Source organism: Dendropsophus ebraccatus, chromosome 5 (assembly GCF_027789765.1).
Source record: "Dendropsophus ebraccatus isolate aDenEbr1 chromosome 5, aDenEbr1.pat, whole genome shotgun sequence".
NCBI classification, from domain to species: domain Eukaryota; kingdom Metazoa; phylum Chordata; class Amphibia; order Anura; family Hylidae; genus Dendropsophus; species Dendropsophus ebraccatus.
In genome coordinates this window covers 65,558,731-65,630,819 of record NC_091458.1, presented here as the reverse complement: position 1 = coordinate 65,630,819, position 72,089 = coordinate 65,558,731, and the positions used below count along the sequence as shown (strand labels likewise).

The following is a 72,089-nucleotide window of genomic DNA, read 5'->3' as shown; positions in this document are numbered from 1 at the left end:
CCCCCTGTCCTGGCTGTATATAACCCCCTGTCCTGGCTGTATATACCCCCCCCCCCCCTGTCCTGGCTGTATTTACCCCCCCCCCCCCCCCTGTCCTGGCTGTATGTTCCCCCCCCCCTGTCCTGGCTGTATATACCCCCCCTTGTCCTGGCTGTATATACCCCCCCCTGTCCTGGTTGTATATACCCCCTGTCCTGGTTGTATATAACCCCCTGTCCTGGCTGTATATACCCCCCCCCCTGTCCTGGCTGTATATACCCCCCCCCTGTCCTGGCTGTATATACTACCACCCCCTGTCCTGGTTGTATATAACACCCCCTGTCCTGGCTGTATATAACCCCCCCTGTCCTGGCTGTATATAATAGCCTGTACATATATACACACACACACACACACACACACACAGTATTTTCCGGCGTATGGTCGCCCCATACGGTGTGGGGCTCAAAAATTGCCCCATCCCCACTGTATGGGGCGACCACTATAAAAATAAATAAATAAATAAATTGACTCTCTTAGGGCCCGTTCTTTGCCTCCGGTACTGTTCCCGGCGCAGGCAGTGTGACGTACACTAGAGGCTCGGAGACGCTCAGCTGCCGGAAGAGCTTCGGGAGAATTAGAGAGGCACCGGAAGTTCCCGAAGCCTCTCATTCTTCCAAAGCTCTCCCGGCGGCTGAGCGTCTCGATGACGCTCGGCTGCCGGGGAGAGGTTCGACTATCTCAGTCTCCGGTGCAGGTAGTGTACGTCACACTTCCTGTGCCGGGAACGGGCCCTAGGTGAGTTAAATGTTTTGTTTTTCAATTTAGCTGCAGTTAACCCCTGCAGGGCTGCGGTCAGGCAGGGGTTAACATTTTCCGTCATATAAGGCGAACCCCTGACAATCTGCTTAAAAGTCAGGGGTCGTTTTATATGCCCTTATACGCCGGAAAATACGGTATACCTCTCCGACCTGTGTAATGTGTGACACGGCTGACACCAGAGAGCAATAGCCTGTACTCTCCTGTATGTATGTGTGTGTGTATATATATATATATATATATATATATATATATATATATATATATCTACTACCTGTGTAATGTGTGACACTGCTGACACCAGAGAGCAATAGCCTATACTCTTGTGTGTGTGTATGTATGTATGTATATATATATAGTGATACTTTGGTATAAGAGTAACTTGGATTAAGAGTAGATTAATTAGCAGTAGATTAGTTAGTAGTGGACTAATAGTGACTTGGTGTAAGAGCATTGCTTTGGTGTAAGAGCTCCCTGTGCTGGGTGGGAGGGGGAATGGGGGAGGGGCAGGGTCTGCATAGCGGGGTCTACAGCCCTGTACTCTGACCCAGGAAGTCTCCCTCACCTTCCAAATCATAGCAGATCCACTTCAGGCTGGGGCTTACATCAGGGGACAGGACTGTGGGGGTAATCTCTCCATAGCTGTAACCCCTCTCTCCCCAGACAGAAAGTGCTGCATGTATGTGCCCACATCTGCCCTGCTCATTCCTTCCTGCTCCCTGCAGTCTCTGTCAGCCCTTGCGTTTCCCATCCTCTCCATTACTGTACAGTAACTTATAATATCACATATCCAGCTGCTGTTTCTGAATGTTTGTTTCATCTGTTTTACATGTTATTCAGAATAATAAATCACTATTTTTGGGGTGTCTGAATTGTCTGCATTTCTATGATTTCTTATGGGAAAATTTGCTTTGGTTTAATAGTGGATTTGGATTACAAGCGCTGTCCCGGAACGAATTATGCTCGTAATCCAAGGCACCACTGTGTATATATACATATATATCTTCCCTACCTGTGTAATGTGTGACACTGCTGACACCAGAGAGCAATACCCTGTACTCTCCTGTATTATGAGCAGTGAGAAGTGTGGTGAGTGTGGGCAGGCGAACTGTATTTGGTTCTGCAGCAGGTTGAGCAGAGGTGTATTATGAGGTTCTGCAGCAGCTGAGGCGTATTATGAAAAGCTAGGGACACACTTGTACTTCTGTGCAGACAACAACAAAATGGTGCTGCCCAGCAGTACACATATCACCTTCCCCCTCTTTGTTCTCCTGTGAAAAGAGGAGGGAGGTGATGATGTCACAGCAAATGAGCAGAGACTGACTCTTTTTTCAGCACAGCCGTATATCAGGTTACTTTTACCAGCAGTTTTCCTCCTGGAGCTCCCCCTGGTGGCCATCACTGGGAAATATGGAAAATTAGATATTTAATTTTTCATATTTCCTTATATGTAAAAAATAAAAAAAATGCACATATAAATTAGCAAAAAAATAACACATTCAATTTTAAGACTTTCATGTTTTTTTTTAACTTTGTGACACATTCCCTTTAATTTCAACATTGTGTGAACAGATCCTTTCTGTGTTTTTAATCCACTCCTGGTTTCGGTTGCAATATGAGGACCACAATACTGACTGAAATATATGTAGTGTGAACCCAGCCTAAGGCTGCGTTCACACTACGTATATTTCAGTCAGTATTGCAACCAAAACCAGGAGTGGATTAAAAACACAGAAAGGATCTGTTCACACAATGTTGAAATTGAGTGGATGGACGCCATATAACAGTAAATAACGGCCATTATTTCAATATAACAGCCGTTGTACTAAAATAACAGCAAATATTTGCCATTAAATGGCAGCCATCCACTCAATTTCAACATTGTGTGAACAGATCCTTTCTGTGTTTTTAATCCACTCCTGGTTTTGGTTGCAATACTGACTGAAATATACATATACTGACTGAAATATACGTAGTGTGAACGCAGCCTAAGGCTAGGTTCACACTACGTATATTTCAGGCAGTATTTGGTCCTCTTGTCAGGTCCTCATAGCAAACAAAACCAGGAATGGATTGAAAACACAGAAAGGATCTGTTCACACAATGTTGAAACTGGCCGTCATATAATGGTAAATAACTGCCATTATTTCAATACAACAGCCGTTGTTTTAAAATAACAGCAAATATTTGCCATTAAATGGCGGCCATCCACTCAATTACAACATTATGTAAACAGATTCTTTCTGTGTTTTCAATCCACTCCTGGTTTTGGTTGCTATACAGCCTCAAATATACGTAGTGTGAACCCAGCCTCAAAGTGTATTCGAGGGGCCTGTATGTTAGAAAGCCCCACAAAGCACCCCATTTCAGAAACTGCACCCCCCACACTCTGCAAAAGCATATCCAGAAAGTTTTTTAACCCTTTAGGGGAGTCACAGAAATAAAAGCTAAGTGTGTAAGAAATTTGAAATTTTTTATTTTCTGTGCAGAGATTTTATTGTAATCCAATATTTTTCATAATTATAAACCTATTACCAGAGAAATGCACCCCAATATTGATTGCTCCGTTTCTGCAGTTTATAGAACTACCCCATATGTGGCCCTATTGCGCTATTTGACGCAACCACAAGCCTCAGATATAAAGGAGCGCCTAGTGAATTTCAACGCCTCCGTTATATTTGGTCATTTTTGACCGTACCACTTCAGGTTGGCAGAGGCTCTGGGGTGCCAAAACCTAAAAAACACCCCTAAAGGGACACCATTTAGAAAACTACACCCCTCAAGGAATGTAACAAGGGGTGCGGTGAGCATCTGGACCCCACAGGTGCTTCACAAATTGTCCGAACAATATGGCGTGAAAAAAGAAAAATTTAGTTTTTACACTAAAACGTTGTTCTAGCCTTCAATTTTTCATTTTCTTAAAGGGATAAGAGGAAAAAAAAGACACAAAATGTGTAGCGCAGTTTCTCCCGAGTACGGAAATACCCCACATGTGGCGATAAAGCGCCAAGGGGGCGCAGGGCAAGCCTCCAAAGGGAAGGAGCACCAATTGGCTTTTGGAAGCTGAATTTCACTGGAAAGGTTTTCAAGGGCCATGTCGCATTTACAGAGCCCTCGTGCTGCCAAGACACTGGAAACCCCCCACAAGTGACCCCATTCTGGAAACTACACCCCTCAAGAAATCTAACAAGGGGTTCAGTGAGCATATGGACCCCACTGGTGACGGCCACAAATGTGGAACAATGTGACGTGAAAGGGAATATTTAAATTTTTTCACTTTCATGGCACAAATGTGCCCGTCATCAAGGGGTCCATATCCTCATTGCACCCCTTGTTAGATTCCTTGAGGGGTGTAGTTTCCAGAATGGGGTCACTTGTGGGGGGTTTCCAGTGTTTTGGCAGCACGAGGGCTCTGTAAATGCGACATGGCGTTCATCATCCATTCTAGCCAAATCCAACCTCCAAAATCCAAATTGCGCTCCTTCCCTTCGGAGGCTTTCCCTGCGCCCACATGGCGCTTTATGTCCACATGTGGGGTATTTACGAACTCAGGGGGAATTGCTATACACATTTTGTTTTTTTTTCCTCTTTTAACCCTTTGTGAAAATGATAAATTCAAGGCTAGACCAACATTATAGTGTAAAAAATGTAATATTTCATTTTCACGCCACATTGTTCCACATTTGTGCCCGTCACCAGTGGGGTCCATATGCTTACTACACCCCTTGTTACATTCCCTGAGGGGTGTAGTTTCCATAATGGTGTCACTTGTGGGGGGTTTCAACTGTCTTGGCAACACAGTGGCCTTTTGAATGCAACATGGCCCCTCGAAATCCATTCCATCCAAATCCAGCCTTCAAAAACCAAATGGCGCTCCTTCCCTTTTCACTTTCATGGCACAAATGTGCCCGTCATCAAGGGGTCCATATCCTCATTGCACCCCTTGTTAGATTCCTTGAGGGGTGTAGTTTCCAGAATCGGGTCACTTGTGGGGGGTTTCCAGTGTTTTGGCAGCACGAGGGCTCTGTAAATGCGACATGGCGTTCATCATCCATTCTAGCCAAATCCAACCTCCAAAATCCAAATGGCGCTCCTTCCCTTTGGAGGCTTACCCTGCACCCGCATGGCGCTTTATGTCCACATGTAGGGTATTTCCATACTCAGGGGAAATTGCGCTACACATTTAGTGTTTTTTTTAATCTTTTAGCCCCTTGTGAAAATGAAAAAATCATGACAAGATTAATGATTTAGAGTAAAAATTTTACAAAAATTACACTAAATGTTGGTCTAGCCTTGATTTTTTCCATTTCCACAAGGGGTTAAAAAAGAAAATGAAAACAAAACGTGTAGGGTAGTTTCCCCTGAGTATGAAAATACCCCACATGTGGATATAATGTGCCATATGGGCACAGGGCAAGCCACCAAAGGGACAGAGCGCCATTTAGAGGCTGGAATGGAGGATGGAGGCCATGTCGCAATTACAAAGCTCCTGTGCTGCCAGGACAGTAGAAACCCCCGACAAGTGACCCCATTCTGGAAACTACACCCCATAAGGAATCTAACAAGGGGTGCAGTGAGCATATGGACCCCACTGGTGACGGGCACTTACGTAGAACATGTGCCGAGAACATAAAAAATACAATTTTTTTCATTTTCACGTCCCAAATGTGGCCGTCACCAGGGGGCCATATCCCCGCTGCCCCCCTTGTTAGATTCCTTATGGGGTGTAGTTTCCAGAATGGGGTCACTTGTGGGGGGTTTCTACTGTCCTGGCAGCACAGAGGCTTTGTAATTGCATCATGGTATCCTCTAATGGCAATGGCAGCCATACCTATTTAGCTGGGGAAAAGGGACAATTATTAATTTATTTGGGGGTATTAGGCCAATTATTGGTTTATAAGGTTGAAAATGACAGGTGTCCATCAAACTCAATCTGTGTTGATCCAGAGGAAGGCAAAAAATCCTCGTGAGGCAGACGACAGTAGCCTCATCACAGGGGAAAAATTCCTTCCCGACTCCATACTGGCGATCAGAATAATCCCTGGATCAACGTGACCCCTGAAATAGGAATAAGGGACAGAATTTAGATAATGTAGAACTCCAATGACGTGTGGTACGCCTTGAAGCGATCCTGTATGCAGAGGCCGGGGTGATCAGGACAGGTGTCACACTGGAAAATGGTGTCCTTCCTGATCCCCCTGTTATGCCACACTCTGCACTTCTTCTGGGGTCTCCCGTTCTCCAGTGTGGGGGACGTCACCTGGAAAATGTTGTCCTGGTGCGATACGGGGTCCTTCATATCCAGAAGCGCTGGGTCCGCTCCATGGCTGCTAAATATTAGGGCTTTATTACTACTTCTTATATGTTCGGATCGTGCCGCAAGCTACAGTAGCTTGGGCAGCGAGGGACCGGAAGAGGGGGTGTTAGTATAAAAGTTATCCCCGTACAGGTGGTGACCTTTATCCAGCAGTGGGAAGATCAGTTCCCGGACGATCTTCCCACTTGTTCCGAGGATGGGGGGGAGGGGGCATCTGGGGGCATCTGGGGCTAGATTCGGGTGTCCCTTCCTACATACACTCTAAGGGTACGTGCACACTGCGGAATCGCGACAGATAACCCTTCGTGCATTCCACACCTTGCACCCACCGGCGTAGAGATGCAGGCGCACGTCTCCATCCGTGTCATAGACTCCATTTTATGCACGGGCGGATTCCGCTCTCCGTCCAACGTGTTCATTCTTTCGATGGACGATGGAATCCGCCCATGCATAGATTGGAGTCTATGACACGGGTGGAGACACGCGCCCGCATTAGTCCGCCGGCGGGTGCCAGCTGTGGAATGCACGAAGGGTTATCCTTCGCTATTCCGCAGTGTGCACGTACCCTAAATCTGTAAGTGTACCCTGAGGTACTCTCACAGAGTTTGTAGAATTTCATACCGTCATCTCTTATTGGGACGGAACTGGCGGAAAAGACGTGTCTGGGGGGCAGCGTACGCTACGCTACCCCCAGACACGTCACTGGATGATGAGGATGAATGGAGGAAAGAAGGATCCCCCCCATTCATCCTCACTGGCTGTTTCGGTGTCGGAGGCAATAATAACGTATGCGTCCGACGCCGAAAACACCCTGGGGGCCATCTTTATACGGGGACTAGTATATGGGGTATGTAGTGGTGTAGTGTCAAACTTTATTCAATGTAGTGTGGTGTAATGTAGTGTTTTTTACAGTAAGTATAAAAAAAAAAACCTACGCCAACAAAGGAGTTGCTGATAAATGCCGCACTTATGCGCGGCACTTAGCAGACCGTGGCAGTAAAATATAGAAAAAAAAACACCCTACGCCAAAAAGGAGGAGATGCTGATTAGCAGCGCACTTTCGTGCGATGCTGATCAACACTTAGCGGCGATAGGGTGTGGAAAATAGAAAAAAAAATTTGGGAAAAAAACAAAGCAAAACTTTTTCTACATTCTGAACATCCCTGTAGCTGCTGATAAGTGTATTACACATATCAGCCACTAGAGGGCAGCAGAGCGCAAAATCCAGAAAAAGACGAGGCTGGACCCGAAAAAAGCCGATGGGGACCGCCGGAAATAGCCGAAGACCCCACAGAAAGACGGAGGACGCCGCGAACCTGGAAGACGCCGATCAGGACCCCGGGACAGGTGAGTAATGTACAAATAACTGCTCTGGACCCCTCAGCTACCTAGCTGAGGTGTCCAGAGCAGGTATTTACTATTTTTGTGGACTCACGGCGATCGGGCCAGTGGCACCGTGACCACCATTACTTTTTACAGTAATGGCGGTCGGTGCCATCTTCAGACAGCACCGACCGACATTTTTCCGGGTCATCGGGTCACCGATAACCCGGAAAGGTTCCGATCGCCGCTATTGGCTGATCTGAATTGATCAGCCAATAGCGGCGATCGTAAGCACGGGGGGTGTTAACCACCCCCCGTGCCGAGAAACTAAGATGGCCTGCTACGATTTATAGCAGGCCATCTTCCCCGATCGCTGTGTGCGAACACACAGCGATCGGGGAAACATCGGGCGTAAATTTACACCCTGATACGTTAAGTACCAGGGCGCGAGGGCGTAAATTTACGCCCGATGTCGTTAAGGGGTTAAAAGATGCAGCCAACAACATATGAAAGAGTATTGGGTCGACGTTTGATCATTGCCGCATTTACACCAAAAGATTTTCGCTTAAATTCGAACAATTTAACAGTTTTTTTGCACGATAATCAGCCTGTGTAATAGGCCCTTTATGATCAATATCACAAATTGTACACAGTTGCCTCACCAAGACTCTGTCCTTCAGACCTAGCACTGCCTGTGTCCTTCCACAGTGGGAGCCAACACCTGAGAAGCTCTGAAGTCTTTAACAGGGCTTGATCAGGTGGATTCCTGAGCCTCATCAGCTCTTAGGGTCCAATTACACAGAAAGATTATCTGACAGATTATCTGTCAAAGATTTGAAGACAAAGCCAGAAACAGAATAAAGAAAAGCCTGAGAGTTCTCCTCTTTTCAAATCCATTCCTGGCTTTGGCTTCACATCTTTGGCAGATAATCTGTCAGATAACCATTCTGTGTAAAACAAATATTAAAGCAGCACCAGTGATGTAGTATGAGAGTCAGAGTGCTTGTCTTACCGGACCGGACCTAGGTCCGTAATAGGATATCCAAAAGATGTAGAGGAGACAGCACATCCCAAAAAAATCTTCACTTTAATCACACAAGTGCAAAGTGCAAGCACTTGTGTGATTAAGGGTACTAACACACACGACTGATACGCAGCATATTTTCTGCGGCAGAAACACAGCAGATTAGATCTAAATGACTGAACACAGCATCAAATCTGCACCATCAAATCTGCTGCGTATCTGCTGCAGATACGGTGTGTGTGTTAGCACCCTTAGGGTACAAACACACGCAGCAGATACGCAGCAGATTTGATGCTGTGTTCAGTTATTTAGATCTAATCTGCGTATCTGCTGCGTATCGCAGCAGTAAATACGCAGCGTATATGCCGTGTGTGTTTGTACCCTTAAGTGAAGATTTTTTTTTGGATGTGCTGTCTCCTCTACATCTTTTGGACTTTCTGTGTAAATGGACCCTTAGGAAGCATGCACACTATGAAATACGCGCGTAAAGGTCGCGGATTCCGTCCCCGGCCCCTGCTTGCGGGCGTGCGCATCTCTGCCTGTGGCATAGACTCCATTCTAGGCACAGACGAATTCCGCCGTCTGCCGGAATCGGCCCAGCCATAAAATAGTGTTTATGGCACGGGCAGAAATGCGTGCTGCCACGAGCAGGGGCCAGCGACGGAATCCGCAGTGGCCTTTACGTGCGTATTCCGTAGTGCGCATCCACCCTTAGGCTGGAATGGAGTATATGGACCAGGAGCTGCCACAGAACCCCTTTCTTCACTTCAGAGGCATAGAACTGGCTCTTTAAGCTGCACAGTGCCCCATAATATATACTATAGCTATATATTAGAGATCGCTTCCTTCCAATCAGGATTCTGCTCATCAGGCTGTGGGCTATAAAGTCTTTTTTTGCGACACCAATTGTACTTTGCAACAATAGACTTAATTTTCCCATAAAATATGCTGTGAAATTGGGAAAAATTAAATGCGCTGTCAAATTAAAAAAAAAAAAAGGAATTTGTTTTCATTTCAGGGAGTTTCGTTTTTAAGCTGTTAGCCCTATGGTAAAACTGTTAACTATGTTCCTCATGTACGTACTATTACAACAATAGGTAACTTGTTTTATTTTATTTGAAGGCTTTTAAAAAATTAAAACCTTTAAAAAAAAAAAAAAAAAACTATGCACCATTCCAAGGTGCCCTCAGATAGATGATCCTACTCTAGCAATGGCCTCTCTTGGGCTTACAGTACATTAAAGGAGTTGTCTTTCAAATCAACTATTGTCAGAAAGTTATATAGATTGTAATTTACTTCTATTAAAAAATCTCAAGTCTTCCTATACTTATTAGCTACTATATGTCATGCAGGAAATGCTTTTTTTTTCAGTCTGAAACAGTGCTCTCTGCTGACATCTGTGGCCGATATAGTAACTGTCCAGAGGAGGAGAGGTTTTCTATGAGGATTTCCCTAGAAAGCCTCTCCTTCCCTCGAGAGTTCCTGTCTCGGCCACAGATGTCAGCAGAGAGCCCTGTGTCAGACTGAAAAAAAAAACAAAAACATTTCCTGTATGACATATAGTAGCTAATAGGTATGGGAAGACTTGAGATTTTTTAATAGAAGTAAATTACAAATCTATATAACTTTCTGACACCAGTTGATTTACGCCTATTCAAGACATGCAAGATCCGTTTTTTGCCGGTATAAGACGGATCTTGCATGCCCAGAGCATAGGCATATTTCATGCCATGGAGAGGCCATAGTACATTGTAGGGCTGCCCCGGTATGAGGCCACCGTAACGTGGTGGAGTAGTTTACACTGTTTGCAAATGGTAACCAAGAGCCTCATTATTTATGTGGGAATTTTTTTTTAGCAGTTGGGGGACTGCTTTTTACTATTTTCATGTCTGTAGTGGGTCTGTAACTTGCCACTGCGGTGAGCTGTTGCATTTTTTGGTGTTTTTGTGTGTTTACAAATGCACAAATGGCCAGCATTACCACACCTCAGTTCACACTATGCAGTTTGTATGTTGTTGTGGCTAAAATACAGATAAAAACAGGGAAGTGCAATAGCAACCTGCAAGTGCCAGGACTTACCGCATATACTCCTTCTAGCGTACACACAATAAAAATCTTAAACAGAGATTAGCTGTATCCTTCATTTCCAGTTTGTAGGCTGAATGTAAGCCCAAGAGAAGCTATTGCTAGAGTAGGACCTTCTCTCTGGGGTTCACCTTGGCGTGGCAAGATGATTAGAGATGAGCGAACCTCAAAAATGCCCGAGTCCATCTGAACCTCATCGTTCGGCATTTGATTAGTGGTGGCTGCTGAACTTGGATAAAGCCCTCAGGCTATGTGGAAAACATTGATATAGTCATTGGCTGTATCCATGTTTTCCAGACAACCTTAGAGCTTTATCCAAATTCAGCAGCCCCAGCTAATCAAATGCCGAATGTTCGGGTTCAGATGGACTCGAACCCGAACCCGGTTCGCTCATCTCTAAAGATGACACATTCTGTTTGATCAAATAGTTTGGTAAGAACTTCATTTTTAAAAATCTTTAGAACAGTTTTTTTGCCATGTGTATGCTGGAGGGAGTATGTGTGGTAAGTCCTGGCTCTTGCCGGTTGTTGTTGCACTTTCCTGTTTACGTCAAAGAGATATGTCAAAAGTTTTGATCGGTCCAGGCCTGAGTATTCAGACCTGTGCTGACAGGGAAAATGAGCCGGGAAAAGACCGCACTAAGTGCTGACCTGTCCAGTCTCCGTGTCACATGATGAGTCGGACTCATAGTGTAAGCCTATGGAGCCCGATTCTTTTTTTTTTTTTACTTACATAGAGGAGGGAGAGGACATGCTGCAGCGTGGTCCTCTTCCTGCTCGTTCTCCCAATCGGTAGGGGTCTGAGTATTCAAAACTTGATCAAAACTTTCGACATGTCTCTATGACATGTCAAAAGTTTTCCCAAGCAACAGTGACACTTTAAAGTCAATGTGAGAACGCACTCCAACACTTACCTCTCCCCACTCCTGGGGATGTTGGTTTGGGGTGTCAGCAAAATCCCTATGGCACTATGAACTTCAAATGCAGGCCTGACAGAACCCATATATTGTTTTATGGTGCGTTCACACCTACAGGATCTGCAGCTGATTTTCTGCAGCAGATTTCATTTAAATAACTGAAAACAGCATCAAATCTGCTGCAGATCTGCTGCAGATCCTGTAGGTGTGAACGCACCTGTTAAGGTTAAATTTATATGTTGACCTCTCTCTATGGAGAGAAGCCAAAAACCCAGGTAAAGGATGGTTTTTAAATTATATCTAGAGTTGGAATCCTGCAGTATTACCAGCTCGTTACTTATAAGTCATGGACACAGATAAGACAATGTATCATGATTATAAGCCTGGAGAAAATGGCCCAAGTTTTATTATGGTCATCACATTTTATAGACAGATAAAATATAGGGTGGTAACAAATGCTAATAAGACATAGATGAGGCGGTGCTAGTGATTTAGATATTCAGTCATGCGCAATGGCATCTATATTAGTATTCATTATTATTATTCAAAAAGGTCAAAAAGGTTAAAACAATACATTCTGTACAAAGATACTTTTTCATGAATCCAAGAGCACAATGTAGTTGTTTTCCATAAATTGTTTATAGATAAGAGTCTCTGGGTCCTTGGGGATTGTGTCTACAAATGATAACTTTCCAGGAGTTGTTCTCAGTGACGTGCTTCCAGCATTCCTCTTCTTTATCCAGAACATCTCTCTGTCACCCTCTGATCACGCTCTCATCACGCTCTGATCATCTCCAGTCTCTTAAGAGGGCAATATATATAGGTGTAGTCATATAGGTACGGTGCAAGTAGGTAAAATCCCATAATCTGGCCTTATCATTCCCCCATTTGACATCCGTGAAGCCTTGGACTGGAATCACTGTGGTTGGTACATAGCCAGAGGTTCCAAAGATACTGTCTGAGCCGCGGGTTGCTCAGGGGTCACATCTTCTCCATAGGGTGAACCCATCCTCCAAGTATTTTGTCCAGCATCCAACCTCCAGAAATGTCCAGGCGACACAGATTCAAGAGAACCGATAAGAGAAAGAAACATAATCACGTTAGTTACCTATATGATGGTAGACCTTCTTTTTGTTCGTCAAGGTTTTATACGAGAGAGAATACACATAAACACTTTTACTGACTAACAGATCAGTATTATGCATAAGACCACTTGGATGAGACCCTGAAGGACTCCCATTAGTTTAGGGGCATCACCATAGGATAGACAAAAATAGTACCATACGTTTTATTGAAAGTTATAGATGGCGGAACAAACTTACAGCAGATGTGGTAGTAAGATCTGCAATAACCGAAAGAAAATACTAAACAATGGGTGAGTCTGTACAGTATACATCAATATACAGCTTAGTTACAACAAAACAAATAAAAGCTTATTATCAATACCCAAACAATCATATATATATGACAAATACCTCTCTGGATTTTATCAAAATAACCAAACCTTATTGTCTCATCACTCCTGTCCCTAAGATTTGTCCCTAATCTTGACTACAGATGTAGCCCCCTTCTCTAGGTCCCTTTACCGTAGAACTGCTTTAAAGGTAAGACAATCCTCCGTCCCGAACCTAACCTAGTCTCCTGTCACTCCTACGTCTCCCTGTGACACTGAGTGATCAGACAATAAGTTCTTCACTGTATATAACAGACGTGACTCTATCACAAGGACTCTACCACTTTGGTATCATGTGGGTATTGGAGAGTCACAAAAACTAACTTTAAAAAGTTTCTGAAAATAAAAAGTTTTGATGTGAGCAAATATTATCTCATGGCAAAAGCAAAATGAAAAGTTAATTGATACATAAACCAAAAACAGCATAACAGGTAAATGCAATAAAATCTCCACAATGTGACCTACTATGTAACCACTAGATTCACTTATAATAACCAATTAGTGAATTCACAATCTTCAGTAAGGGATTCTCAAAATTTCCACTTCTTTTTAGTCTTTTTACTTCATTTTGTACCTAGAAAACGTCTTTATGATTAGATCACACAGGACTAATGACTGGTCGCATGGTCACATCTCTTCCTGTACATAATCATATAGTATAATACATACACCAATAATATGAAGTAACTGGGCGCTTAATACCGATATAATATTTGGATCCTACTGAATTGTCTCTTGTCTGACTGAGATCATCACATATTACACATAAGATAACCACCATAGAAATAAAAGCAAAGTGTAAACGATACATCACCTAAGGTTTCAAAGCCTTTTTATGAGAATAATATATATCATATGATCCTTTTTGTAATAGTAGCATTGGTATGGATCCTTTATCCTTAAACCCATCTTTTGACTGACAGGCCTCTTTACAGACACTTGGACTCTTGGCCTCAGTTATATCGCTTCTTTTAAGGCCACTAGTATCACCTCAGACATTGGCTTTGTCGTCTCCCATAGTTTTGGCTTGACCTGTAAAGAAGACACCAATACAGACAAGGACATACCTATATGGACCACCTGTGGCAGGTGGATGACGTCCACTTACATTCCCTGAAACAGGCAGGAAGATGACAGACTATGCAGACAGGCACTTTACGGTGTTACTTACAGTAGGTTATGACAGGTGTAGATAATACAGCCCTACACAACCCTCTTGGCTATATTTGTTGACCCCTGGGCCACCCAATGTGAGGATACTACATCACATTTGTAACGCCTGGAGTAGTGGATCCACTGGACCGACAGCAGCGATGGCACTAACCTCACCAGGGGGCGGAGTCTAAGGGGCCGCTGGTTTTCACCAGAGCCCGCCGCAAGGCGGGATGGACTTGCTGCGGCAGGCGACCCCCAGGTCGCTACCCCTGGCTTGGTTGCTGATGTCGGCAGGCGAGGCGTGGCAGGAGATGGCACAGGCAATGGTCTGCAGGTGAGAGCGCACGTGACAGGCTGACCACGGGAACAGATGGAGTGATAGGGGAACAGGAACCAGGAACAGGGACTTGGGACCAGGTAACGGATAGGACTCAGGAACAGGGACTTGGGACCAGGTAGCGGAATAGGACACAGGAACAACAGGGGGCTGGGCCAACGCTATGAGAAGCATGTAGAGGCTCCAACACTAAGGACAGGGCATGCTGGGATTTATAGGGGAGTGATTGGTGCCACTAACCAATTAGGAGCGCACTGCCCCTTTAAATCTGAGACAGCCGGCGCGCGCGCGCCCTAGGAGGCGGGGACGCGCGCGCCGGCCGGCACAGACCGCGACATGCACGGAGGAGAGGTGAGGCGCCCCAGGGGCCGAAGCAGCAGCAGCGCCGGGTCCCTACACAAGGACCCCGGCGGCTGCACGGGACAGGAGGCGGTCGCGGCGGCCACCCGGGACGCGGGAAGCCGCCGCGGCCGTGACAGTACCCCCCCCCCTTTGGCCTCCCCCTCTTTCTTGCCTGCAAATGGCACAGGAAGCCACAAAGTCTTTGACATCTTGGGATAGACTGGGCCACCAGTAGTGGCGAGCGATCCGTTGGCCGGTCTTACGGACTCCAGGGTGGCCGGCCTCCAACGAGGAATGTCCCCACTTCAAAATACCTCTTCGAAGCGCAGGGTGAACATGAGTCTTTCCGGGGGGTACTCTCCGAAGAGTGGAGGTGACGACTGGTACTAGGCGATCAGGCGGTAAAACGTGGCAAGGGAATGTGGGTCTGTGGACGAGGTCCTTCTGTAAGTTCTCCCGGTGGTGAGAGGACATGACCTCAGTCTTGGGTACGGAGAGAGGGTACACCTCGGCAGAGAAGGCATCCGCCGAGTCTTGGTCTTCTGCCGGTAGGCCGGATAGAGGCTTGGCTGGGACAGAAAACGACATAGTACACTTGGTCTGAGGTGACTTGAGACACTGGTTGGAACAGTCCTGACCCCAACTGAGTATCTCCCCGGTTCTCCAGTCCAGCAGAGGGGCATGTTCTTGCAGCCACGGGAGTCCCAGGAGGACCGCGGGGGAAGAATGGGGCAGGACGTAGAAGGATATCTCTTCTTGATGAAAAGGACCCACCTGGAGGACTAAAGGTGCGGTCTGGTAGTACACACGGTCGGTAAGAATTTCGCCCGTGACCGAGGAGATAGTCAGGGGCCTGGCTAGTCGGGTCACGGGTAGCCGCCATCTTTGGACCAATGTTGCCGCAATAAAACTGCCTGCTGACCCAGAATCGAGGAAGGCAGTAGTCTGATGATTTTGTCCTGAGGGAGTCCGGATGGAAACTGGCATAGACAGACTTGGAAAGGTGGCATTCACACCTAGGGACACCTGTCCCACCGGACCTAGGTGCGAGCATTTTCCGGATGTTTGGGGATGTAGGGGACATCCCAGCCGGAAGTGATCGGAACCACCGCAATAGAGACAGAGATTCCGCTCCAGGCGCCGGATTCTTTCATCAGGCGTCAGGTGAGCCCGTTCCACCTGCATAGGAATCTCAGGAGAGGGCTGGGACATCGAAAGGTCAGGATTCTGGAAAACCGGCGCCAGCTGGGGATGGCGACGGGAACGGCTTAGTAAATGTTCATGCCGAACCTCCTCCTCCCTCTCCGAAAAACGAGTATCAACTCGGGTGGCCAGTAGAATGAGTTCGTTCAGGGAGGTAGGCAGGTCTCGGGCAGCGAGCACGTCTCTCACTCGACTAGACAGACCCTTCTTGAAGGTGGCCAATAGGGCGGCCTCGTTCCAGTCCAATTCAGCTGCCAGGGTGCGGAACTGGATGGCGTAGTCACCAACAGAGGAGCTGCCTTGAGAGAGGTTGAGGAGAGCAGTCTCGGCTGAAGAAGCACGGGCAGGTTCCTCAAAGACGGAGCGAAACTCGAATAGGAAGGCCCGGAGATTGGCAGCAACAGGATCATCACGGTCCCACAGTGGCGTGGCCCAGGCCAGGGCTCTACCTTCCAATAGGCTGATGATGAAAGCCACTTTAGAGCGCTCGGTGGAAAACTGACTACTCAAAAGTTCAATGTGCATGGTGCACTGAGTCAAGAATCCTCTGCACAACTTAGAGTCCCCAGAGTACTTGCTTGGGAGAGCCAGTCGGAGTGAAGAAGAAGCGTCAGGAGGTGGTGTGCGCTGGGCAGTAGTCTGCTGCTGTAAGGCGGTAGTGAGTTGCTGGATCTGCTGCGACTGTTTCTGGATTTGTTGCGCCTGCTGAGTGACCACTCTGGCGACGTCACGGAGATCAGGCACCTCGCCGGGATCCATGGTTGGAGCCTACTGTAACGCCTGGAGTAGTGGATCCACTGGACCGACAGCAGCGATGGCACTAACCTCACCAGGGGGCGGAGTCTAAGGGGCCGCTGGTTTTCACCAGAGCCCGCCGCAAGGCGGGATGGACTTGCTGCGGCAGGCGACCCCCAGGTCGCTACCCCTGGCTTGGTTGCTGATGTCGGCAGGCGAGGCGTGGCAGGAGATGGCACAGGCAATGGTCTGCAGGTGAGAGCGCACGTGACAGGCTGACCACGGGAACAGATGGAGTGACAGGGGAACAGGAACCAGGAACAGGGACTTGGGACCAGGTAACGGATAGGACTCAGGAACAGGGACTTGGGACCAGGTAGCGGAATAGGACACAGGAACAACAGGGGGCTGGGCCAACGCTATGGGAAGCATGTAGAGGCTCCAACACTAAGGACAGGGCATGCTGGGATTTATAGGGGAGTGATTGGTGCCACTAACCAATTAGGAGCGCACTGCCCCTTTAAATCTGAGACAGCCGGCGCGCGCGCGCCCGAGGAGGCGGGGACGCGCGCGCCGGCCGGCACAGACCGCGACATGCACGGGGGAGAGGTGAGGCGCCCCAGGGGCCGAAGCAGCAGCAGCGCCGGGTCCCTACACAAGGACCCCGGCGGCTGCACGGGACAGGAGGCGGTCGCGGCGGCCACCCGGGACGCGGGAAGCCGCCGCGGCCGTGACAACATTACACATGGCTTCCTTCTGCTGGTTTTGTCAGATAACTTACAGTGGGATACAAGGCAGGCGGCAAACACAGTTACTTACTTACTGTCTGCATGCCATCTTTACCCTGTACCTTCTCTCCACCCGCTGGTCTCTCAGCTTGTTGCTGATTGTCTCTGGAAAAGACTTAAAAACAAACAGATCCACATCTCCTCCTCCACATGTACACTATGTACGGTTACCTCAGGAAGAGACTGGAAACATCTCCCCATTCCCTTGTACGCTTTGTACGCTGTTACCTTGGGAAGAGCACAGAAACCACCGCATCACCAGCTTTATCCATCATCCATCACCCTTTTTGGCATCAGGGTTTGTCTGCGTGAACGTTGCGTCAGCCGCTCTATGGCAGCTTTTCTTCTTCTTTGAACAGTTTTTTTTTTTTTTTTTACAAGTGTTTTTGGTAAGCCCAGGGACCAAACAAATCTCTAATTTGCCAATTAACCCATAATGGTGGGCTTCATATAGACATCTGCACAGTTACCCTCAACCATCTTACATGTCTCAGTGATTGTCCTCACCTCCAGCTTATGGCAGGAGCGGTTTCTGCAGTGGAACGTCACGCTGCATGGCGGTCACCATATATACTTGCGTCTTGTGTCATCCATCTTTGAAAAGTCTGGGATAATCTACAATGAAAACTTTTAAACTTTCATTAATATTTGGGCTTTCAATTACATTTTCATCTTTCACAATTTAAAATATCAAACACAATAAGTAATAAAAACATCCTTATTCAAAAATAAAAAATTTGTACGGTGTTTAAAAAAAAATTTAAAACATCAAAATTGGCTACTCCATCAAAATGGCTGCTCCCATTTCCATTCACCTCCATCCCCTCCCCCATTTGAATCTACATCAAGAGGCAACAGAGATGCTGGATTCAATGCACTTAACACAAAATATATATATATTGGGGGGGCATAAGGAGTGCAGACTGGAGCCATGGACATGGGTTTGGTTTTTACTAGGGATAAAAGTACATATATATTCATGAGCTAAGTTTGCTATAATCATCACAAAACTGTTACCCCTAAAAATAAAAACATTAAAAAAATTAAATGAATTCGCTGAAATGAATATTCCTTCAATACGCTGCTCTTATCAGTAAACAGAACGCTCTGTACCTCACTTCTAACCTTGAGCAGTGAGCAGTAAAATCATAGATACAAGAGTTAAAACTTCTTGGAAGTTTTTTTTTTTTTTTTCCTAACATCCTTGAAGTTACAGAAGATATCAGCGCTGTGCTCTTATGCACCAGACTGTAACCTTGGACAGTGGCACACGTACTTATAACTTAGTAGGAAAAAAAACCAATTTGCGTAGAACTTATTAGGATAGTTGTGTACACATATATACACATATATATATATATAAACACTTGTTAAATAAAGTTACATAGAAATATATATATTACAGTAGTAAGTTACTACTCCTTAGAAATATATATATTTTACTGTAGTAAACTACTTCTTCTTTGAAATATCATACGTTGGGGACACACACTTAAAGAAAATCTGCTTACAATATATATTGGGATACATATATATATACCTACAACATACTTTTTAAATACAAATGTGTAAGTTACAGTAATAAGTTACTACAGGCTCCTTATACCATTGGGTTCTTAATAAGTGCACAAAATTCTGCGTTTGATCTTTACCAATTATCACTTTTCTCTTGACATTCCTAATAAAACGTACTTTTTCTCTCTGACTCCTCCTACTGACACTTCCGTATAACAATCTTATACACTAATAGGTCTAATAGACCCAGCTCCTTCAAACAGTCTCATTGCTTTTCCCTCCAACAAACCTTTGTCTAACTTTCTTCACCATCAGGTAATAATATTCATTAATAAATGTGCAAAACAGTTGTTAGACTCTATCGGAAAGTCCTGTGCCCGCCCCCTCAGTGACACTAAGCAATATGGGCGGAGGACAGAAATGCCAGGAGTTAAAATGGCCACCGGACTAGATAACCGGATATAAGGGTGTTGGCTTAGGGCATGGTTTTGAGACGTCACAATTATAATGGAGACGTGGATGATATGGGGAGTGGTTGGCTTTCCTTCGCCATCTTTGAGGGCTGATTACAGAAAAAGTGGCGTAGCTAAATAAGCAAATGTTCCACGGTTGGGACAACAGAAAATGATCAACATTTTTTTTAACACGTAACATACTTCTAAAGGGGAACACCAGCTTAGTAAAACTGGCTGAAATACAGTATAATGTAGGAGCGTACATTACATTACACTAACAGCTCTGATTCTTTTTTTTTTCTAATGCTGCTTGCATGTGATCTGCAGCCCTCAGAGCTGGTTGATGGCCTTGTACAAAACATAACAAATAACACACAAAAAAAACTTTGTATGCTGCTTCACTACGCAGCATTAATTAACCTCTTCAGCTCTCTCAGTACTGTATCTAGCAATGAGCTGGACTGTTCTCCTTGTCTGAGTACGTGGCATTGTACTTAGACACTTACATGGCAATATACACTATTTGACGTTAGGCTGCCCACCTCCACAAAGGCATTGGTCTTACTATCAGGTAAGGGGCACTTTAAATCAAAGTAACTACTTCAACAGCCGACCAAGGGGAAGATTCCTGCAGAACAAAGGGTCTATACGCCACCATTGGACATAGGTTGGCTTTTCGCAGGATCTGGGGTTTGTATACAGATATAAACTGGGTACAATGGTGTAACATAATGATGTGGCTTAGGTCTGCCACACACACTACAATATTCTGTCTTATCTAGATATTGTTGGTCACCGGCACATGACATGTCCACCCAGCTGGACCTGTGCTTCCCACCCATTATCCTAAATGTTTTCCTTCTGTCTGACCCTCTGGCTCTCATCTATCTACTCCACACCCTCCCCTCTTAGAACTCTAATCCTTGATTCCCCCTTAGGGATAGTACTTCGATTAACCCCCAAGGTTCCTGGAAATTCCAAGGACCCATTTGCCCTGCATGTTACATGTAGGTCTGGTTACCTACCCACAAGGCAAAAATAAGTGTGCACAGGAGTGTAAGGGGTTTCCCAAGTGTTGGTCAGAGAGCCAGAGGTTGGTGGGGCTAAGGCATGTATCTGCCTTCATATCAAACCTCCTAAAGATCTGTTCTAGATCTTGCACTGCATCTTCTCATGCCCATCGCTAACTATATCTTCCTTAGCTTCACATCAGCTTCACATAAACTTCTTGTGGAGACTGGGGATCCCTTCTTTTAGTGAATAACTGTCTCATCCTTGCTCAGCTAATCCCTAGGTAGCGTATTGGGGAACGAAACCTAAACCTTAGGTTTTAACAAGCACAGCCGCTATAGGCCCAGCCGTCACAGTGACACACTATGGCGACGCACTACAGCAACCTACTGTCCCTCGTTGCTAATTCCTCCTAGGGGGCAAGGGGGTAAGTCACAGATCTTCTGACCTGCTCTCTACCACAGTACAAGGACAAATAATGGGATCAATACAAGTATTGTTCCCGCTGCTCGAGACAGATATCACTTATCAGGAACCCGTTCACTCCAAAAGTTATGTGCCTGCTGTCTGTGACCTCGCAGCTGTTCTCGATGCCATGCTGTATTACAAGGGTTAAGCATTAATCACAGCCTCCCCGTAAGGACGTAGAAGTGAATAAGTTCGGCAATCCCTTTCCTTAATTCAGCATAAATACAGCAACAGCTTATCTCAATCACACCACAGTTTGCGACGGCAATGCAGCACTTTAACCTTGTCCTATCCTGGGTTACAGAGTTCTTTGTCTAACAAATAGACTCAGCTTTACAAACATATATAGAGAACGCAGGTGTGACGGGAATCTGATTAGATCCGTTCCCCTGAGGCGCAGATAGTACGTAAGAAAGGAAAGTCTTTCTTACCTGGCCAGTTATATCTGCGCGTCCGATGACGGATAAATCACCGCATCCCGTCAATCTGCGTTCTGGTTGCAAGAGGCTGAGTCCCTGCCAAGGGCGCCAAATGTTAAGGTTAAATTTATATGTTGACCTCTCTCTATGGAGAGAAGCCAAAAACCCAGGTAAAGGATGGTTTTTAAATTATATCTAGAGTTGGAATCCTGCAGTATTACCAGCTCGTTACTTATAAGTCATGGACACAGATAAGACAATGTATCATGATTATAAGCCTGGAGAAAATGGCCCAAGTTTTATTATGGTCATCACATTTTATAGACAGATAAAATATAGGGTGGTAACAAATGCTAATAAGACATAGATGAGGCGGTGCTAGTGATTTAGATATTCAGTCATGCGCAATGGCATCTATATTAGTATTCATTATTATTATTCAAAAAGGTCAAAAAGGTTAAAACAATACATTCTGTACAAAGATACTTTTTCATGAATCCAAGAGCACAATGTAGTTGTTTTCCATAAATTGTTTATAGATAAGAGTCTCTGGGTCCTTGGGGATTGTGTCTACAAATGATAACTTTCCAGGAGTTGTTCTCAGTGACGTGCTTCCAGCATTCCTCTTCTTTATCCAGAACATCTCTCTGTCACCCTCTGATCACGCTCTCATCACGCTCTGATCATCTCCAGTCTCTTAAGAGGGCAATATATATAGGTGTAGTCATATAGGTACGGTGCAAGTAGGTAAAATCCCATAATCTGGCCTTATCAGCACCCTTACAGTATTATACAGTGCCCTATGAGTAGTATCATACTATACATTATACCTAGGTACAATGTACAGTACAGTACATTTTAATGACTGTATGGGTCATGTATAACATGAAAATTGGTCCTTCCACATCATCATAATCCCAATATCAATAGTACACTTATCTATGGTATTGGGCACAATCCATAATGCCTAGATGGCGGCAGTGTGTGAGGGCTGCCGGTGCAGAGGGTGTTCCCTGGTGACTGCGGGTGGGCAGAGTATTTCTTTATTCTGTATACTTTGCTGCTCTCTTATGTTCATGGGCCTGTTGAGGGGTGCAATATTTTGTTTTGCCCCAGGGGCTGCCGACCCATGCTACGCCACTGCAGCCCTCTTCACTCCCAGGCACCATTGCACACAACATCCTGGTATCAGGGTCAATGAAAGGAGGGACCACTGAGTGCATTTATCAAAAGTGACAATTCTTACATTAGTCCTATTTAATTTACACCACACTTTACTGTTAACAAGTTTCACCTTAGTTATCATGAAGTCTCACGTAGCTACCTAAACTTAAACACAAGTCTTCATGCTAGGTTTAGGGACCTGCATTTTCTTGACTGTATCTGTATGTAAGTGTAGTCTAGGCTGCAGTAGGTTGCAAGCTGATTCCTTATGCTTTTCTGTGTTTCAGTGCTATCCATGCTGGGTTAGTAGTACCTGAGGTGAGGCTACTATAGACAGGAAGCAAGGACTTATCCACGCTGGGGGGCTATCTTCTTCTGCTTCTACTTTTTCTACTCTCAAGCTACGTATATTACATAGTAACATAGTTAATAAGGTTTAAAGAAGAGAAGAGTCCATCAGGTTCAACCTAGAGAAACCCTACTTTGTAGATCCAGAGGAAGGCAAAAACCCATATGAGGCAGATGACAACTATCCCATCACAGGGAGAAAATTCCTTCCAGACTCCAATGGCAATCAGAACAATCCCTGGATCAACGTATAACCAGAAATGTTATGCCCATAACTTGTAATATTATATTGTTTAAGAAAACCATCCAGGCCTCCCTTGAACTTATTTAATGAATCGGCCATGACAACATCATGTGGCAGAGTTCCATAGTGTCACTGCTCGTACAGTAAAGAATCCGCGGCTGTGCTGATGGTGAAATCTTTTTTCCTCTAGATGTAGAGGATGCCCCCTTCTCATGGTTACAGACCTATGAGTAATAAGAGCCCTACAAAGATCTCTGTACCTTTATTAAAAGAATTGTTATTGCTGTGTACTGTGCCTTTAAGGAAAACTTACAGTAAAACTTCCCACTGTTTAGGTTATCCTGGACCATGTGGCTCCTCAGCACTACACTGCATCTACACCTTTGACGGGCATATGTTTGGGACCCAGGGAGGGCATACACCACTCAGGCCCCATGATAAGTGTTGTAGCGGTACACCAACAACTGCCCTTGCAAGATCCACCTAGTAAACCCTGGGTTACTACAAAAAGACCTGCAGAGGGCTGTTCCATCTCCTTCAGGATGCAGTTGATTAAATTTCTGCTTTCTCTTCATTATCATCCAGGAGAGAACTTGAATCTTTCAGTGTTACTACACATTGTCATTGATTAAATAGATTGGTCTCTATTACCTTTACATAATAGTTCAGGGTTCTTGTTACAAATTTCACATTGGGGTTATGTAACACACTTGAGCCTTGGACATACCGTATAATTTTCATTGTAGTAGCTTTGGGAAATTTTATAGAATTGACAACTTATTATTCAATGAGGTATTGTGAACTATTGTAATGAAAACTAATGTAATGAAGAGCATAACCAATATGAAAACCTATGAAATAAAGCATGTATGACAGGCAAAACTATTCATTCATATATACAGGGTGGTCCAAAAGTAGATTGACAGAAAATAATATTTATTTTGATTTATACATACAATTATATTTACTAACACAAGCATAACATTGTCAAATAAATTTTATTTTGAATAATAATACAAAAGCCCTTAAATTTTATCAATGTAGGTGCTTACATTGCTTTCCATCACAATTCTTAAGTCTGCCTCTTACGCTTTGAGAAACATTTTTGCACAAGTCTCTATGGGTATTAATTTTTTAAAATGTATCCGTTATGTAATTTTTCAAATCACTGACTTTTTGTTTTTCGACTATAACCTTTGTCCTTGATTACACACCAAAAGGAAAAATACATTGGGGTCAAGTCTAGTGAACGTGCTGGCCAATCAAGTGTGCCTCTTTGGTCAATCCATTTATTAGGAAATGTTTCATCAAGATACTTGCGGACTACTCTTGAATAATGTGGAGGGCCCCATCTTGTTGGAAATAAAGGTCATTAATTAATTAAGGAATGAAAGTTGAAATCTGATTGGTTGCTAGGGGCAACTGAGACAGTTTCACTTTACACCATGTTTGATAACTTTCCACCTTCATCCCTTCATAACCCTATTACACATACTGTCCACCTACTTTTGAACCAATATATATATATATATATATATATATATATATATATATATATATAGCTTTTTGGATGCTGTTTTCTTAGAAACGTACAGTTAAGTTGCAAAACAATGAAATATTTTATTTCACAGCATCGGTATTGTGTCATTTTAATGCTTACACCAGATCTGTCCCACCATTTCCTGACACACAGTCTTTTATTGTAGAACATGCAACATGTGGATAAGGCATTATTTGGACTTTTTCATGTACAGATTTACAAGCAAGTTTCGTTTCTGGTCTAGTGTAAAAGACATTGATATCTGAACACTTTAAAGAGACTTACATGTGCGATTTTAATTTTTTCTTCACAATAGCATCTGTGTCATTTCTATAAAAATGTGAAGCCAGCATAAAAAAATAAACAGCCTTTTTTTTAATGACGTGCTTGAAGTCTATGAAAAAGCAGTTGTTAGTGCGCATATTGTATAAAAAACGATGTAATTCCAACATTGATGCACTGATGGCTGCTTTTCCATAGACTTTTCCAGAACACAGTACTGTATTTGAAAAAAAAGGCTGCTTTTTACCTTTTCTACAGCTGTTTTTGTTTTCATTTTACAGTATGTGAATTCAGTCCTTGCAGGCTACTATTCTTTTATTATCTGACTATACTTATCTTTGTAGATTATATTCATAGAAATGCTTTCATCTCTATTTTTGTGTTCCTGACTGAACAGGAGAACAAAAATGAATGCAGGTGTAAACAGAAACAGTATGAGCAGTTCTCACTACTCAAACTTGAACTATACAAACTTGAAAGTTTAATTTTCAACTGGCGATATCAGAATGTATTTATCTATGAAGCCAATGGGGTTTTAGAAGAATCATCAGATAGCTTCTGCTGGTCTGGGTTGTCCGATTGTTAATATATAGTCAGACACCACTGTAGGTAAATAGGAAAGTGGCAAATAGATCAGTTTGGAATCCCATCCTACAGCGTATCGTGTCCAGGGGTACATAGCAGTCAGAGCGTGCTCCATACAGTTGGTGACCAGAGACAGGTCTTTATTACACATTGCTGGTAGTTTGTCCAGAGAGCCTACACCTATATAAAAAATATAAAAAGAAAGATTGTTAATTCAGCCCGTTTTTTTTTTGGCATGATGGGAATTGTAGATTAGCAACAGCTGGAGGGCCGCATGTTCCCCATCCCTGTTCTATACTAATGTCCTCACTGTCAAATGCTCAGTAGGGTAATATTTCTTATTGAAAAGACCTAGTGGCGACATAGGAAAGGGGTGACAGCCCACTCAGCCAATCACTGACTGAGACAGGAGAGTGCCGCAGGCAGTGATTAGCAGAGCGGGTTGCAGTGGCTATGGCAATTTTTTAAATGTTTTTCATATTCTGTAAAGCTAATGATGTCTGTGCAGCCCTGGTTGCACAATTATCGACCCATGTAATAGGTTCGGTAAGAGAGCGCCAATCTATCAGATCAGCTTTCACTTACCCCGTGGGTTGGCCTGTCTAATGCAACCTCCTAGTAGAAAGTAACATGGTGGAAGTAGGCGCTTAAAAGGTGAAAAGATACTTGGGACAGTCTTACCTAACAATGTAATATCACTATCTAGTATTAGATGGAAAAGACCAATAGTGAAAAAACCCTTTAATTGATCAAATTAATATTACATATACATACTTACAGTACATAAAGAACATATTTTAAATACTCACACTGTTGAAAAAAGTTCTCTCCATAGCTTTTTTTGACTTCCTCTGAAGTTCTGTTCCAGCAGTCTTCTGAACATTTTCTCAACAATTCCTTACTTGTAATTTGTGTATTAAAAAAGCCAGGTTCAATTATAGATACCTTTACCCCAAATGGTTTCATTTCACGTCTGTGAAATACACATGTAACAGAAAAAGTATATTGAAAACTATTTCATATTCTCAAAACCAAGTTTCAGATACATCCCACCTCGGGACCCGCATCTATGTTCCATTTAAGGGTCCCCTGGTTCCCTCAAACCTATGAGCAGTGGCTGGAGGTGGTCGGGATCCTGACAACAGCCGAAGCCAGTGAGTTATGCAGTATGCCTAACTCCATCAACTTCCATGCCAGTTGCAAAAACAATATGACCCAGTGAACTATGTTATTTAACTCTGGGAGGTAGGTATACAGCATAACTTGTGTGCTACTCCATTTCTGCAATTCCCATTTTAGTCATTGAGCAAATGACTAAAATTATGTAACTTGCCTGCTTCAGCATCCAGATCACCTCCAGGCCATAGAGCCCTCAGTCTGAAGACAGGTGTGGGTCCTAGAGGTAGGACCTGCATCTAGGGGATACTTATGGCATTTCTGCATAACCTTCATAATATAGGTCTTTACAACTCATATTCCTTTTATTACATACTTGTGGGCAAACTCTTTATGGTGTGTTGTTTGCTCATACTTTGGTGTAGTTTACTACTGCCTTAATATTTTATCAGGATCGTTAGATCGTTCGGGCAGCCCATAGCAGATAGCAGCAGTCTGTTGCCGCCGCTCCTGTTCCATGGAGCGACGGCAGCAGATCGTTGCAATATTAGTTGTTTGCCTTTCAACATGTTAATGTCGTTCATGTCGGCTGATCATTGCCTTCTAATACATAAGACGATTATCGTCCGAATACGGCCGATAATCGTTTTGTGTAATAGGGCCTTTACAGAGAGTCTGCAGCCAGGAGAACAGAGTAAAGACAGCTGGAAGTTAATCAAGATGCCACTTTTGAATGAGAAAGCATATTAGAAAGCTTTATAGATACACAAGTACTACCTAAAATAATCATAAGAAAAAATCTTCAAGGGTCCATTCACATGTTCAGCATCTGGTTCAGGATCTGCTGCAGATTTGATGCGTGTCATGCATGCGGTTGTGGCTCGTACCACAGGCTGTGGCCGTCCCTGTTCCTCTCCTCCTAGTGCTGTGGCACACACCACGTCCCTGATGTGAAGATGCAGCCTGGCCCCTCCACAAGACTTCTCACCGATCCCCGCTACTGCTCTGTGTTCTCTTGACCAGCATGTGCATCTCCGGCCCCTAGGGCGCTCAATGAAGTTTATAGGCGCCTTTAATTGGCTGCTACTTAGCAGCACAGGTGTATAAATAACTCTTAACTTGCCTTCTCTCCCTGTTGGAGCTGTGTCTGTATTTTCTGCCCATGTTCTTGACTGTTTTCTGCCCCTGTTCCTGCCGTTTCTATGCATTGCACTATTCTCTGCTGCTGTTCCTTGCTGCGCCCTGTCTACATTGTACTTTCTGCACCTTTCCTGCCACCGCAGGCAAACCAATCTGTTGAAACAAGTGGCCCCTTAGACTTTCCCCCCTAGTGAGGCTTTTACCAGTGGATCCACATCCTCTTCCGCTGCAATGCCACGTATTTAATGCTGTGTTCCATCATTTAGTTACATTGATATCTGCAGCATAAAATCTGCAACTTCAAATGTTTAGCAAATCCTATATGTGTGAATGGGCTTAAAGTAGAAAGTAAAGCAATGTAGTTGGTTGCACTAACCTTAGATTGTCTGAAAAGGTTTCTACTCCATACTTAGAAATGCAATATCCTCCTGGACATACTGTTAGTCTTCCTGCTATACTGGATACATTGACCACTCGTCCCCGAGCTTTCCGGATCAAGGGTAACAAATGGATTGTCACATCTACAACTCCCATTATGTTTACATCTATGGTTTTAAAAAAATCCTCTTTTGTCATCCATTCAGTAGCACTACTCGGAACACTGATTCCAGCATTGTTTACTAGGCCCCAAACTCCTGTGGTTAAAAAGAAAATATGATTATAGCTATACATACTTGTATCAGACCTATGCTGTCCTTTCATAATAGGAGCTCTCTGTTCAGAAAATGTTGTTTTGATGTCACCTTTGATATAATGCCAGTTCCCTAAAAGAATTGTTGGTGCAAGAAAATATGATGTACAAAGCAGCTTTCTGGATAGCACAGGATGCATATGTAAAATCAAAGGTCTGTGCTAAATGCAGATCATAGATTTAGCAAAGGGTCAGGCCCCAAATGCATAAACCTTTTTGTTTATCATTATCTATGATTGGGTGAATGAGCCAAGAGAAGTGGCGCTCAGCATATTTCTCTCCCAGGTCTGTGTCACGTGAAGAGATGGACTGCATTATCTATGGGGCACGTCTCTTTACAGACACAGACCGGCAATAAGACTGTGTGGCGGTGTGGTCCTCTCCCGACTAATTTCTCTAATCCCTGAACACTCAGGCCCTGACCGATCAAAACTTTTGACATGTCTCTCTGACATACAAAAACTGAAAAGTGCTGCAGCAACCTGCAAGTGTCACAGGGTTTTAATGTGTGCGGAACTGCTGCAGTGTCCCAGGAGCCAAGGATAGTGACAGGTAGCTGCTATCCCGCAGCTGCCTTTCATTAACCCTCTAAACAGCGGCACAGCGATCGCAGCGTTTAACAAAGTCAGTAACAGGTTAAGCACCTGTCACTAACTGATCGGGACCACCGCAGCCATGCTTGTACCGACGGGTGGGGGTAAGCCACTTGCCTCCGTTCTGTCGGATCGTCCATCTGTGCAGGCAGGCTGTGTACACAGATCGCTGATAACACTGATCTATGTTATGCTATTGCAAGTAGCATCAGCTTCCCTGCGCCAGTGCCGTTCTATTCATGTGCAACACTTAAAGCGAATGTACCTGATGGCACTTTCGCTTTAAAGTAATGATATTATTCTACAAGTCACATCTTAAACTGAACAAGATTACTAAACTCTAACCTTTGTCGCCAACAATTGCAGATGCCCACTTGACAGCTTCCTTAACACTCTGGGTTTTGGTAACATCCAAAATGACTGTGCTCAGTCTGCTTGATGTCTCCTTCTTTAGGTTTTCAGCTCCTTTCTCTGTCAGACAAGCAGCCAAAACCCTCATTCCACGTTTGTCCAGATTCCGTGCAAGCAGGTTCCCAAATCCAGAATCACATCCAGTAATGAAGACATATTTGTCTGTGAGATTCTCCAGAATCAAACCATGTCTGTATCGTCTGTATAGGTAGAGCAAACCCACCAGAACCAGCAGAGGAATCCACATAATGGATGCAATAGTAATGTGTCACTAAAATAGAACACAGAGATTGAAACTTTTTCTGTTTTCTTACATATCTATTTCAATAGTACAAGGTGGCTTTCAGCTGATAAAGAACCTGATTAGTAGGAAGGGAATACATGAAAAGGAGAAAATATTTCTTGTATAAGGCTCTGCTCACACTATTATCATATGTTTATCAACCGTAACTGCGCTAGACCAGTTTTCACATGGATGGAATGCATGAAGTACAATATATATGAAACTAATTCCAAAATATAATAATACCCAAATAATGTAAAAATGTGCAGAATATTGTAGAACAATATGCCCAGGCTGCATAACAATTAAAAGGCCTGTTCTTACCTCTTACACACCTCGCAGCCTGTTATCTCTGCACCCAGTCTCCACTGCACTCCGCTTCCTGATGCCAAGACAATGCCGCTCAGTTAGTCACCGGCGGGGGTGGGGGGTGCACCACAGTGACAGTAAATCTGCCAGGAAGTTGCAAACTGGGTATTGTGAAAAAATGTGCAACTTTTTTCTTGTACCAGAAACCTGGCAAAAATGCTTGTTGAATCCACTCATGTGAAGTTTACGATGACCTTTTTATACAAAATCTGCAGGATTATCATCATTATATATATTGTGCTTGATTTTATACATTTTAACCCCTCAATATTAAATTATAATATGGGTGGGGGCAGTGTATATTGTACTTGATTTTATACAGTTTAACCCACTGCCATGTACAGTGTCCTGAAACATGAAAAAAGAATTTCATGGGGCATGGTGTATACTATAAGGTATTTCAGGGGACACTGTGTATTATAATGAATTTCAGGGGAGCAGGATGTTGTTTCCAGGGGATACAGTCTGTAGCAGTATTGTTTTTTGGGGCAGCAGCATATTCAGGGGGCACAATGTGAGGGGCTGTTGTTTTTAGGGGGCTCAATGTGAGGCAGTATTATATTCAGGGGGTGCAGTGTGCATAGTGGTCAATATTTCAATTTTTCAAGGGACACTTAGGCTTTGGCAACAAGGGGTGTGGCTTATTGTGGACGTAGTCTAGTGTGGGTGTGTTTTGCCGGGATGTGTTTGTCCTTTTTCAGAATTTTTCCTATATTGTCCTCATTGTATGGATCTTACAGTTAAGACCATACACATGAGTACATGATGCTGGAAAAGCTTTGTGACCTCCATTATACTGACTACAAGATGCTGGGAAAGCTGGGTGACCTCCATCATGCTGAGTACAAGATGCTGGGAAAGATGGATGACCTCCATCATACTCAGTGAAAGAGGCTGGGAGAGCTGGGTGACCTCCATTACACGGACTACAAGATGCTGGAAAGCTGGGTGAACTCCATCATATTGAGTATAATACAAGATGCTGGGAAAACTGGGTGACCTCCATTACCCTGACTACAAAATACTGGAAAAGCTGGGTGACTTCCATTATATTGAGTACAATAGAAGATGCTGTGAAAGCTGAGTTACCTCTGTCAGTAATATTAGAGTTAATATTCCACCTGCTCTACAGCCCTTTTCCTCCTAGGGCCTGTGACAGAGTCAATATCCCACTCATGGGCAGCATAGGGGGTGGGGCTTGTCATCACAAGGGCAGGGCTTGCTGGGACATATCATAAAATTCATTTGCTTGGTATAACCCTTTAGGCTGGGTTCACACACAGTATATTTCAGGCAGTATTTGGTCCTCATGTCAGGTCCTCATAGCAACCAAAACCAGGAGTGGATTGAAAACACAGAAAGGCTCTGTTAACATAATGTTGTAAATAAGTGGATGGCCATCATTTAATGGCAAATATTTGCTGTTATTTTAAAACACCGGCTTTGGTATTGAAACAATGGCAGTTATTTACCGTTATATGGTGGCCATCCACTCAATTTCACCATTGTGTGAACAGAGCCTTTCTGTGCTTTCAATCCACTTCCGGTTTTGGTTGCTATGAGGACCTGACATGAGGACCAAATACTGCCTGAAATATACTGTGTGTGAACCCAGCCTCAAAACGTACAGTCGCAGCAAAATTAGGACTGTTGACAATTATGAGTGTGTGGTAGTATGAGGAGGTTGTCAAAGATGTCTGGGTGTCAAACTTTGCAGAGATGAGATGTAGCTGGAAGAAGTCATGGTGGTTTGGACCAGATGAAGAAAAAATAAACAGAGAAGATTAACTCATTGAATGTTATAGTGTACTCTACCTGTGTCCAGTCAGTGCCATGCTATATGACCTGTTCAATTCAATATTGGTAAAATGAAAACAAGGAACAGTCAGTTCGGGTTCCATTAGTTAGACCTTCACTCATCCGGCAGAACATAACATAAATGTAGTGCTAAGCACTTTAATAAGGGAGAGGAGTCCAGGAACAACCTAAACCATGCAGAGAACACATCTAAAAAGCGCAGGGCAGTATCCTTAGTACAAGAGGAATTAGCCTGGATAGGACAAAACTACTGTAAAGAAGGTCTACGTATCTTATTTCGCAGTGCAGGTAACTGGGACACCTCCAGACATTTAGCTAAGCCCAGATAACCACAGCTGGGGCTTGAAGTACCCTGACAGGACTCGACACTATAGGGCACAAGATGGTCAGACACAGTCTAAACACAACTACTATAAGCAAATCTCTTCAAGTTGCGGTAAAGTACATTGCTACACTGGGTTGGGGCTCCTTCAACAAACTCATCTCCTCTTCTACACTCTCCAAGCACCGCTACAACTACCTCTCTGCTACGCTACTTCTCCAAGCACCTCCTTAAGCACAACTAGTTCAGTATTAAGAGTATGTGTCCAAGATTTATCTATTCTACCAAAGTGTATTTTATTGCTTAAAGACTTTACAGTAAAACTGTTCTATTTTTACAACACTGGAGCTCTGTCATACTTCATACGCACCAGCACCCATACATGCAAACCGCACAACTTGGGTTATTTTCCCCCTTTCTGTGGGTGGCAGTATAGATAATATGGGTGGGTCAATTGCCACTCAGGACTACCGGGACAAGAGCCCAAGGGACCCACACAAACCCAGAAGGTCACCAACCATTTGGGGAACACAGCCAGCCACATAAACAAAGCAGGTACCAACATCACACCTGTGTGCTGGACAAGCACTGGTGTCACAACAATACCATCTTTGGCTGAGCTGACACAACAACACCAATCTACCTAGTAACCCCGCCACCTGGGCATTTGGATTGAATACTCATTAGGGGGATTCCACATGCATCAGATTTTTTTTTAATTTGTACCAAATATGCAGCAAAAAGTTACGTGCACAGAAAGTGGAGAAATCAATAACAAATTCACAACATAATGGACATGCTATGGCTGCAAATCTACAGGTGAAATGTACATCATTTCTGACCTATGAGGCTTCAAATAAAGGGAGAAATTGATTATTTTCTCTAGGCCACAGCATGGTGGCAGTAGCTACGTCAAAATATTCATAACTTTTTTTTTTTCTGTGCTGCTCCTCCCTAAACACCCGTGACCTAGACATGCCTATAGAACCGAAGCTTCTCCACAAAGTAAAGTCTTCCATAGTCAGCTATGTTTTGCAAACTAAGCATGAAAACATTCTAGTTATCATACCCGCACTGGGTGTAAAAAAACCCAGCTCAAAGTAGAGTAAAATATAGAAAAATATATAAGTGAGAAGACAAACTTCTCTAAGAAAGGTAAGAATAGAAATGAAAACAGAACTGTCAATGATATGAGATGATAAAAACAGGAAAAGCCCTAAGAAACTTAGCAGTTATTTTTTAGTGTAATCATTTTCCTGGGAAAGCTTTTCTTCTATATTCGCCATATCTGATCAAGTAATTTTCAGTGTAGTGTCTTTCAGTCAGCACACTCTCACCTTTGTCCTTCCCTCATTCATTCGGCATGAGCCCAGCACTAAGTCTTACCTTACTACCTCACTGTCTGCAAGTAGCTTTCTGTCAGGCTGCTGTAGGAGGCAGGGGCTGGGGCCCTCTAGGAGGGAGGGATGGGAGGAGGAAACAGGAGGAGAAAGTATTTGTTCTCAGGAGAGCAGCACAGAACAAATCAGTATTTAGGTCATAATTAGGCTCTATTGCACATGGTTTTATAGTAAAGCACTTAGAGAACTAGAAGCCCTTCCCGTACCTCCATATACCTCTAATTTTATAATATTAATGTTTATATTTTTTTCTCTTTAAAAAATGTAGCATGTAGCATCATGCAATGTATTACAAAGGTATTCTCTCCTTCAAGCATGGAGGGACAATATGGCATAAGGTAGCCCCCTTTTAATGTCTGTATTAAGACTGCAGTTTCTGACCCAACTATGACACAAGCTGTTGGTTTTAATCTTCGGAGCCATGATCAAGCCAGGACTTGCGGCTGTAATAAGGTAACAATAACGGAAATAATATAAGGTAGGACCAGATAAGCAAGGTCGTCTTTTAATGATGACAATGTTCTGCATTTCTAAATGCTGCCTTATGCAATGCATATTATACCCACTGATAAGGCCAGCGATACGATTTTACCTACCTGCACCGTACCTATATGAATACACATATATATAGGCCTCTTGCTCAGAAGCTCCAGCACATTAGAGAGTCCCTGATAGGGTTAACTTATAGTTGGACCATTTCTTACCTTGGAAAACTTCTGATATGGACACTAGAAAGAATGTTTTGTCTCAAGAACTATTTCCCTCAGAGACATGTTTATCAGCGTCCAAGGCCGTTCTCAGAGGAAAGTTGCCTGTCTGTTACAGTGGGAATAATGTGAAAGTATCATTGCAGAGAATGTATTGTTCTAACCTTTTTGAATAATAATAATGAATACTAATCTAGATGCCATTGCGCATGACTGAATATCTAAATCACTAGCACCGCCTCATCTATGCCTTATTAGCATTTGTTACCACCCTATATTTTATCTGTCTATAAAATGTGATTACCATAATAAAACTTGGGCCATTTTCTCCAGGCTTATAATCATGATACATTGTCTTATCTGTGTCCATGACGTATAAGTAACGAGCTGGTAATACTGCAGGATTCCAACTCTAGATATAATTAAAAAACCATCCTTTACCTGGGTTTTTGGCTTCTCTAGAGAGAGGTCAACATATAAATTTAACCTTAACATTTGGCGCCCTTGGCAGGGACTCAGCCGCTTGCAAACTAGAACGCAGACTGACGGGATGTGGTGATTTATCCGTCATCGGACGCGCAGATATAACTGGCCAGGTAAGAAAGACTTTCCTTTCTTACGTACTATCTGCGCCTCAGGGGAACGGATCTAATCAGATTCCCGTCACACCTGTGTTCTCTATATATGTTTGTAAAGCTGAGTCTATTTGTTAGACAAAGAACTCTGTAACCCAGGATAGGACAAGGTTAAAGTGCTGCATTGCCGTCGCAAACTGTTGTGTGATTGAGATAAGCTGTTGCTGTATTTATGCTGAATTAAGGAAAGGGATTGCCGAACTTATTCACTTCTGCGTCCTTACGGGGAGGCTGTGATTAATTCTTAACCCTTGTAATACAGCATGGCATCGAGAACAGCTGCGAGGTCACAGACAGCAGGCACATAACTTTTGGAGTGAACGGGTTCCTGATAAGTGATATCTGTCTCGAGCAGCGGGAACAATACTTGTATTGATCCCATTATTTGTGCTTGTACTGTGGTAGAGAGCAGGTCAGAAGATCTGTGACTTACCCCCTTGCCCCCTAGGAGGAATTAGCAACGAGGGACAGTAGGTTGCTGTAGTGCGTCGCCATAGTGTGTCACTGTGACGGCTGGGCCTATAGCAAGGTTGCTGTAGTGCGTCGCCATAGTGTGTCACTGTGACGGCTGGGCCTATAGCGGCTGTGCTTGTTAAAACCTAAGGTTTAGGTTTCGTTCCCCAATACGCTACCTAGGGATTAGCTGAGCAAGGATGAGACAGTTATTCTCTAAAAAAAGGGATCCCCAGTCTCCACAAGAAGTTTATGTGAAGCTGATGTGAAGCTAAGGAAGATAGCGATGGGCATGTAAAGATGCAGTGCAAGATCTAGAACAGATCTTTAGGAGGCTTGATATGAAGGCAGATACATGCCTTAGCCCCACCAACCTCTGGCTCTCTTACCAACACCTGGGAAACCCCTTACACTCCTGTGCACACTTATTTTTGCCTTGTGGGTAGGTAACTAGACCTACATGTAACATGCAGGGCAAATGGGTCCTTGAAATTTCCAGGAATCTTAGGGGTTAATCGAAGTACTATCCCTAAGGGGGAATCAAGGATTAGAGTTCTAAGAGGGGAGGGTGTGGAGTAGATAGATGAGAGCCAGAGGGTCAGACAGAAGGAAAACATTTAGGATAATGGGTGGGAAGCACAGGTCCAGCTGGGTGGACATGTCATGTGCCGGTGACCAACAATATCTAGATAAGGAGAACAGTCCAGCTCATTGCTAGATACAGTACTGAGAGAGCTGAAGAGGTTAATTAATGCTGCGTAGTGAAGCAGCATACAAAGTACATAATGTGTGTTATTTGTTATGTTTTGTACAAGGCCATCAACCAGCTCTGAGGGCTGCAGATCACATGCAAGCAGCATTAGGAAAAAAAAAAAAAAGAATCAGAGCTGTTAGTGTAATGTAATGTACGCTCCTACATTATACTGTATTTCAGCCAGTCTTACTAAGCTGGTGTTCCCCTTTAGAAGTATGTTACGTGTTAAAAAAATGTTGATCATTTTCTGTTGTCCCGACCGTGGAACATTTGCTTATTTGTGTACACCACTTTTCTGTAATCAGCCCTCAAAGATGGCGACTGAAAGCCAACCACTCCCCATATCATCCACGTCTCCATTATAATTGTGACGTCTCAAAACCATGCCCTAAGCCAACACCCTTATATCCGGTTATCTAGTCCGGTGGCCATTTTAACTCCTGGCATTTCTGTCCTCCGCCCATACTGCTTAGTGTCACTGAGGGGGCGGGCACAGGACTCTCCGATAGAGTCTAACAACTGTTTTGCACATTTATTAATGAATATTATTACCTGATGGTGAAGAAAGTTAGACAAAGGTTTGTTGGAGGGAAAAGCAATGAGACTGTTTGAAGGAGCTGGGTCTAGTAGACCTGTTAGTGTATAAGATTGTTATACGGAAGTGTCAGTAGGAGTCAGAGAGAAAAAGTACGTTTTATTAGGAATGTCAAGAGAAAAGTGATAATTGGTAAAGATCAAACGCAGAATTTTGTGCACTTATTAAGAACCCAATGGTATAAGGAGCCTGTAGTAACTTATTACTGTAACTTACACATTTATTTAAAAAGTATATATATGTATCCCAATATATATTGTAAGCAGATTTTCTTTAAGTGTGTGTCCCCAACGTATGATATTTCAAAGAAGAAGTAGTTTACTACAGTAAAATATATATATTTCTATGTAACTTTATTTAACAAGTGTTTATATATATATATGTGTACATATGTGTACACATCTATCCTAATAAGTTCTACGCAAATTTTTTTTTTTTTCCTACTAAGTTATAAGTATGTGTGCCACTGTCCAAGGTTTCAGTCTGGTGCATAAGAGCACAGCGCTGATATCTTCTGTAACTTCAAGGATGTTAGAAAAAAAATAAAATAAAAACTTCCAAGAAGTTTTAACTCTTGTATCTATGATTTTACTGCTCACTGCTCAAGGTTAGAAGTGAAGCTCAGAGCGTTCTGCTTACTGATAAGAGCAGCGTATTGAAGGAATATTCATTTCAGTGGATTTATTTAATTTTTTTTTATCAAAAGAAGGTTAATATGGGACGAGTGTACAATGTTTAATTATTTTTTTAATGTTTTTATTTTTAGGGTTAACAGTTTTGTGATGATTATAGCAAACTTAGCTCATGAATATATATGTACTTTTATCCCTAGTAAAAACCAAACCCATGTCCATGGCTCCAGTCTGCACGCCTTATGCCCCCCCAATATATATATATCTTGTGCTAAGTGCATTGAATCCAGCATCTCTGTTGCCTATTGATGTAGATTCAAATGGGGGAGGGGATAGAGGTGAATGGAAATGGGAGCAGCCCATTTTGATGGAGTAGCCAATTTTGATGTTTTAAATTTTTTTAAACACCGTACAAATTTTTTATTTTTGAATAAGGATGTTTTTGTTACTTATTGTGTTTGATATTTTAAATTGTGAAAGATGAAAATGTAATTGAAAGCCCAAATATTAATGAAAGTTTAAAAGTTTTCATTGTAGATTATCTCAGACTTTTCAAAGATGGATGACACAAGACGCAAGGATATATGGTGACCGCCATGCAGAGTGACGTTCCACTGCAGAAACCGCTCCTGCTATAAGCTGGAGGTGAGGACAATCACTGAGACATGTAGGATGGTTGAAGGTAACTGTGCAGATGTCTATATGAAGCCCACCATTATGGGTTAATTGGCAAATTAGAGATTTGTTTGGTCCCTGGGCTTACCAAAAAGCTGCCATAGAGCGGCTGACGCAACGTTCACGCTGACAAACCCTGATGCCAAAAAGGGTGATGGATGATGGATAAAGCTGGTGATGCGGTGGTTTCTGTGCTCTTCCCAAGGTAACAGTGTACAAAGCGTACAAGGGAATGGGGAGATGTTTCCAGTCTCTTCCTGAGGTAACCGTACATAGTGTACAGGTGGAGGAGGAGATGTGGATCTGTTTGTTTTTAAGTCTTTTCCAGAGACAATCAGCAACAAGCTGTGAGACCAGCGGATGGAGAAGAGGTACTGGGTAAAGATGGCAGTCAGACAGTAAGTAACTGTGTTTGCCGCCTGCCTTGTATCCCACTGTAAGTTATCTGACAAAACCAGCAGAAGGAAGCCATGTGTAATGTGGTGTAGTATCCTCACATTGGGCGGCCCAGGGGACAACAAATATAGCAGAGAGGGTTGTGTACGGCTGTATTATCTACACCTGTCATAACCTACTGTAAGTAACACCGTAAAGTGCCTGTCTGCATAGTCTGTCATCTTCCTGCCTGTTTCAGGGAATGTAAGTGGACGTCATCCACCTGCCACAGGTGGCCTATACAGGTATGTCCTTGTCTGTATTGGTGTCTTCTTTACAGGTCAGCCAAAACTATGGGAGACGACAAAGCCAATGTCTGAGGTGATATTAGTGGCCTTAAAAGAAGCGATATAACTGAGGCCAAGAATCCAAGTGTCTGTAAAGAGGCCTGTCAGTCAAAAGATGGGTTTAAGGATAAAGGATCCATACCAATGCTACTATTACAAAAAGGATCATATGATATATATTATTCTCATAAAAAGGCTTTGAAACCTTAGGTGATGTATCGTTTACACTTTGCTGTTATTTCTATGGTGGTTATCTTATGTGTAATATATGATGATCTCAGTCAGACAAGAGACAATTCAAATATTATATCGGTAATAAGCGCCCAGTCACTTCATATTATTGGTGTATGTATAATACTATATGATTATGTACAGGAAGAGATGTGACCATGCGACCAGTCATTAGTCCTGTGTGATCTAATCATAAAGACGTTTTCTAGGTACAAAATGAAGTAAAAAGACTAAAAAGAAGTGGAAATTTTTAGAATCCGGTACTGAAGATTGTGAATTCACTAATTGGTTATTATAAGTGAATCTAGAGGTTACATAGTAGGTCACATTGTGGAGATTTTATTGCATTCACCTGTTATGCTGTTTTTGGTTTATGTGTCAATCAACTTTTTATTTTTGCTTTTGCCATGAGATAAGATTTGTTCACATCTAAACTTTTTATTTTCAGAAACTTTTTAAAGTTAGTTTTTGTGACTTTCCAATACCCACATGATACCAAAGTGGTAGAGTCCTTGTGATAGAGTCACATCTGTTATATACAGTGAAGAACTTATCGTCTGATCACTCAGTGTCACAGGGAGACGTAGGAGTGACAGGAGACTAGTTAGGTTCGGGACGGAGGATTGTCTTACCTTTAAAGCAGTCCTACGGTAAAGGGACCTAGAGAAGGGGGCTACATCTGTAGTCAAGATTAGGGACAAATCTTAGGGACAGGAGTGATGAGACAATAAGGTTTGGTTATTTTGATAAAATCCGGAGAGGTATTTGTCATATACATATATTAGTTTGGGTATTGATAATAAGCTTTTATTTGTTTTGTTGTAACTAAGCTGTATATTGATGTATACTATACAGACTCGCCCATTGTTTAGTATTTTCTTTCGGTTATTGCAGATCTTCCTACCTCATCTGCTGTAAGTTTGTTCCGCCATCTATAACTTTCAATAAAACGTATGGTACTATTTTTGTCTATCCTATGGTGATGCCCATAAACTAATGGGAGTCCTTCAGGGTCTCTTCCAAGTGGTCTTATGCATAATACTGATCTGTTTTTCAGTAAAAGTGTTCATGTGTATTTTCTCTCGTATAAAACCTCGACAAACAGGAAGAAGCTTCACCCTCATATAAGAGACTAACGTTACTATGCTTTCTTTCTCTTATCGGTTCTCTTGAATCTGTGCCGCCTGGACATTTCTGGAGGTTGGATGCTGTACTAGTACTTGGAGGATGTTTTCACCTGTGGTCCCTTGATCAACCTGCGACTGAGGGTAGAGTCCTTAAAACCTCCGGCTACGACCCAACCACCAGTGATGAACCATATCCATGCTCCACGGATGTCAAATGGGGGAATGATAAGGCCAGCGATACGATTTTACCTACCTGCACCGTACCTATATGAATACACATATATATAGGCCTCTTGCTCAGAAGCTCCAGCACATTAGAGAGTCCCTGATAGGGTTAACTTATAGTTGGACCATTTCTTACCTTGGAAAACTTCTGATATGGACACTAGAAAGAATGTTTTGTCTCAAGAACTATTTCCCTCAGAGACATGTTTATCAGCGTCCAAGGCCGTTCTCAGAGGAAAGTTGCCTGTCTGTTACAGTGGGAATAATGTGAAAGTATCATTGCAGAGAATGTATTGTTCTAACCTTTTTGAATAATAATAATGAATACTAATATAGATGCCATTGCGCATGACTGAATATCTAAATCACTAGCACCGCCTCATCTATGCCTTATTAGCATTTGTTACCACCCTATATTTTATCTGTCTATAAAATGTGATTACCATAATAAAACTTGGGCCATTTTCTCCAGGCTTATAATCATGATACATTGTCTTATCTGTGTCCATGACGTATAAGTAACGAGCTGGTAATACTGCAGGATTCCAACTCTAGATATAATTAAAAAACCATCCTTTACCTGGGTTTTTGGCTTCTCTCCATAGAGAGAGGTCAACATATAAATTTAACCTTAACACCACCCATGAGCAAACCTCTAGCACGCTCTAGTTCAGACTCTCGCCATTTGATTACTGGTAGATAAAGAAGTTGGATGCAGCCCTAAGGCTGCCTGGAAAACATTGATACAGTAATATTCTATATGCATGTCTTCCAGGACTCCTTAAGGCTGCATCTAACTTCTTCAGCCACTGGTAATCAAATTCAGAAACCAGCTTTGGCACAGCCCTAATAATAGAATGTATGATAGTGACAGAGACCATTATATACTAGCATACAAGAGCATGCTAATGCATTATAAATGTGAAATATACATGCATGATAATAGTCCCTTAAAGGGAAACTATCAGCAGTTTAGACAAATCTTACCTGCTGACAGCTCCCTATTGTGCTAGGTGCACTGAAGAGGAAGGCAAGTTTCTTACCTTCATCCTCAGCGCTGTTTCTGTGTACTTTGCAGTTAAATCCGGCATGAATTAAGTCCGTTCGGAGCACTCAAGTCTGTCTATTGCCCCCTGAGCACCGATCCACCCCGGCTAGGCCACCCTTTCCAATCATTATCAGTGGAGTGGGCTGGCTGGAGGTGGGCCAGATTTGTGATCTGGGAGCGGTAGACCCACCCCAGTGCTCCAAATAACAATGGCGAGTGTGTAAAAGGCAGCCCCCTTATCCCCCCAGTGCATACATTACCAGGCCCGCATCCAGCTTGCTTCGTGAGCTTCCGGTGTCTGGACGTCCCGCTCAGCCAATCAGTGGCTGCGGCAGGGCAGCACACTGATTGGCTGAGTGGGACATCCAGATGCCAGGAGCCCCTAAAGCAAGCCAGAGTGCGGACCTGATAATGCATGCACTGGGGGCTGCCTTTTACACATTCGCAGTGGAATTGTCATCCCGCTGCAGGTGCAGTATGTAATCCTATTGAAGGTGACAGGAGGGGAATTGCAGCGGATATTGCATTGTGAAATCCGCTGCGATTCCATTACATGTGAACCTAACCTTAATGGCATTAAAAGTGATGAAATATAAAAAAAAAGTTAAAAAAGATAAAATATAAAAAAAAGTTGTTTTCTTGTATATATATTGCTGTACATGAAAAACCTACACTTGTGATATATCCTCATAACTATAATAACACAGAGAATTGAAAGATTATTCTCATTACTTGTCAAGTGTAATATTTTCCCAAACACATTCATTTAGAAAACTTGCCTCCATTTAATGATACCCTGCTCTTTTCCTCCCATTGTTGACAGCTTGTTGTCTAGGTTACAGACCATCACTCTGCTCTACAAAAAGTGGTTCGGCTGGTGTATATATAGATATAATATTATATACATATTTATATATATTTTATACAGTATATTTACACTGTATCTCTATATATCTATATTATAGTTATATATACACCAAACAGACCACTGTTTTTAGAATGGTGGTTTGTAACCTATACAATGATCTGTCAACAAAGGGAAGAAAAAAAGCAGACATATTGGGAGAAGCAGGCAAGTTTGCTAAATTATATATACATTAAAAATCCTAAGGAACTTGTTGAGCAGCACATAAAAGCTAGACAGGTCCAAACCCTACTGTACAAGTTCGGTGCACATGGCCTCGCCAAAAAGAGGATTTTCAGCAGAAGAAATTATATTTCAGAGCAAGTTAGGATGCAACTCCTTACCTTACAAGCTTCCCTCTTCACCTGAAGCCTAGAGAGTCAAAGATTTTAACAGCCGTCCCTATTACAAAGTTGGTTAAATGATTACTAGCTACGTCCTTGAAATAACATACTGTTGGCACTTCTCCAAGTATTGCAGTGTAATGATATAACCAGGATAACTCACTTTATTTTTAAGTCCTTTCTAAAAGTCTACATATAAAACCTGCTCAGCCATTTCCTCTTCATTTTAATCCTAAATTACTTGTTATTGCAAATTGGTTGTAGTATTAGGCTATGTTCACACCTTTACACAGAGGTTTATCTGACAGATTATTGAAGCCAAAGCCAGGAACAGACTATAAACAGAGAACAGGTCATAAAGAAAAGACTGAGATTTCTCCTCTTTTCAAATCTATTCCTGGCTTTGGTTTAAAAAATCTGTTAGATAAATCTCTTGGTGTAAAATACAGACCCAGACAAAAAGGAGTTGCTGCACCTTACACCCATGGCTTGCATGTTTCTCAGCTATATTTAAAAAAAACAATGCCAGGATGTTGGTATATAATTTGATCAAAGAATATTGCCCCATGTATCGCATGCAGGTCTTCTGGCCCACATAATTCCATACATTAAAACAACACTGCGTCGGTCAGCGACCGCCAGCCCCGTTGGGGGGGGCCCATGGGGTTTGGTCCTGTGACAGTGGGGTTGCAAGGCTATGCTTTGCCCCCCCCCCTCCCCTGTTGGCCCTTTTTTGCGGGGTTGGCGGTCGCTGACCGGCACAGTGTTGTTTTAGTGTAGGGACTCAGAAGACCTGCATGCGGTACATGAGGCAATATGGTTTGATCAAATTATGTACCGACATTCTGGCGTTGGCTTTTAAATGTAGCCCAGAGGCATTATTGCAGCCACTCCTCTTTTTCTCTAGGTTGTATCTCTCTGTGTAATGGCAGCCTAAAGGTACGTTTACACAAACAGATTTTTGAAGCCAAAACCAGGAACAGACTATAAACAGGGAGCAGGTCATAAAGGAAACACTGAGATTTCTCCTCTTTCCTAATCCATTCCTGGCTTTGGCTTTTGTCAGATAAATTTGTCTGTGTAAACGCACCATTAGTATTTAATTCAGGTTTAATTTGTCAGGAACCGGACAGCAGGACAAGACAAACAGTGAGCCCTAAGCTCAGCCCCGCCCACTGTCCTCTACCTATTTGCCACAATCCGCCCTAAAATGGCGGCGAGCAACTGGGCGTCAGTCCCTGCACTGGCTAGGTGGGACACAAGGACAAGACAGACAGACAAAACACAATAAAGAATGGTCGACAGTCTGGGTCACAACAATCGGGCAGCAAAAGTACAAAATCACAATCCAAAGGCAAGGTCAAAAAACAGGCAGTATGGTCAGGGGCAGGCAGCAAGCAGGAAAGGTCAGAAATACAAAGCAGAGTCAGAATAAACAGAGCAATAATAGCAAACACAGAACCAGGCAGAGACAAGCTCAATATCCGGCAAAGATATCCCAGACTGAGGTAGTTATATAGGAGGCCAGGGTTCTGATCCAGAACATAATTGGACCATCCCCCTGAACTCCAAGCACAGACAGCTGAGAACAAAACAGATCCACTGGCAGGAAGACCTGTCAGTCACAGCAGAACCCAAACACAGATTAACCCTGACATGGCCAGACAGAACTCAGCAGGTAAAGTCAGGTGTGTCTCTCAAGGTGAGCAAATAACCAGTCTTCACACACTACAAAACAAAACATAGAAACAGGATACAAGAAAATCAGTGCCTTCTCGGCCGAACAGCACGAGCCGAGGGGCGCATAATGCTCTGCAGAGATACCATCCTGACAGTACCCCCCCTTTTACGAGGGGCCTCAGGACCCTCACAGGACTCAACTTCACTTAGAAGATTGCCATCTGACTCCCATTCATCAGAAGAAGAGTCCATGGCATGGAGAACAGGCTTACTGACAGGACAAGCAGAAGAACATGATAAATTGGCATCAGATACAGGCAAATCAGTTACAGTAGAACTAGCAATGTTTATTTCGCCGGAGGGTACCTGTGCGCCCAAGTGACCTTCCTGGGAGTCACCTGGACGCTGATGATCTGAGTGCAGGTTTTCTTGCCGCTTGGGACGCTTGTGGCAGAAACTGATGAAGTGGCTACTATCACCACAGTAATAACACAGACCGTTGTGTCTACGATGTTCTCGCCTGGTCCTGGCGTCCAATTGTCCCAGCTGCATGGGCTCGTCCTCATGTATATCAGGGATAACAACAGAGTGTTTGACAGAGCAGGGGACAGAGGTCTTAGAAGGGTCAGAGCCTACTTTCTCCCTATGTCTGTCACGGAGCCTGCGGTCTATACGAATAGCTAAATTCATGGCCTGCTTTAGGGTGGAAGGATCTGGGTGTCCTGTCCAGGCATCCTTAATGCCATCAGACAACCCCTGCTTAAATTTGCATCTAAGCGCAGGATCGTTCCATCCGGATGGAACGCACCACTGGCGGAACTCGGCACAATACTCCTCCACTGGTCGCTTGCCCTGTCTCAAAACTGTCAACTGCCTCTCAGCTGCTGCTGCCCTGTCAGGGTCATCATACAGTAATTCCAATGCGGAGAAAAACTGATCCACAGAAGACAATTCAGTGGCATCTGGAGGCAAAGAAAAGGCCCACTCCTGCGGAGGTCCTTGTAAGAGTGACATAACTATGCCCACTCTCTGGCTCTCATCCCCAGAGGACCGGGGACAAAGTCTGAAAAACAACTTACATCCCTCTCTGAAGATTCGAAAGGCCCTTCTCTCGCCCTTGAACCTATCAGGAAGCTGCACTGGAGGTTCTGGGGGAACAGCAGCAGATAGCATGGCATTTTGGCCCAGGAAAGACTCTACCTGCTGCACCCGTTGCGTAAGGTCCAGAACAAGCTGGTTGAGACTTTGCATTTGCTCAACCAGAGCTTTCATGGGGTCCATAGCAAGGTGGAGAGAGAAGAGAAAGAAAAAAAAAAGTAAGGCCGGATATTCTGTCAGGAACCGGACAGCAGGACAAGACAAACAGTGAGCCCTAAGCTCAGCCCCGCCCACTGTCCTCTACCTATTTGCCACAATCCGCCCTAAAATGGCGGCGAGCAACTGGGCGTCAGTCCCTGCACTGGCTAGGTGGGACACAAGGACAAGACAGACAGACAAAACACAATAAAGAATGGTCGACAGTCTGGGTCACAACAATCGGGCAGCAAAAGTACAAAATCACAATCCAAAGGCAAGGTCAAAAAACAGGCAGTATGGTCAGGGGCAGGCAGCAAGCAGGAAAGGTCAGAAATACAAAGCAGAGTCAGAATAAACAGAGCAATAATAGCAAACACAGAACCAGGCAGAGACAAGCTCAATATCCGGCAAAGATATCCCAGACTGAGGTAGTTATATAGGAGGCCAGGGTTCTGATCCAGAACATAATTGGACCATCCCCCTGAACTCCAAGCACAGACAGCTGAGAACAAAACAGATCCACTGGCAGGAAGACCTGTCAGTCACAGCAGAACCCAAACACAGATTAACCCTGACATGGCCAGACAGAACTCAGCAGGTAAAGTCAGGTGTGTCTCTCAAGGTGAGCAAATAACCAGTCTTCACACACTACAAAACAAAACATAGAAACAGGATACAAGAAAATCAGTGCCTTCTCGGCCGAACAGCACGAGCCGAGGGGCGCATAATGCTCTGCAGAGATACCATCCTGACATAATTAGTGTTAATTAGTGCTATTTTCCATGAATTTTGGGCAAATAGCGATATTTTTGCTGTTTTTCAAAGGAATTGTGGCAAAAATATTAATATTTTATCGCATTTTATGCACAATTTGTTGCAAGATAGCAATAGAAAACACTAATTAAACGCGCATTAAATGCTATGTGTGAACATAGCCTTAGGGCCCTATTACACGGCCCAGCCATCTACTTGCGTAATAGGTAATGCACAGCTGACAGCTGAGGGCTGATTGAACAGCACGAGTTGTGCTGTCTAATGCTGCGTTTACACGAAGCGATAATTCACCCGATCGCACGATTAACGATTTCGAAGTAACAATTTTTTTTATAATGATCAGCGTTTAGACGGAGCGATATATTGCATGGAAAAATTGGTTTGCTATTGTTTTGCGATCGCTTAAGCCTATTTCGCACATCGTTCGGGATATGCAAAAGAAGAGCCTGTGGAGCCTCATTGAAGAGTCTCAAAACACAGGACTAGCCAGATATCCCTCCGGGAAGGACCCAGCCAAGGGGCAGCTCCTGTTGGTGGTTTCCTAACAGGAGCTGCCCCTTGGCTGGGTCCTTCCCAGAGGGATATATGGCTAGTCCTGTGTTTTGAGACTCTTCAATGAGGCTCCACGGGCTCTTATTTTGCATATTCATGTTTCCCAGTGGGCAATGCACCTAGGACTTCACTGCATTGAGCGCTTTCACTACCAGCCGACAGTGTTGTTGTTTGGCTGGTCTCCCTGAGTTCAGCAATCTGTTTCTCTTATGGCTCTACTAGGCATTGCTCCCACCTAGCCAGAATCCTGCTCCACACTGATGAGGGGCAACACCCCGAAACAGCTGTATGTGGATGGTTACCTAGCCTTTGTTTATCCCTTGTCATTACATTGACTTATAGGGCCACTTAATATGGTGGTTTTGGTGGTTTCCTAACAGGAGCTGCCCCTTGGCTGGGTCCTTCCTGGAGGGATATCTGGCTAGTCCTGTGTTTTGAGACTCTTCAATGAGGCTCCACGGGCTCTTCTTTTGCATAACATGAGGACTAACTCACCCTGCCTAGGTTGCTGTAGCCATGTTGCTTGCTTTGCAGCACAAGCAATTGTCATGGAAACAGACAACAGTAAAACATAGCAAAAGGTCACAGACTAATCTCTGCAGCCACTTTAAGTTAATGAGTTAAGAGTTCAGGTTTATTGTATTAGAAGGTAATAATAATACTATCAGCTGTCATCATGTAATCTTGTGCAGAGGAATATAGCACAAGGGCAGCCATAAAATCCTGCTGTAAGGTGTTAATACATCTTTAATTTCATAGTTCCTTCAATCTGGTCCAATGTGTTACATCCAGGTGGTCTTTCTTAAGGTGAGCCACATAAATCTATAGGACAGTAGCAGCTTCCTGTGTGGTGGTCTTCCTCGGGCACCATTCTTGTTTAGTGTTTTTGCAAGTAAACAGGTGAAACAAGGTTTTTTCTCTTAAGCTTGGACTTTTCTAACTCCTTTCAGTGTTGTGCTCTTGGAGCAACATTAAAGTGTCACTGTCGTTATAACTTTCAAAATCTAAATCATCAGTAGATGTGATTTAAAACAAGTTTGCAATTTACATTAATTATTTTTTTTTTGTTATCATGGAAACCACAGCACTTCCTGTTTTCTGACAAAAAACAGGAAACAGTCAGAAAACAGGAGGTCCTGTGTATCCCAGGCCATCTGAGCACTCACAGAGAGAAGGCAGTCATGTGATTGATGGACACATTGAGCCGTGACTCTCTATACTGGCCGGAATTCCTGTGTTTTGTCTGTTTTTTTTTAACCAGCACAAGTCAGAAAATCTGCCTTCAGGAGACTGGACCTGGATTTCTGGTAAGTACAGCTTTGTTTTACAGCATGATAACAACAACAACAAAATGAATGTATATTACAAACTTGCTTTGCTTTGCATCTACTGTTGATTTAGATTTTGTAAGTTAAAATGACAGTGACACTTTAACAGAATCCTTTTCCTTTAGACAGTAGACAAAGTCCTGCATTTTCTCTATTTGTTCACAACTTGTTTAACTGGATAGATGCACACCTAGGTTTTTACTAATGCTTTTGTAGCCTTTATCTATAATACATTTTTTAGGTCTTTCTTAGTAATAATATACATGTCAGTAACCCAGCCTAGTCTGCCTTTATTTAAAGAGAAGCCTGACTGGAGCATAGAAGGTGAGGCACGGTGAGTAACTGGAAACCACCACATCCCTATTCCCTGGATACCAGTCAGTGCTCCAGGTTTAAAGTTTTTTTATGCTGCAAAAGACCATAACATGCAATGCTAGAATCATGAGAAAAAACCCAAGTGTAACAGCAAAAAAGGTTTTACAAACAGCAAAAAAATCTGGTCTAGGTGTAACTTGAAAATGTGATGTGAGTAGGAGCCCCTTTCCTACAAAGCCACGCCCAATTTGTGGTAAACTACGCCTACTTGATGATCATATTTTACAAAAACTTGAAACTTTTTGCTAATTTGCACCAGGCACAGGATTTAACGCCCCTCGCCTCAACCTGTGCTCGCATATACAGCGTTCTTTGGGCCATGTAATACGTCAACATGACATGTTTGTCAAATAAATGCAACAATTTACACACAAAATGAAAGAGAAAACAAATATTTTATTTACTGTTTATTTTTAGCTTTAGGGGAATTAAAAATACTTCCATAATATATATTACCTTCCCATATCATAACGCAGCACAGCTTAATATTGGTCATTCATGCAATGTTATCAGCTATTTAAATGATAGTTTAGCAATGACCATATTAAAAGACTTCATGGTATTTCTTGATTAATAGCATTGAAGAGACAAAGGTGGAGTAAGCAATAATATAGTCAAGGAATATTTTTAGGGCAAAAACATCTGGAAAACAAACAAAAATATATAAAATTATTTTAGCACTAGTCATAGTGTTAGACATCTCATTGGTGCGCTTACACGTTGCAGCTGCTGTATACGGCCGAAACCAAATATGATCCTTGAGATTCTTTGGTCTGTACTGATCAGTTTACTAAAGATGTACCAATGTCATACATTTTTTAGTTAATACAATAAGCAGCGGGTTTGGAAAGTTCTTGTATAAGGTGTGCAGTCTCAATACTTTTCTTTGGCTTTATGAAGCAAATCTGCTTATCAGACTACACACTGAGAATCCAGTGGGGGTGTATTTGCTTATGGCTCCCTTCAATGTAAGTACTGTATAATATACTTGTATACCATTTTATGTTCCCTTGAACAGTATATAACAAATGCTTAAAAAGTAGGTAATGCCTCGTGTTGTATATATGCCTGCTTACAGGAGTATAGACTATCATGCCACTGTAAAGGTAATTTGGATAGGTGCACACTAATTTACAGTAGAGATGAGTGAATTTACTATACAAAGGAAGCGAATCACTTTGTTAGCACGGCAATCTGATTAACAGCCTGCTGGTTTTGAAGTCCATACTGCTCTTTTATGCTCCACCCCAGGTGCCTGAAAGAGCTTAACCCAAAAATTTCCCAGGACTGGATCCAGCTTTTCCAGGCACCCAGGTCAGACTGGCACAGACTTCAAAGGCAGCAGGCTATTAAGCAGATTGACGAACTAACAAAGCAATTCACTTTGTTTATACTGTATATTAGCTCATCTCTAATTTACAACTTTTCTAACCTGTGAAGGTATGTCTTGTGAAGTTAAGAGTAGTTATGGTTTGTTGCTCTACACAGAGGTTGCATATAAAAGACTTTGCACTGCAGAACAGGAGGTCCTTAAAGAGGATGTACCACCAGGTACATCCTCTTTAACCTAAACCCACTGATCGAACGGCACCGACACGGGGAAGCCGGTGCCGCGGTCCGTTTTTCGGACCAAGGCCCGGTTCCCGTGCACGGCGCCGTTCTATGCACCGGAACCGGCCGGTGCTTAAGCACTGGAGGCGGGCCGGGCCGCCCACAGTGGGAGTGAATTCCCTCCCCTCTATCACGCGGCTCCCTTAGAATGAATGGAGCCGCGTCATACAGGGGAGGGAATTCCCTCCCACTTGGGGCGGCCGGCCGGCCTCCAGTGCTTGAGCACCGTCCGGTTCCGGTGCATAGAACGGCGCTGTGCGCGGGAACGGGGCCTCGGTTCCGAAAAACGGACCGCGGCACCGGCTTCCCCGTGCTGGCGCCGTTCGATCAGTGGGTTTAGGTTAAAGAGGATGTACCTGGCGGTACATCCTCTTTAATTCTCATCAAACCAGTTAATTCAGCTGCTGCCTTTTAACTGACTGCCGCTCCATGCCACTTCTCCCCGGGTGCTAGGAAAGGCTGGATCCAATCCTGGGAACCTGGGAGAAGTCTTCCAGGACTGGATGCAACTTTTCCCAGCACCTGAGAAGTGTCACAGAGCGGCATTAAGTTAAATGGAAGCAGGCTGATAAGCGGATTTCAGAGATAACTAGCGCTTTGCTTCCTTATTGCTGTACACTCGCTAATCTCTAATAGATACAGTATATACATTTTTTATGATTATCATTTTATGCTGCAAAGTAGCGCAAAAAACAAAAACACAACAGAGTTCACCAACAAAAAAAATCAGACAGTTTCAAAAATCTGTCAGATAAATTGGTCAGTTATCTGTATGTGTAAATGCAGCCTTAGACAAATTACAATCAAGCTTTCATGGATTGTGATTGGTTGCTATCTGTCTGAGACAAATGTCTGGGCCATGGACTACAAACAACTAGAATGCATTCATTTTTACCCACCTATGTGCTCCTGTATATCACTGAATTCGTTCAGCAGCTTTTGGTGCATTCCTTGATGCCAAATAATCAATCATAATTGTTGGGCAATAGGAAAGTGGGATGTAGAATAGTTTAGCATCCAGTCCAGCAGAGTATCTTGTCCAGGGGTGACATGCAGTCAGTGCATGCTCCATACAGTTTGTTACCAAGTAGTTTCTAGAAGAACTTTTTGTAATCAATAGGTCTATGTTTTGTAGATCTGAGTAATACAAAATGATAATTAATGTAAACTGCTCAGTAACCCTGTTGATACTACTAGAATCTTAGATGTCTTCTTTTGGCTGAGTGTACACCATATTTAGTATTTAACCCCCAGAAAGACAAGTGTAACACAAACAGTATTGAAAATGGCAGATGACTGATTTCAAACCTGTTGGGGCCAACAATATGAAAAAAAGACTTTCAAAGTATATAGACACTAACGTGGTGTAGTTATAGTTATAATGTTGAAAATCATTAAAGGGGTTGTCCACTTTATAATAAAATTGCTCAGTGTACAGTATTAGTTAGTGTACTCACTGTATATACTGAGAGCAACTCCCTGTGGCAGGGCAGGGTCACATGCTCCTCCATGTCGGCCATTTTATGGACTGAAACAAAACAGAGCAGGGCACCACAGCCTGGTGAAGTGGAGTCTGACTTTAGCTCTATGAGGTACACAGGGAGCTGCTGTCAGTATATGCAGTGAGTACACTTACTAATACTTTGTACTGACCTATTTTACTATAAAGTGGCCAACCCCTTTAAGGTAAGAATATTATGCACAATCTTGACCAGTTATTCAGCAGTCAATGAATACACAGGTGACCTAATTGGTTTTTGTGGGCAACTTTACCCCTTTTCCTTGCACTAATTTTTATTGTTTCCCTCATTGAATGTACCAAGTAATTAAAGAAGTCTGACGAAAATTTTTAATTAAAATATTATATTGGCCCTCAAATCTTATACAAATCATCAATATACACTTATTACGGAAATGCACATAAAGTTATTTTTCCCTCCACTCTCTAATTCCTGAAATCTTGGATAATAATGGTGATGTTACGACCTGACTCCCAGAGCTGTACCAGCTGTGGAGAGAATGATGGCAGGGGGATGCTCAGTGTCAGCTCTGTCCCCCTCCTGGTCTCCCTCAGCTAGGGGACACCTTCCCCGGCATGTGAGGGGTGTAGTCCCGGGCAGGGGAGAGAGAGACAGCAGCTGTGGTGAGCAGGAGACAGAGCTGGGTGCCGGCGAGTTTGAATTTGCTGCTGCCCAGGCGCAATTTGCAGGTCTCGCTGGGCAGGGTGGGGAGCGGGTATGCTGGTGTAGGTGTCCCCTAGCTAGGGGAGAGCTGTGGTGGGGGGTCCTGGAGGGGGATATAACAGACACTAAGCATCGCTCTGCTATCATCCTCTCCAGCAGCCACAGCTCACACAGCTCTGGGAGTTGGGTTGTGACATCACCTTTTTATCCAGAAAGTAAAGACTTCAGTTAGTAGTAAGTGCAGGGAAAAAGAACTTTATGTGCATTTCCCGTAATAAGTGTATGTTGGTGACTTTTGGGGACAATACAAATTTTTTTCCGCTGGACTGATGACACAATGGAAGATTAACAAAACTTAATAAAAGCATTAGAGATGACCGAAATTACAGTCAGGTTTGTCCCAACCCAAACTCTCAGCATTTGACTCTCAGTGACTGAAGAAGATGGATGCAGCTTTAGGGCTGCCTGAAAAACATAGATAGTCAGTTAGGTTCCCGCAAAGTACGGCAGTTGTTTTGAAATAAAGGCCGTTTATTTGCCAACAGTTTGTGAACAGTTTCAACAGTGTGTGAACAAAGCCTTTCTGTGATTTCAATCCACTCCTGGTTTTGGTTGCAAAATACTGAGCAAAAAATACTGTGTGGGAACATAGCCATAGCCTGTATCCATGTTTTTCAGGCAGCATTAGAGCTGCATCCATCTTCTCCAGCCACTGGGTGTCAAATGCCGAACGTCCGTGATCCCAAACTTACTGTAAGTTCACTCATCTCTAAAAGGTATCAGACTTATAAAATACACAACATACAGTCTGCGGATAGTATGGACAGGGATCAGTTGATTTCAATTTTTACAAAAATGTTTTTCAATACAGGTTAATAAAGTCTTACGTTTTTTACAGTATTGTTCTCCATAGATCTTTTTAGTCTCAGCTGCCAACATCTGCCATTTATCCTCCACACTCTTCTTAATGAAAGGCAGGAGAGAAAGACTTGTGTTAAATGCCCCTGGCTCAACAATTGAAACTTTTACTCCAAAATCATCAACTTCCTGTCTAAAAAGATAAAAGAAAAAAATATTTAGGAAGATCCATTTTCTGGTAACCAAACTGTAGATAAGCCAGTAACCTAGATCATACACAGTTTCTGTGTACTACATTACAACCATAAAACATAACTTTAAATTCATAGAGATGTTTAACCCTTTGAGGACCCAGCCCAAAATGACCCAGTGGACCGCGCAAATTTAAATTTTTGCGCTTTTGTTTTTTCCTCCTCCCCTTCTAAGAGCTCTAGCACTTTCATTTTTCTATCTACTTGGTATTTTTTTTTAGGAACAGGTGTGCTTTGTAACGGTGTCTTTCATTCTACCATAACATTTATGATGGAACCGCCAAAACAAGAAAATATAAATTGGTGAAATTGGAATAAAGAATACAATATTATAACTTTTGGGGGGTTCCTGTGTCTGCATAATGCACTATACGGTAAAAGCGACATGATACCATCATTCTATAGGTCAGTCCAAACACAACCATATGCAGGTTTATACAGATTCTCTAATGTTTTATTTTTTTTAATGAAATCTTTTTTTTTTGCAATTAATTATTGATAAAATGTCCCTCTTGTGACTCCTATAATGGTTTTAGTTTTTTATCTACGGAGCTGCATGGAGTGTCATTCTTTGTGCCATGATCTCTAGTTTTTATTAATACCATATTTATGTAGATCGGACGTTTTACTCACTTTTTATTTTATTTTTTATATATAATGTAACAAAAATAAATAAATTCTGACGCTTTTCCCCCTCTTTTTCATTTATGACATTCGCCGTATAGAATGACGATTGTTATATTTTAATAGATCGGACAATTACTTACGCCACGGTATATAATATGTTCATTTATTTATTTTTATATGTTTTATTTATAAAATATGAGAGGGGGTGATTTTAATTTTTATTGAGGGAGGAGATTTGGGGTATTTTTTTAAAGACATTTTCACTTTTTTTCTAATACACATTTTATGTCCTCATGGGGGACCTTTATATGCAATTATTAGATTGCATACACTGATCATTGCTATGCCATAGGCATAGCATTGATCAGTGTATTAGGCACTCTGCCCATTTAGCCTGCCTGTGGCAGACTCAATGAGCAGAATGCCGATTGGACTGCACGGAGCAAGGTAAGAGACCTCTGGCGGTCCGACACAACGATTGGGACCCCAACAGTGTGACTCCCGATCTGTAAGTGACAGGAACTGCTCCTGCCACTTACACTTAAACGCTGCAATCTCGCAGCGATGGTGGCGTTTAAGGGGTTAACGGTGAGGGCCCCCAACTGCTATGAAGTCCCCACCTGCTTTGAAGGGTCTGGTGACAGGTGGCCAGGGTGTACAGATACGTCCAGGGTCGTCTAGGGGTTAACAAGTGGTTATTTCTTTTTTAGGTTTCAACATTGTATGAAAGGGTTGTATTCCTATACTGTATATATTTATATTGGTATATCTACATACCTGGAGGAACAGTATTCAGTTCTGCTAGGTACACAATTTTTGATGGAACTTTATAGGGAGGTTGTTCCAGACATCTTAAAAAACTAGCCACAGATCTTCTGTGGATGTAGACTTGCTTACATATTTCTGTTTTACATTCTCACTTCTTTATTTTAAATAATTGTCCTTTGTTGGAGGCATCTGGAAGGAGCTGTGAAAGAACTGGGTTCTTGAGCAATTGCACTACCCCTCTTCCAACGCACACCAACAAAAATTGATAAAAAACATCAGGAGGTACAGTAATACCGATAGGATACAAGTGCGGGCCAGACGGGTGAAAGAGGTGTGTTTTTCTGGGCAAAGCACCACTCTACCGTATCTCTTTTTCCCCCATACCCCAAATGCCTGCAGCTTGCTCTCTCCTTCATACAGTCACCGCATACGGTGAAGATGTGGCAGTTTTTTGGCTCCCCCCACCGTATGCAGCAACCACAGATTCTCTAGTCCGGTATCGAAGTTTTTCAGCACCCGTCCTATGAGATGACACCTGGTGTATAAGACGTCCCCTGACTTTTGAGAAGATCTTCCGGGGTTAAAAGGTAGTCTTATATGCAGGAAAATACAGTATATCAAACAGAAGAAAAAACAATAACATCACACATTCCGTATCCTTTACAGAAGAGGAATACAATACAGTTGTAAAATAAGGATGTGGTATTCTAGAAAAGTGGAGAAGGCCTGCCGATCCTGTTTAGCATTTTCCTCCTTTTCAAAAACAATAAGCAAAAAAAGAACGAAAAAAAGAGAAACAAAAGGATGAAGAGACAGGGCAGGAAGGGGGAGTGAAATCTTTTGTTTACTAAGATAAGATCCTCCATCTGCATCAAGGCATTGACTTTTGCCCAAAGGGAGACAGTAAGTGGGGTTCATTATTGACTGAAAAACTGCTCAAATTTGTCCTGAGAGGAAAGACTGATTCAAGGAGATTTAATCAGTGTGTGATGTGTGACGTTCCACCATGTCCTTCATGCTACCACTGCTTCTTAGGGTGTATATAAACACATTGGATAACAGGATCCTCTCTACTGTGTGTGCGCAGTGCATTGGAGCATAATAAAATGTAAGTCTCGACCCACTAGTTCAGTGAAAACTGAACATTAAAGATGGAGCTTGCAGAGCAACAATCTGGTGAAACCTGCCATGTACAAGTTATATACTGGCCACAAATAATGCTACTCCCCATGTACAGACAACAACTTATCCTGAAAAGTTACTTCAAACTAATTTTAGTACATACTGCCTTGGTCTTTTCTGTTTCACTGCAAAATTTAACTAACATAATGGGTATAAAAAAAATTATATTAAAGGAGACCTGTCACCCCCCGTGCCGGGGTGACAGGCTCCCGACCCCCGTTAGAGCCCCCTATACTCACGTGATCCCGCCGGGTCCTGCTTTCTGAGGCGGTCGGGTCACGGAGATATCAGCGCCCAAAGCCCGGCGCGCGCGCTGACAGGAGAGTCAGATGCCCATAGAGAATGAATGGGGAGTCCGATGCTCCGTCATTCTCTATGAGCGTCGGACTCTCCTGTCAGCGCGCGCCGGGCTTTGGGCGCTGATATCTCCGTGACTCAGGAAGCGGGACCCGGCGGGATCACGTGAGTATAGGGGGCTCTAACGGGGGGTCGGGAGTGACAGGTGCTCTTTAACATTTTAATATCAATTTACATGTTCAATAAATTATATTTACCTTAAAAGATCAGAGAAGACTTCCACCCCGTATTTGGAGATATTGTAACCCCCTGGAATAAGAGGCAATCTGCCAGCAATACTGGAAACATTAACAATCCTTCCTCTGGCTTTCCTGACTTGTGGCAGTAACGTCAGTGTTACATCAATCAAACCCAGTAAATTCACCTCCAGAACTCTAACAAAGTCGTTTTTTTCTAGCCATCCAAGGGGAACCATTTGACCAGGAATGCCAGCATTATTTACCAGACCCCAAAGTCCTACAAAATATGTTCAATATAAAAAGCATAAATGGTCAATAAGGTATGTTATCTTGAAAATATTTGCATACAACTAAGATCAGAACCCTAGCCGGAGTCCCCACTGCCGCTCGGCACAGATCGCCCCACCCAGCCGCAGAGATGACAGGAGAGCATGATGTGCTCTCCTATCATCTCATATACTACTCACCTATTCCCCCGTGCTGACCGGCTACATGCGCTCCCTGGAAGTGGCCTGGACTATGCTGCCAGGAGAAGGCAGCGTAGTCCAGGCCACTTGGGGTGAAGATGAAGCCGGTCAGTGCGGGGAGTAGGTGAGTAGTAGATGAGATGATGGGAGAGCACATCATGCTCTCCTGTCATCTCTGCGGCTGGGCGGCAGGGGTGATCCATGTCACGATCCGCACTAGGACATGTCTTATTTTTTTGCGTTGCGGGTCGCGGCATGGATCATGTAAATGGTCAAATTCACTTCAATGGGCCCTAAAACTGTCTGTGGTTGTGGATCTGTGACCATGGACAATTTCCTGGGGTGTGTGAATAAGGCCTTACAGTGTGCCCATTGTGAAGCTGCTGAAGCGTGCTTCTGGAGGTCCAGAGCGGCAAGGTAAGATGACAGATGGTGAATGAATGCTCATATAGACAATGTTTAGTCATGTAAATGGCTCTTAACATACCTCTATCTCCAACAACATGAGACACCCACTCGCCGACCGCTCTCACTTTCTTGCTGTCAGAAACATCTAATATTGTAGTTTGCAGTCTAGTAGAGGTCTCCTTCTTCAGGTCCTCAGCTCCCTTCTCTGTCAAACAAGCAGCCAGAACCTTCATTCCAAGTTTGTCCAGTTGCTTGGCCAGCAGGTTTCCAAATCCAGTGTCACATCCAGTGATAAATACATATTTATCTGAGAGATTCTCCAATATCTGGCTCTGCCTGTACCATCTATATATTAACAGCAAACCCAACAGCATCAACACAAGGAGCCACATGATGGAGGTGGTAAAAGTCTACAACAAAAAAAAATAAAATTAATTGCTAATGCTTTCAGATCAGATCTCCAGCTGTTGCAAAACTATAACTCCCAGCATGCTGCAATAGACTTCCTCACAGAAGGGAGAATGGTGGTTGGTAACCTGGGCAATGAGCAAAAAGGAGCAGAGCACTGGGCGCGGAAACAAAAGTAAGCATTTTTGCTTAATTAAAGCATTCGCAAAATTGCCTACTTCTGCATTATCTAACAGTTAAAAAATCGTTAAGAGATATACTCCTTTTAACAGGCAATCTAAATTTAAAATACTTTTCATGTGTCTTAGAATCATGTGAAAGTTTCAATCCTTTGGGGTTTGCATGTTCAGACCCCACTTATTGTTAATGCAGGGGGAATTGTATCTCCAATGTAATCTGCACACCCAGACCCGGATTGATCAAAATATTTGATGTGTCCCTAGGACACGTCAAAAGTTTAATTTTTGTTTGACAGGGACAGTTTCATAAAATACACTAATACCTTGTGTACCGCTGGCAAAGTTTTGTCCCTGGCTTTCATAGACACAAGATAACTGTAGGCCTCTATATACAAACATATGCAGTACTGCTGGGTTTGCATGCTCATTTTTATTAATTACCTACCACACACATATGGGGCTGCTTGTCTCCTATGAATGGGTTATAATTCAATCTGTAGAATCCTTTCACTGATAAGACATCATAGACATGAAATGGTCAAAGATTTAGTTGGCTAAGTAAGAGTAATCCCTAAATTAGTCTCCCATTTCAACATGAAGTCCAGCGGGGGCTCCTCAGGGGTAGTTGGCAGCATTTGATACGTTATGGATAGGGTATGTCGCAGAGCTTCTTTTTACAAGCTCAAAGTGTCAAAAGGGGTAAGTGTACTCCAATATAGGTCAGGTGAAGGCAAATAATGTCATGGTTGCGTCACCATCCATGAACTTAGAGGGCAAGAGTCCATCAATGAAAATTTCAGTATCAAATCCACAGCACTGGATGTAGATTATAGACAGAGAAACTCATTTATTACACACTGAATTTTTTTACCTTACATGAAATCCACAATGTATACGCTATGCAAGCATACCCTAATACTCGGCCAAAGGAAAGCATTCTGAACTGTGACTGAGATAAAGTAAGAAAAAATGTTTAATGGAATAAACATAATTAAATGACTGTGTAGATTGTTTGCCCCTGAGTCATAAAGGCAGTAATGTCCACATATCCATAGACAGTTTAAAGTGTCACTGTTGTTATAACTTTCAAAATCTAAATCAACAGTAGATGTGAAATAAAGCAAGTTTGCAATTTGCATTCATTATTTTTTTGTTGTTATCATGCTGTAAAACAAAGCTGAACTTACCAGAAATCCAGGTCCAGTCTCCTGAAGGCAGATTTCTGACTAGGCTGTTATTGCACATCCACTGCCACAATAGCATATGTGTTTGGTCAGTCCAAGATGCTGCCTGACATGTGTATGGTTGTCCAACCTGTCTTTTGTACTTGGGTGATCGCCCAATCCAAACACTTAGATGGTTGGCCTATTAACAGCGCCCACTACTTTTCTGGACAGGGAGCTCTAAGCTCTATTTAAAATGGTTATTAAGAATTAAAAAAAAAGACCTAGTTGCTTTCTTTCAAAAACAGCCCCACACCTATCCTCAATGTATTTGTGGTATAACAACTTGACTCCAATTACTTCAATGAAACTGAGCTACAAAACTACACACAAACTAAAGACAAGAGTGGTGCTGTTTCTGGAGGAAGCAACTAGTTGTTGTCTGATCCTGGATAACATCTTTAAGGCCATGTTCACATGGCGCAAGAGACCGGCCATTCCGTGACCCGACCGGGTCACGGAGCGGCCGGTCTCTAAAAAAGATCATCCTGGCCCCATCCCAGTGCAGTACTGGCCAGATGATCTTTCGGCCCGCAGAGTTCTGATGCGGGCGCATCTGTGTGCGCCCACATCAGAACTCCTCACTGCACGTTATGAAGCTTGCAGCTGGAGCCACTCGCTCCACACAGTGTGCACTGACAGGGTTTTCTACGGCCACGTTTCACTGAATAGCGGCCGCAGAAAACTGACATGTCAGTTGTTTGCGGTGCCGCTAGGGGTCCCAGCTGGAGCGTATACTATCTGTATAGGCTCCGGCCAGGATCCCATAGACAGCAAGCCAACGTATTTTTCGTATGAACCATGGACATTGTTGCAATTGGCAACAATGGCTGTAGAAATACGAAAAAATATGTTGTGTGTACATAGCCTAATAGTTATAGGGCAACAGCAGGCTGCTTTGGGGCTTTTGGGCTTTTAGACAAAAAGCTTCTAGATGTTTAACTTTCAAAATAATCAATGTAAGGCCACCACTACACAATGGGGGAAATCTATCAAGGCTCTGCACCTATTTTTAGGTGAATAATTGGATTTTTCACCTATTTTTTGGTTTAATTTCTATCTATGGACCAGAATTTGACAAATGTTTTTTGTCTGTTTCAAGTATTTACCCACAAATTTGCATAATCTGGGATTTGCATCCAATTTATCATTTGTAAAATCTTGGAAAAATCGCACAAACTAGTGCAGGCCTACATCTGGTCAGTACTAGTAAATGTCCTACATTTCCGGCCATTTGTTGACCACTGTTTTTTTGCATGGCCCTAATTTTGCACCCAAATAACAGACGTTATTTGGCCGCAAAATGACAGAATTTGGAAAGAACGTCTTTTAAAGGTCAAAAAGGGATGTTGTGTGGTTATGACCTTAAAGAGTCACTGTCGTATTTTTTTTTTTTTGCAGAAATCAATAGTCCAGGCGATTTTAAGAAACTTTGTAATTGGGTTTATTAGCCAAATCTGCCATTATCTGCATGTAAAAAGCCTTTTCCCAGGTCCCCCCCTCCTTCCTCTTTTTCATCCACTCTGAAAAATCTGAAAATTGTGACTTGTTGCAGGAGACGTACCCTGTCTGTTCTAGGGAGAGGGGAGGGGGGAGGAGGAAGGAGGGAGTTAGCCGGCAGCAGAAAGCAGATAACAGAGGATTACAGACACGGAGCTGGGTGACAGCTGTAATCTGAGCTCAGACAGGTCACTGGTGACTGTCACAGGAGATATCCCATGAGGGATTTGTAGATTAACTCTTTGTTGTCCTGTTTTGGTCTTTTCTTTAGCTCTCTCCATAGGAGAACAATGAAGACAGGGGGGAGAGCTTCAAACTGCTTTTTCATGATAAAAATGCATTTTTCGGATAATAAACCCAATTACAAAGTTTCTTAAAATCGCCTGGACTATTGATTTCTGCAAAAAAAAATTCACGACAGTGACACTTTAAAGCCCTATTACACACACAGATTTATATGACAGATTATTGAAGCCAAAGCCAGGAACAGTCTATAAAGAGAAAACAGGTCATAAATAAAAGACTAAAATTTCCCCTCTTTTCAAATCCATTCCTGGCTTTGGTCCCAAAATTCTGTCACAGAATCTGTGAGTGTAATAGGGCCCACTCTCCTTGTTTGCTTTTATTTACATGTATTGTCTCAGGACTATATTTACCAGGCAAACCGCACTCTCTCTTCTTCTTATCATTCTCTATCATTTCTCCTTTTTTCTTCATCTTACATTCTCTCTATGTTTACACACTGGTTTTTAAATGGAAAAAATGCCTTTTTTATAAATTTCTTTTTAAATAATAGCTGTACAAAATGATCCTGATGATCATTTATTACTCCTCAGTGAAGGAGGCGGGATCCGTTTCAAGTCCGCTTAGATCCCGCCTCCTTCACTGGGTGGCTGAGCGGACCTGAGACGTCACGTCTCGGGCCAACGTCAGACACCCGGAAGCGGCTGGATACAGCTGCCAGCTCTGTGCAGCGGGTGGATACAGCCTAAGGAACGCCTAGAAAACTGGGATACAGCCTATGCCATAGGCTGTATCCCAGTGTTCCAGGCGGTCCTTACGCTGTATCCACTGCTGCTCGGAGCCGGCAGACAGCGGGAGTCAGATGCCGAGATTTCTGGTTTGTACGAACCAGATATCCGGCAGGTTTGCTCATCTCTAATGATCACTTCTCTTTAGTCCTCAGAAACCGTTTTGTTTGTTTAGGTTTTAATGATGGCTTTTGTTTCACTTTGCTGTTTGTATAGATACATAATTTATTTTTTAAACTTTTCAGTCTTTGGTTGAGTATCTTGAAAAATGAAAAAATTTAAAATATCCGGGGTTTTCTAGGCAAAATGAACTTATGAGCTATCTGCAGACTAACTCATCAGTAACTGACTGGTGGGGTGCAGACACCCAGCAGCCACCCTAATCACTGGCACTGCATGACACAGAGAATAGAGTTTCTCTCTGTACACTGTGTAACGGTGGCAGGGTGTAACTACAGCTCAGGTCCTGTTCAAGTGAATCAGAGCTGAGCTGCAGTTACACATCACCACTGCTACACCATAAACGGAGACAAACTCTGTTCACTGTGTATTGGGCACCAAACAGCTGATCAGCATTAGTGCCCAGTGTCTGCACCTTGTCAATCAGTGACTTATGAGCTATCCTGAGGAGAGCTTGTCACTACATTTTGTCTGGAAACCCCCTTTAAGTTTAGATAAAGCATGACAAGCTGTTATTGTAAGAACCTTTATATAATGAATTACATTCTATAAAGATCATTATTTTAATATGCATGTTTGTTATGGAACCCCTAATGTCACTGTTGGTGTAAATCTTCTGTATGATGTGTATAGATTTGTATCTTGATGTTTAAAAACAGTGTAATATTACAGTATGTTGAACATGAGGCTATTACATTTGCAGAACATTTAGTGCGTGACTGTGAAACAACCAGCATGTCAGAACAACAGATTTTAATGCGAATGGTACAAAACTATGCATCTGAAATATGACTCCTCCCAGCACTGAATGTTTCTACATAAACCTCTGTGTTTTCTAGAATATTGTACAGCACTGCTATAGCTGGATGCTAACCTTACAGGCATTTATGAAAGATTTTGTCTTACCTTTCTAGTACAGTTCCAAAGCAGAATGGGTTCTTGATGTGTTATGGAAAAGAGTTGAGCTAATATGTTTTAGTAAATCGAAAACAAGTAGTTATCTTTTTATATCACACTGCGCAATTCTTAGGTTTAATTTACCCAAGGCTGGCTGTGCTGCAAGTTGTGCTGTGTTTATTTTCCCAAACTTGGAGTGGATCCTAAAAGGGAGGAAAAGTATAATGGTTGGACTGGACGTGGCTCTCGGGATCTCAGACAGATTTAACTCTTGCATATCTCTGTAAAATCATAAACAAATACACAACTGAGCTTAAAGGGGAACCTATCAGCTAGGTTTGAGACACTAAACCCCAGCTTGTGATTACAAGCTTGCCCAGTCCTATCTGTTTAAATTCACTTTTTATTTACTGGGAGCAGAATCCCAGACACCCTCCTCTGGCCTCCAATGCTTGTGCAATGTGCTGATAAAGCCAAGAGGGAGTAACCCACATTTCATTCCTTGGCTTTCAGAGCTTGTGTACTGTACCAATGAAGCCAGGGAGAGTAATGAGTGTATTTCAAGCAGAATAGCAGGCTCAGGCCAGTGTAAGCTTAGGCAAGTAGGAACAGCACAGTGCAGAGTTCTAAGATGCTGTTAGGACTCGGGCCGTGCGTGCGGCCAAAGCATACATAACAACCACTCAGGCCGGTTGCTAGGGGCGCAACGACGGTGTCCATAGCAGCCAGACTGCTTCTCATGTTTTACTCTGCTCTACTATTCCTTGTTGTAGTGGTGGCCAGGGTTTCACTCCCCTAGCCGATCAGCGTAAGGTGTAGTGTGTTCACTGATTGTTGACTGACAGCTGGAGCCGCAGCCCCAATCACGCCTGGGGCTGGAACTCCAGGTTCCATAAGTACCTTTCCCTGTTTCCCATTCCTTGCCTGCGATAGAGCCTGGTTATTTAGTGTTTTCTTGACCTTAAATTTGTACTGACTTCTATTCCGGCTTATCTGACTTTTGGCGTTGACTTTGACGATCCCTTGAATACCGATTCTGTACCTTTTTTGACCGGCTGTTACCGACTAGGACCTTTGACCACCCCTTCATTGTTTTTGTACGTTTGTCTCTGTGTTTACCAGATCAGGTTAAGGAAAATCGCCCAGTTGTCTGCTGCCGTTTAGGGCTGACCAGTTGGAGTCAATACTTTGATTGCAGTATATGATTACATACAACCAGTTTGTATGTGAAATCATAACCATAAGTTGATTATTAAAAAACATAAAGCAAAGCTAAATTTTCGCCCACTCTAAGGGTACTATTACACGGAACGATAATCAGCCAAATTGGCCCGATTCGGTCGATTATCGCTCCGTGTAATAAATGCAACGATCAGCCGATGACAACGATCATCGGCTGATCGTTGATATAGGTTAGACCCTATTTTTGTCGGGTGCCGACCGTGCACCGCTGCGTGTAATAGCGGTGCGTGGCCGGCGACTAACGATATACATTACCCATCCACGTTCCAGGGCTGCTCCTGCCGTCCGCTTCTCCCGGGGTCCCGGCCTGTGATTGGCTGAGCGGCCTACCAGCTGACAGGCCGCTGTGAAGCTAGAGCCCGGGACCCCGGGAGAAGCGGACGGCAGGAGCAGCCCTGGAATGTGGATGGGTAATGTATGCCAGTTTAGCAAGGGCTGCAAGGACATCGGTAACGATGTCCTTGCAGCTCTTGTCAAACGATTATCGGGCCATGTAATAGGCCCAGTAAACGAGCAACGATCTAGCAGATCGCTGCTCGTTTACAGGTATTATCGGGCCCTGCTCGGCCCGTGTAATACCACCCTAAGGGTCAATTTACACAAAAAGATTATCTGACAGATTATCTGCCAAAGATTTGAAGCCAAAGCCAGGAACAGACTATAAACAGAGATCAGGTCATAAAGGAAATTCTGAGATAATCTTTCTGTGTAAATGGACCCTAACTTCAAATACCCGATTCCCATTAGTAAATACTAATGTAATGTATTTACCTGGTCGCTCTGCAGCGCTGCAGAGACAGAGGCAGGCTGACAATTCCATACATGCCCAGCCAGCTGATACTGCAGATAAGCAGCCTATCAGCAGTCCGGGGCAGGAGCGAAGCTGTGCAGGAGCCAGAGGCAATGACAAGCAGCCAGACGCTCCATGCAAATCAGGGGCGGTGGATTTAAACAATCAGCTGATTCTCCATGCCTGCCAGTGATAGTTTTGCCTTGCCTAACTTCACCAGCATTACTTTGTGTTCCTGACTTTGGCTTGTTATGTGATTTTGTACCTCGCTCCTGACAATGTTTCTGACTTTGGCCTTTTGTACTATCTTGCTATCTTGGGTTTGACCTCTGGCTTGTTTTCTGACTGTGATTTTGGTTCTGATTTGTGGTTTATATGTACCTGGCTGGTTTGAATTGGACTGCTGACTTTTTCCTTGTCTGGCCCTGCACTTAGCAGCGTAGGGACTGGGGCCCAGTTGGGGTCTGTCACCTAGGGCAGTATGTCCAAGTAGGCAGGGACAGTGGGCTGGGTTCAGTTAGGACTCACTGTTCCGCTGCGGAATACGAACGTGACAACTAAATCTAGAATGTTAGTGACCTCACAAGCTGTTTTAGAGATGCCCCTGTAAAGGCCAGTTCATACTGAGTAAATTTGGTGGAATTCTTTTGTCAATTCTTTGAGTGGAGGAGAGCGGAAACGTGCAAGCCCTCTTATAGAGTCTCCGTTTGACACTGAGGCAGGCGGGATTCAGCTGAATTTACTCAGTGTGAGCTGGCAGTAAGGGTCTCTATTACATTCTTGCTTTTGCATGTAAGTGCACAAGGGACTGCACCAACAGCAACTGCATCCACTTTACTAATAACTTCATCTAACATACCAGCAACAACTGCAACAGTGGTAACCCAGGGGTGCTAGTTGTTACTTGCAAGTCCAAGTATTGCGGTACCACTGCAGCAGGATGCCAATACATGCCTGTTAATGTCCAGCCCCTATGTCCAGAGAAATTAAACAGGATAGCAGTTTTACTTGTAACTTTTTAAAAGGTGCCGTACAGCAAATATACAGTTCCTTTGTACGCAAGGTGCCATAGTGGTGGCTGGAGCATTGACTTGACAAGATCCTGTCAACACTTGAACTATGTGAATCATTGCTTTTAGCAGGTATACTGAGCTTTGGGGTGAATCTGGAGTTCAGCAAAGTCTTTTAGAGGAGGTTACTCGATAAATTGAGACTTGACTTGAGAGTGGAGGAGACAGTGAGATGACATGAACACGAGTACAGGCCCCACCTAACGGTGAGCCAGCTTCCTGGGGTATTGCAGTGGGGTAAGTCGGTTTCAGTTGCTCTTTACCAGAGCGCTGATTTGACTAAGCGCCTGGTGAACGTTACAGGGCTTTGAAGAGAAGGAAGATAGCCTCTCAGCGTGATTAGAAAGTAACCAGAGGAGTACTAGTCGGACCTGGCTAATATGCAAGAACACTTGAGAATAGCTCACAGGAACGCCAATGGCACATTGCACAAGGCCCTGGCTGATTGGCCAGGCCCAGAAAAATCTCACAGCAGGGACCAGCTTTTACTCTCACAAGACTGACTAAAACTAAAAAGACCTATGGCCCACGCCACCTCTACTACTGCTAATTTTGTGGAGAGAGCATGGGGAGTAAGGGAAGTATCAGTTTGGGTGACCTTTGTAGGCATCGGAAAGCAAACCAACTCTTAGCTTGTGTCAGATATCAGAAAAATGTGCCTAAGCACTTACACCATTAACCCTTTTCATATAAACCTTCAGCTGTGCTTTGCAATAGAAGAAAAATACAGAGAGACATCTAGTAGCCAAATTGCAATGCTTCAAGGCTCCATTCACAGAATACCCAAATACACATGTACCTTCAGTGCCAACCTACATATACACAGAACCAGCAGTGGCACCAACCACTGCATCTACTGCACTAGCAATTGCATGTACCCTACCAAAAAAATCCACAAAGGGCTTGTCCCAGGAACTGATTTGCCTTGCTCCTGGGTGTTTTACTTGCAGCTTCTTGCTAACACAACCCAGTAGATTTCTCCCCTTGAAGGGGAAGTCGGCTGTTTCACCAAGGTGCGGCTGCCAGGGAGTGAAGCAGCTCATAATAGTTTAGATCCTGGGCCACCCCTTTAAACCTTTCCAGAGCTTGAAATACATTTTATGAACCTCCCTTACAATTTTAAACTTTCACGCAAATTCTAACACAGAATTAACATTGACTTAAGTTTAATGTTTAATAGCCTTTGCACAGTTCATATGTATGTTGTATATGGGAACAGTCATCTTGTCTCAGTATTTTTCTTAAACGAATATATACCAGATACTTGTTGTACTTCCCATTTATTATAATGCTTAAGGGTACGTTCACACTTACCGGATCCGCAGCTGATTTTCTGCTGCGGATCCGCAGCAGATTTCGTTTAAATAACTAAACACAGCATCAAATCTGCACCTTCAAATCTGCTGCGGATCCTGTAGCTGTGAACGAACCCTTAGTATTCCCCCCAAGAACTGAAAAATGAAAAGCTCCCAAACCTAGCTGGTCTTGTTTTCCAAGCCCCCGAGTACTTTGAGTCATCTCTCATCTTTCTAGCTGACACCATTCCTGAGTTACAATTTTTTCTAAAATATGGTCTATATCTATATCCATAATGACGCCGGCTGGGAAACTACATTTCCCATTATGCATTACTTCTCCCTGATTGGTCCATTCGCATACTTGTCCCACTGATGGTCATTACTACTTTGCGCAGTTAACACAGGATTGGGAGTTGTGAGTAATGGATGATAGTGGACCCCTGCTGTGACCCCCCCCCCCCCATATATGCTGTTATTTGTAGCTGTACACAAGAGTGCTAGGTGACGTGCACTCCACACACAGCGCTATGGTACTATGGTGACCGGGATTGACAGCCTGTGTACCAGGTTAGGGATAGCACCTGATCTGCATGATGCCCCCCCAACATGCACACAATTGTCTCGAACAGCCACCCATGGCCAGCTCCTGTGCTGCTAAATCACCGACATCCCCCTCCTGGCACACAATTGTCCCGCATGGCCACCAGCCCATTTTTGTGTTGCCAAATTGCCTGCACCTACCCTCGGCACACAGTGGTCAAGCACAGCTGGTGGCCTGTTCCTGTGCTCTGAGGGGTCAGAGTGTGATGAGCCCCTGCGGTGCTATGGCGGAGGTACGGATGGTCACTTGCCAGATGTTAGAGTGTGACGCCACTCCGGTGGTGGTTGGCTGAGATACAGCCGGGCCCAGTGATTTTGTGTTGTGACATCAGTGCCGGTTGGGCACACAGGTTTGATTGCACACCTGCTTTTAGTTTAAAGGGACGGTTGTACCTTGTTCCCCTGTGGTCAGTGACCTGCCAGGCTGCTGAGGGGTCCCTTGGGATGTTATCCCGGTGGGCCGGAGTGGTGTAGTGACCCTCCCGGACTATTGGTACCGCCACCCACAGAAAGGGGAAATGTCCCAAGGAGTGTGTATAAACTGTGTTGGTGCGGGGCAAAGAATCACAGAGTCTTTTTACCATAAATAATCTCTTGTTTACTCTGAAAGTTCTTAAGTACAGTAGGACATACAACTGTGTATTGACAGGATTTGTTACACTTGATAGATCCCTTGATAAAACACTTTATAATACACTTGACAACACAGGATCCAGATCTGTGATAGGAATATAGTGAAGAGTACAGTCGTGCTGACTGAGTTGCGTGTTGAGGGAGGTGTAGAAGAATCAGAGGAGCAGAGAGGAGGATGTTGTGAGAGTCCCAACCCAAGTAGTAATGTGCTCTGCCGGAATGTTGGAGGATGAGGTAGAAAAATACTGAAGAAGAAGAAGAAGAGGAGAATACTTGTGCCCGTGTTTTGACGTTTGAGTCTTCGCATCACCTTAAGCCCACCAGTGTCGGGTGTCCCGTCCTATGAGGGTGACACAAGCCCCAGACCCTGTTACCTGGGATGAGTGGAATGCTGAGGTATCCCTGCTGACAACCGCACTGTGAGATAGAGTTCCTAGGCTTTAGCAACTTTGCTCTATCCAGATCAGTTCCTAGCTTGTTTGCTGTCTGTGGATACTGTCCTGCACTGTGACTCTCCTAGTCCACAGCGTGGGCTGAGATTATCTCTGACGTGTCCTCTCCTGTGAGGGGTTTAACACTGCATAGTGTTTAGTAAAGTGCTTGAAAAGAAACTGTTAGGTGTGTCTTGTCTTGCTTCCTCACCATACAGGAACCTGACTAGGACTGCATACAGAGGCTAGGGAACCTGGCAGAGGGCCAGGGCCCAAAGGGGACAACTGTAGGGAGCGTTCTTGTGTCCTTCCCTTACAGAGTCTAGTGACAAAAGACCACTAAACTTGCTCTACCCATGTGACTTCCTATCTCCAGCTTTTCTAAAATGAGCTGTGAGTGAGTGAAGAGTGCATAAGTAAAGTGAGAGATGATAGGACAGAAGAAGATACTCCCATAGGCTCACAGATCCACATGACACACAAATAAACAATAACCCTTTCCATACTTCAGCCGTGCAGCTACTAAGTGCATATATCTATATTAGCGACATCTAGTGGCGAAACGTTATCACTACTACATCACCACTGACTTACAATAAGTACAGGCTGTTGCGAGGGGTGTAACCAATAGCAACACCCGTCGTGGGACACCACAAGAGCATGGGAACAGGCCGCTGACTGTGATTGACAGTTGTGTGCCGGGGGGGGGGGGGGGGGTCAGCGATTTAGCAGCACAGGAATGAGCCGTGCGGGAAGTCGGCGGGTTAGCAGCATGGAAATGGGCCAGTGGCTGTGCAGGACAGTTGTGTGTCTGTGGCACTCTCAGCTGTGTGTGTGTGTGGGGACAGACAGAGGGAGCTGAGGGAGACAGACTGCCATCTTTATCATTCCTATGCTCCTTCTTTTCAGTGGGCAGGGCTATAATAGCTAACCCTGCCCATTGAAGAGAAAGAGGACATGTGATCCTGACACTCAAGGTGGGGGCCAGGAGGAGGGACTGTATCAGAGTAGACTCTGTTTAGCTAATTTTTTCCATCCAGAGCGGGTGAGTCGGGAGAAATATCCCCAAAATGGGTCAAAACAAGAAATTACTTGTTTGAGTAATGCATGGTGCTGTGGGTGGGCTAATAAACAATGCAAAAAAGATTTGGGGAGGAATACCCTTCCAGCATTTTTACTTATTATCAAATTATATAGCAAATGTCCAATAGTTTTCAACATACACACCGATGGGCGGGCTGGGGGAGCTTGGGAGGGGCGTGACAAGGCAGCGAGGGCCTCCTCCTGCGCCTCATTTATTATGATTTACGCCTGCTGGAAGCAGGCGTAGATTTAGTACACTGGGCGCTGGTTCAGGCGCCCGGCCGGATTCACTAAGAGGCGTGTGCCTCTTAGTGAATCCTTCCAGGAAAAAAGGGGGTGGGGCTTAGTATAAGACTGTTGTACTTGTACGCCGGTCTTCATAAATCCCCCCCCATAGTCTATTTAGTTTTAAACTTCTAATTTAATGACAGAACAATACAAGCCATTGATTAACTAGCTCATTGCTTTTCATGAGGATAAGTTTACATGTGACATTTTCTTTGGAAAGTTTTAACAGCAAAACTGCAGAAAGGTGCACAGAAGTTTTTAGAGGCACATGCTGATCTTGGGATGATTCCCTTTCGCAGATCAGTCTTCTGGTATCTTGCAATGACATGTTAACCAATGTGACTACTAGAACATGTGATGGACACGACAGGTTGTCGCTGGAGCCTAGTAAAATCTACAACATTTCAGTCTCATGTAAACAGTGTTGGACTGGCCCACCAGAGGACTGAAGGATCCTCCGGTGGGCCCCAGCTTTAGAACCTGCACAAACACTGACTGACATGTTTCTCACTGGTTCTTCATTGGTGGACCCCCAAGATCATTTTCTCTGAGGGGCCCCAGATGCCCCAGTCCCACACTGCTTGTGAACATACCATACAACCTATATTCTGTACCCCAAAGGGGTTAGGGGTAAATGACAGGTTCCTTGCTGTCTTTTATTGTTGGAGACCTGCCTGCATATGTGTGTGAATGTATGAACTTGTTAGTGCTATGCATACAAGTTGAGTTCTTAGACGTTTACATTCCTAAGATAAAAATCTCATGTCAGTTCATATTGTTTGTTATCACAGTTATACAAAGAATGCATGTACTATCTGCAGGTCTCTCTGCACTTCTCTTAAAGGACAAGTGCCATGAAAAACTTTTTCTCAGTAATTGAAGCACATTACAAAGTTATATAACTCTATAATGTGCTTTAATCACCTATCTGCCTCCCTTCCCTGTCTTTTCCCCCCTCCACCCCCACCAGGAAGTGTCCTAACTCACACAGACCTAATTACTGTCATCACCGTCACCAAGCTCTTCTCTCAGCTCCTTCTCCCCTCCCCTGCCTTGTCTAGTGACTTAGCTTGCTCAGCTCACATTGGCTGAACAACTGCAAGCCATCACTTGGACTGGGGAGGGGGGGCTGCTGTAACAGGATCTAGAGCAGCCCTCCTGCTGATGACTGCCTGTGACGGTGACGGCAGTAATTAGGTCTGTGTGAGTCAGGACACTTCCTGGTGGGGGGTGGAGGGGGGAAAAGACAGGGAAGGGGGGCAGATAGGTGATTGAAGCACATTACAGAGTTATATAACTTTGTAATGTGCTTCAATTACTGGGAAAAAGGGTTTTCATGGCACTTGTCCTTTAACCCCATAAACTTGTATCTTGCTGAGTAATCAGATCACAGGATGTAAGGGGGGGGGGGGAGCATTTGTCTGATAAGATAAATTACTAAATTTCTTATATTCATTCCATATAATCAATCTATGCAAGGTTTGCTGAAACAACAGGGCTAATAATTTTATTGCTATACAGTGGTAAATGTTTTTTGTAAATAGTAAATGTAAGGTTCTTTTTACTACAAGCCCCATTCACATCATATTTATGGTCTCCACTAATGCTATTCTTTGCAATACCATCAAAGGTGTGTGT

The 72,089-nt window shown here is 43.4% G+C and overlaps 2 protein-coding genes across 4 annotated transcripts; both read right to left on the bottom strand.

Moving 5' to 3' along the window:
- Nucleotides 1-24,015: 24,015 nt before the first annotated feature.
- On the bottom strand, nucleotides 24,016-42,772 carry LOC138792703 (retinol dehydrogenase 16-like). 3 transcript variants are annotated; one of them, XM_069970423.1, is made up of 5 exons: nucleotides 42,703-42,772; nucleotides 29,393-29,729; nucleotides 28,140-28,398; nucleotides 26,317-26,480; nucleotides 24,016-25,687 (listed from the first exon to the last, which is right to left on the bottom strand). In XM_069970423.1, exons 2-5 carry the CDS (start codon nucleotides 29,703-29,705, stop codon nucleotides 25,470-25,472), a joined length of 954 nt encoding a protein of 317 aa, XP_069826524.1. In that variant the 5' UTR covers nucleotides 29,706-29,729; nucleotides 42,703-42,772; the 3' UTR covers nucleotides 24,016-25,469. The 3 variants fall into 3 exon arrangements, with proteins under 3 accessions (XP_069826524.1, XP_069826525.1, XP_069826526.1); XM_069970424.1 differs by lacking the exon at nucleotides 42,703-42,772 and adding an exon at nucleotides 33,637-33,712; XM_069970425.1 differs by lacking the exon at nucleotides 42,703-42,772 and adding an exon at nucleotides 30,066-30,135.
- A 6,311-nt stretch (nucleotides 42,773-49,083) lies between these two features.
- Nucleotides 49,084-63,311, bottom strand: LOC138792702 (retinol dehydrogenase 7-like). The gene is made up of 6 exons (XM_069970422.1): nucleotides 63,026-63,311; nucleotides 57,678-58,008; nucleotides 56,742-57,000; nucleotides 53,389-53,552; nucleotides 51,218-51,455; nucleotides 49,084-49,349 (listed from the first exon to the last, which is right to left on the bottom strand). Exons 2-5 carry the CDS (start codon nucleotides 57,988-57,990, stop codon nucleotides 51,235-51,237), a joined length of 957 nt encoding a protein of 318 aa, XP_069826523.1. The 5' UTR covers nucleotides 57,991-58,008; nucleotides 63,026-63,311; the 3' UTR covers nucleotides 49,084-49,349; nucleotides 51,218-51,234.
- Between the last annotated feature and the right edge of the window lie 8,778 nt (nucleotides 63,312-72,089).

What these genes read in the sequence shown, in the direction of transcription:
- LOC138792703 (XM_069970423.1), bottom strand. Translation starts at nt 29,705, where the DNA reads ATGTGGATTCCTCTGCTGGTTCTGGTGGGTTTGCTCTACCTATACAGA. An exon ending in ACCTTTTCAGACAATCTAAG is followed by an intron (nt 26,481 to 28,139) that starts GTTAGTGCAACC and finishes TGTATTTCACAG; the next exon opens with ACGTGAAATGAAACCATTTG. An exon ending in AGAGAACTTTTTTCAACAGT is followed by an intron (nt 25,688 to 26,316) that starts GTGAGTATTTAA and finishes TTTTTTATATAG; the next exon opens with GTGTAGGCTCTCTGGACAAA.
- LOC138792702 (XM_069970422.1), bottom strand. Translation starts at nt 57,990, where the DNA reads ATGTGGCTCCTTGTGTTGATGCTGTTGGGTTTGCTGTTAATATATAGA. An exon ending in GTCTTCTCTGATCTTTTAAG is followed by an intron (nt 53,553 to 56,741) that starts GTAAATATAATT and finishes TTATCTTTTTAG; the next exon opens with ACAGGAAGTTGATGATTTTG. An exon ending in AGAACAATACTGTAAAAAAC is followed by an intron (nt 51,456 to 53,388) that starts GTAAGACTTTAT and finishes TGTATTACTCAG; the next exon opens with ATCTACAAAACATAGACCTA.